The sequence below is a fragment of the Ricinus communis genome, chromosome 7, assembly GCF_019578655.1.
Source record: "Ricinus communis isolate WT05 ecotype wild-type chromosome 7, ASM1957865v1, whole genome shotgun sequence".
In the NCBI taxonomy this organism is placed as follows: Eukaryota; Viridiplantae; Streptophyta; class Magnoliopsida; order Malpighiales; family Euphorbiaceae; genus Ricinus; species Ricinus communis.
In genome coordinates, this window is record NC_063262.1 from 19,591,510 (window position 1) to 19,663,598 (window position 72,089).

Below are 72,089 nucleotides of genomic sequence, written 5' to 3' on the forward strand. Positions count from 1 at the left end.
ATTTCTTTTCATTTGATGCGGCAATATTTTTATTTTTAGATTGGAAGTTTCTGAGCTTAAAACACATGTTTTTAAGTTTTGTATAATTCAAATTTTTGAAGCTTGAAGTATGAAGATTAGTTGGATTAGTATTTTTAAATATTTTTATAAATTTCCCTTAAATTAAGTATGTAGATAATAACTTATGAAATTTTTTTTAATTTCTAAATTTATCTAGAATTTTTTTTTTTAGAAGATAGATATGAGATTTTTAATTTTATAAGATTGATATTTCTTGATAGGAGGTCTGTCAAAATTGAACTTTAACTGTGAAATTGATTGAATTAGCAAGTAAATTCTTGATTCAAATTCAGCAGAGTGGTTAACCATGTGCACTTGAATTACAATCATAAAGCAATAGATGAAGAGAACATAGCATAAGAAAAAAATAACAAAACAAATGTAATAATATGTTAAGAGCAATTAAATTTTCAGTTTTAAATACATGGACTTGTCTTAGCATCTGTTAAGTCTAGTATTCAAAATATCCTTTTTTTGTTTTTGAGGTTCTGTGCAAGACAAGGATAACCAGGGTTCGGCCTACAAAAGTTGTCGGCTTTCACATGAAATTAATTATTTTAATTTTTGAATTTATAACTATTTTTTATTTTTTATAATTTTATTTATAATTACAAAATTTATAGCTATATATTTAACAAAATCAAACTTGTTTAACATACTTGAAATTAAACTGAGCTTTAGTTGCCCTCTTTTATATAAATACCGAGCCAAGCTCGAATTCAACTTATTTATATATAGTATTGAGCTAATTTCGAGCATACTTGAACATATCAAAATTATAACGAACTAAGTTTAAACTTTAAAACATAAAAACTTATCAAGCTCCAACTTAATTGGATTTTAGCGAGCCGAGCCTAAACATTGAAAAGCTCGGTTGGTTGACACCCCTATGGACTTGTTTTAGCATCTAGTAAATCTATTATTCAAAATATCCTTGATTTGTTTTTGAAGATCCAATAATAACATAGAAAAATAAAATAAGAGCTCAACTGTGAAAGCTAGTTTTGGAATGGACATTTATATGTCCCATGATTTTGAAGTTCTGTGCAAGGAAAGGATAGACAGGGTTTGGCCTAAAACTTTTGCATACTTTCACATGGAGCTATTGAAAACGTAAGGCATAAGCCATGTTTGGTCTTCTGACCAAGACCCACAGATTTAGGCTACAGTAATACCCAGCAGCATGCTCATGAGCATGCTGAACAGGTACACCTACAAATGTATTACCTGTGAGCATTACCTCCAAATCTACCTACCAACATGCATCCGGAATACAAATCCATCCCTAACTGCAATTTCATGATTTGATAATTCATTTTAGAATTTGTCCATTAAGAGTTGCTAACTTGAGTCCTTAATACGCAGATCTCAGAATTATGTCCAATTTCTTGTAGTGGACAAAACAGAGGAATTTTAACCCAAAACTCTATACATGAAGCTCACCACTTTCTAATTCCATCTATCTGCAGAATATCAACATGCAATAAAACATACTTTACAGCCACCACTATCGTATCAGACAGTATCAACATCCACCATCTCCTCCTCAAGTGCTTCCACATCCACGTTCTCGTCCTTGCCCTTGTACTTTTAATCAAGAATAAAACAGCTCTCACATCAGGTTTCGAGGATAAAAAACAATTAATAAGTAGCAAAAACTAAGCATCACAATAGCACTGGAATACAGTTTCAGCCAATGACAGGATACTTTTGATAATATAGGCTAAACCGTTATCTGCAATCTTAAGTTGTATCATGTACAAATGTGAACTAAGCATGCAAGCAATAACCTAGTGGAAGACAGATAATTAACTGAACAGACCTGTGAATAAGTAATCTGAGGGAGCGGTGGAGGTAGAGGAAGCAGAAATGGCAACTTTTTGACCTCATATGCAGCAGCTCCTTTGTGAATTTGCAGTGAAGCAGTTTCAACCACCTCAATACTCTCCTCCACTTCAACATCAACCAGCTCATCAATTGCATGAAAAGCAGCCATGCTGGTTGATGGTGCCAGACGTCCAATCTCTGAACCCTTAAGCTGCAAAATTAAAAAATGCAAGAAGCTCAATATTTTCTTAAATGGGATGCCAACTACACAATGCATCACCATCTCTCTCCACTTCAAAATCAACCAACTCATCAAGTGCATGAAAAGCAGTCATGCTGGTTGATGGTGCCAGACTAATGATATCTCTCTCTCTCTCTCTCTCTCTCTCTCTCCCCACTTCAACACCAACCAACTCATCAATTGCATGAAAAGCAGCCATGCTGGTTGATGGTGCCAGAATAATGCATCCTCTCTCTCTCTCTCTCAGATAATCATGGCATCAATAATTTTAGAAGCTATTCAAATATCCTTTTCATTAACAGGTGACAGTAAGAAGCATAATAGTCTCTGTGAGGAGAGGAGTAAAAGAGAAGTGAGAATGTATGGATACTACTGTGATTTTTTACTGTTGGTTTCAGGAAGCCATTAGCAAAACAGCAGCGCATTTTCAGATACATATTTAAAACCTAACTCAACAAACTAAATTACCTTGTCCAGCCCCTTGCAACAATTTTCACTTGTTGCTCATTCTACCAAATTATCAATGAAATCTTAAATTTACAACTGAGCAAGCGTTCATTATCTTTATGCAAACATGCATATCTACGCCACTAGTTGATGGAAAAACTACATGACTACTTAATAACAGAACAAAATTCCCCATATTTAAAAGAAAAAAGAAGACATGTAAAGAGAGGAGATGGGTTTTTTTTTTTGGGGGGGGGGAGAGGGGAGAGGGAGAAGAGAGAAAACCTTATCTGCAGAGGAGATGCATGCATAAACACTCTTTCCTCTCTTTTGTTTGCCTTCATTTCCTATAGATCGATCCCTGTCATTCCCATTGTCCGCCATCACAACTTCCTTGTTAATGTTCAACAGTGCAGCATTTGCATTCAATTGAAAAGACTTCCCTAGACTGATAGTTTTGGTATGATATCCTCCATCATTTGTCGAGTTCGCTAAAATTCCAGAAAATATGTTAGCCACGAAATGGTGTAGGCAATTTGAAGGAGCATTGGTGATGATGACCAGATATTGATGTAAGGGAATAACCAATTATCCAAGTGATGTAGAGAATAATATACTCAAGTAAAAGCAAGATTATACTGGTGAAATCTTTTTCTAGTCATTCTTGAGTCTCACATTTATATAATTTATAGCTGTTGGCCAAGTCTCTTACAGGTATTACTGCCAAAACAGCCTGCAGGTTTTCTTTCAAGTCAAGCCTCTAAAAACTTCTTAGCAGGCGGTTGTGTTTGTCTTTTCCTAGTACCTAGTCAAAATAGTAGAACTTCTAAGTTGCTGTTTTTAAACCAAAGCCTAATTGGAACTAGTCAATAAATATGCATCTATCCTATCAATTTAATTTAATGAATAAGATTGAGATTTCAGAAATTTCACATATCAAGTATCTGGTTGCCTTCATATATATAGTTGAGATTGTTAGGAACCAAGTTCGGTTGCAGGTGAATCTATTCTTATTAATGTGATAGAAACTCCCATTTATAAATTAATAAATATTTTGTCAAGGGTATTATGGAGATAGAACAACTACAATTCTTGTTCTTTCTTGTTTCTTTGTCATTCAGATGAGCATCCTTAATACTCCTGGAAAACGCAGTAAAATTACATATATCACGGTCAAATCTTTTCAACCCTGATTTAAACCCTGAATGTTATTATATAATCCACATACTAAGATCTTAACATCGGAAAATTCTTTTTACTGTATCAAACCTAATATGCGTCCATTGTTCCAAATTCAGTGATATAACTGTAGGCTTCTTTAGAATGTTCTCACAAGGAGAGAGGTGCCGTTATTATGGACAAGGAAACAACTTGAAAGAGAGATTGTTTTAAGAAGATATCAGGATCTTAAGATAATATCTAGACTTTGAAAAGCTCATAATTACTTGACTCAAGGAGAGGGAATGGAAATTCAAGGGTTTGATTTGCAAATGCAATTGTGAAGATACAGTATGATGAAAGAGTCGCCATAAACTAAACAAACAACAGCTCAACTATGACTAGCAAAGATAAGGTCCCAAATTTGACTCAGAAGGAATCTAGACCATAGTAATAAACAGTCTTTTGACAGTCTAGAACAACAACTTGGTTAACAATATTTGTAGTTTTACCGATATCTGCGGGTTCCTTAATTTTCTTTTACCCCCATAGAGGAAATAAGGTAATTTCAAACGAGTAGCCTCACTGAAAAGATAGAGGACACAGAAATAGAACTCTAGTCCTTTGTGCACAATAATATATGCCATTGACAAAATCTCTTACACGAGTATGTTTTTCCAAATATCTTTGTTTTCAATAACTTATAGAAAGATGCACTAGCATGAAGAAATGAATTTTGGCAGGTAACTGACAGACATGAGATATGAAGTGTGCTAACTCTAGGATCTTAACCAAGTTGAAAGACAAGGAAAAAGTTACTAATGGGCATTATGCTACTAATTACATGACCTTTTAAAAGAGACTTATTATTTATAATGAAGGTTGAAGGCTTGGTAAATTGTGTCATATATCAGAACGGGTATATGACCTACGCTTCCAGTATTACCCCAAATGCTTGGAGACATTTGTCAAAATGATAGATGTGATACAGGTTTTCCTATGTTTTGTACAGAGAAATATACCATATCACTGCTATCTAAACTTCTAATTGTTTTACAGAAAACAAAGAAAGTGCAATATCTAGGGACTAACCAAATGCTGATGGTTCCAAAAATTCTAGAAAGAAAGTCCGATAAAATATCACCTTTTTTAGATTCTTCTGCATTGTCACATTTAGCATGCAGAATGTTCTCCCTGGGAGAAGAATTATTTTGCACCTCATTCCTTGGGCTAATAGCATGAGAACCAGGAGCCTCTCCATCACTGACAATATTGATGCTTGAATCCTCTTCATTGCCACCAGTTGTAATGATGCCAGAGCCAAGCTGATCTCCCAACTTCTGAAGTCGACCTTGTGACCTATGCATTCCAATGAATTAATTGAATTATGAAAAACACCTAATGCAGAAAGGAAAAAAAAAAAAAGCCCCTCAATTAGAGAAGCTTAGAAAAAAAAAAGGATTGAAAGAGAGAAACTGTATTTAAGGAATCAAATGTTATAAAATAAGAATTTACCTTTTTAGTTCCTCTTGTATCTGCACATAATGCTTATGTGCTTTGACAAACTTCTTGATTTTTGAAATGGTCCTGGAAATTTCAATCACAATGTATGATGTGGTTAGACAGGAAAAAAAAAAAAAAGAAATTCCCCATCAGTAGAAAATACTGAACAGATGATATTGATAACTACCTTTTACATTCCTCTTTCTCTTTGGACAATTGAGAATCAAGCTCCCTAATTCTGGAACTAAGAATATCTGCTTCTTCAATTTTCTCTTGCACCAAGATCTTCAGAAAATGCATGCATCCAGTATCAAGATTCAAGTTTTAGTTGCATATGATAATGAAAGGCGTAGTGCCGAAGAAAAACATAATACTGAAAACAAGAATATGATCCTCAAATTGCAACAGATGCTTGCATAAGAAGAAAACCTTAAAACTTAAAGAACCACGTAACCTAATAATTCACATATAAACAACAAAAAGATTAAGAGAAACTGCACATAAAGGCAACTAAAAAACAGAGCAACTAACTAGACTGACCCTTAATTGAGATTTTTGTTGTTCAAGCATGCTAATCTCTGTGCGCACTTCTTTTAGCTGCACATTTCCGGATAAAGGATTGGCAAAAATCTAAAATAAAGACACTACAGATATAAGATATGTAGGATGTTAAGAATTGAACAGACTGAACTTTTCTAACCTGCTCCTTAAGAACAACTCTAGAATCAGCTGTGTTTTTTCTTCTTTTAACTTGATCTCCTGCCCCATCTGAGCTTTTCAAACTTCCTGAAAAGTCACTTTGGCCATCAAAATGTGGCTTTCTCCTGCGTTTTCTGTCACTGCAAAAGAAAGTTCTTCAAGAAAATATGTGTTGAACTTGAAGATGAAACAAAAAGAAAAGATAAACCAATATGCATACTATCTCATACAGAGTACAAGTGGAAAGTTGCCAAATTTGCTAAAAGAACACCTGAAGTTTTTTATTCTTTCTTAATCCCAATTAGAACACAACCAGCTTGCAATACTTACATCATGTTTCCAGAATTGTCCTTTAAAATGGAGAGTTCCAACTATATAAAGGATGAATAAAATGGCCGTTTATTTTTAACACTACCTAATGACATAACAAACACCCAAGCCTTAATGGAGAAGGTTCACAAGCCCCACTGTTCACTACAGAAGATTTTCGATGATATATTTAGTATATTTTGTCAAGCCTACTGAGGGCTTCCTTTAAATCTACATTTGTTAACGTGCAAGATAAGCATATTTCCCTACCATATTAAGAATGATATAGTAACAAAATTTCATTTGAACCCAAAATAAAACTGTGACAAAGACTTCTTCATAAGAAATCTAGATACTCACCTCCATTGCAGTTCAAATAAATGTTATGATACTATTGTACATCAAGCATGAATATAACAAAACAAAGCAGAGCTAATACAGCCACAATACAGACATTGAAGGAAAGGAAATACCAAAAGAACCTCAGAATGAATTATATTGCTACAGCAATAGATGGATTAGAGTCAAGTTACCTGTTTCTTTCAAGGGACCTGGAAGGGCTAGATCCTGAAATGCATACAGAAAAAGAAAAGGGAAAGGGGTAAGACTTAAGGTATGCTTACAAGGTCACAGTATAATTAAAATGGTAACCTAATATTTGATTTTACTTATCCTTTAACAGCTTAACACATGCCGTTTAAAAGTTAAGGAGATGAGAAGTACATATAACCAAGAAGATCAAGTGGACAACTCAGCTAATTCATAGCAGAAAAGAAAAAGTAAAAAAAGGGAAAATGAAAGAGCAATAGTGAGAGAAATATGTGTCTAACCTATAAGGTCACAATTTCTTACCGCGAAATCGGCGCTGGCCTCTTGTATCTTTTGCTGGAGAATACTTACGTCGTGGAGAAAACTTCATGTCAAGTTTATCCCTCAAATCACCACTTCGACGGTCCTGCTTATCTGCAATAACAAAGAAAATTGATCTTTATCATTCTAAATTCCTATAACAGCAAGCAGGGAACCAATAATCGATAACGTATGCTTACCAACACATGGAACAAAAAGAGTAACATAATAATGAACAGTGACAGTGCCTGCTTGTTATTTCCAAAGGGGCCATGAAACTATCCTCTCATATAATGGATAGAAACAGTACCTCACCATATTACAGTGGTAGTACCATTCCAATATCAAAGTAGAACGGCATAAGAATAGTCAATATACTCCATCTTCTTGTTGAGCAATAAGACAGGCAATAAATCGAATACCAGAGAATTCTCCCTCGTGCCATATTGAGAAATAATGGAAATCCAACATTGCATACAAAAGAAAACTGGTATAATCAGGAAATAACTTCCACAAAAACTGCAGGATCCCTTCATTTAAGAAATTCCTTCGCAATGGCAATGGCAATGGCATTCAAGGAGAAGTGATATGTAATATGAACAAGTAGCCTCCACCAAATATAGATCGTTGAGCATATAAGAGATAATATTTCAGAGCTTCACCAAATCAGACTCGTTTCAATATCATCAAAGAATTTGAACTCCACGAAACCTAATACCAATCCTTCATCAAATAGTTGCAGTTTGACAATGCAGTAGAGATAAACAAGAATAAAAATCACTATGCTAAACATCAAGACCAGTATAACCAAAGCTCAAGAAGGATTAACCCTTTCAGTCTATATCTTCACTTGTAAATCCAAAAGCCACATTGCTGATATGATAGGATATGAATCTCCAGAAGGCATTTCAATTACATCTCCAACCAAGTACATCAATAAATCCACAAATCTCCTTGTACACATTTCACAGGTATATGTTGGATATTTCAACAACTTGTACACAATACTTTTGCTAAGGCAAGCCTCTATCATAAAGGTTGCTTGTTCATCCAAACAAATTTTGGATAAGAGAAAACTAACAACATATGAGTACAGTTAAAAAAGAACCATATGAGATTCATTTCATCACATGCTCTGAAAATAACAAGCACGACAGCAACAATCAAGCAATGAAGCAGAGATATCCAAAAGACCCATAGCCAGCATAGAAATTGCCTTCACTCAAAACAACAATAACGATAAAAGATTCTTATAAATAGTGTTTGGGAAGTATAAAAATGCAACAATCCGATTCCATTGAGTTCTATCTAGTCAATTCTTATGTTTGGAAATATCACAGTTGTTAGTATTCACTCCTTTCAACTTGAGAAGAAAAAAAAACATTTTGAATAATCGAACCATTGCAAATGATTTATTCTAAACAATGCCATCAGCAAATGAAAAGGTAAACTTAAAAAATAAAAATAAAAAAAGAAGCTAAAATTTACCATTGTAAGAAGCGAAAGACTGGCGAAGGTCAGCATTTCCATGAGCAAAGGAGCAATTATGGCGATGACAGTGACCCTTTTGATATAAAGCACATAACCTGGTCTTGAAAAGCTTCCCTTCTCCCATTTTTAATTTTCCTTAAAATTAAAAATAAATGAATAAATTCAAGTGCAATATCAGAAACCAATTCCCAATTTCGTAATCAAAATACAAAAAGAAAAAGTAAAACAAAAAAGAAAAGAATTGTGAGTTAAATGAAAGAGAAAATGAAAAAACAGCAAAGCGGACGTACCATAATAATAGAGTACTAGAAATTCAGACAAAGAAATCCTATTTGGAAGAATGGAAACGAGAGAGAGAGAGAGAGAGAGAGAGAGAGAGAGGGCTATCTTGCTAAAATTCCAGAATTGGTGAATTTGCTATAAAAGAGGTGACAGCCCAAGCTTGGCTAATTATGGTAAGCTGCTTCCTTTAATTGGTGAATTTGAACATTTTGTTTTTGTTTTCATTGGAGAATGATGGTTTGAGAATTAATATTTTTTGTGATTATTTGTAAGGACACTATATATTAAACCTTTAATATCTTCTATTTAAAAATTAAATTTAATAATCACTAAATTTTAATTTCATTTAATTTTAAGTTAAATATTAGATGTTCTTTTTTGTATTTAATCCAACCAATTAATTGTTTATTATGTTATTATTATTTCGATTATAAAATTAAATTAATAAAAATAAATTTAATAAAAGTTTAATATTTATTATTAATTATGTAATAGTTATTAAATTATAATAAATATTACACTGTAAACTCAAGGCTAGATGAATCCTCAAGCTAAGACCAAGTGAAGACAGCTTTGTCATGGAAGGTTTTTGTACTCCTTTAGATTCTTGTAGCCGAGTTAGTCCTTTTGAATTATAGAAGAACATATCGTGTAAGCTAAAAACTCATAGCCAAAAGATCAAGAGGAAGAGATGAAGAGTTTAGAAAGCCATAAGAAGATTTTTATTTCTTGATAGATGAAAAGAATGTTGCTTGCTTACATTACTCAAGACTTCTCTTTATATAGAGGAGCCTTATTACAATAAGATAGTAAAGATAAGATGGAATCTTATCTTTTATACGTATATACAAAGGAAGAAAAGATAAGATTACACACTTTACATAAAGATAAATAATAACATACCTACTAGGACGGAAAAGATAAGATATGAATCTTATTTTCCTACACCTTTTTCTCAATTATTTCATGAATCATGGAGGAGAGAGATTGGGTGTTGTGTTGTCTTCATTGCCAACAAAAAAGGTGGGTTACCATGGACCACTATCATCATCTAGGGGCTGAGAATCTTGCATAATGGCATCTTGCTGTTCGATGGTCAGACTTGGATCATCTAGTGGTGATGGCAGCAAAGGTAAAGTGGATCGTTCAGTGATGGAGTGTTCAATCCATTAATTATCAGGTCCATTGTAAGTGCAGATAAGTGGTGTAGAGACATTGGTCCTTCCTGAATCATTTCTCAATTGTAGTGTGAGCTTTAGTTCCCTTGTTATTGGTGGAGGAGCAAGATGTAAGGACATTTCAATTGTTCTCCAATATTGACAGATATTTTGGGTGGCATAGGTATTTTCTGAGAACTTAAAGTAAGGTTTGTGAAGAATATAGATGGCATGATATCCTGAAGCCTTGAAGTCATTGTCTGTGAACAATTTATTTTCATGAATGATTTTGAGGAGATCTCTTTTCCATTGATATGGGGTTTTGAACCAAGTGAGATATTTCCATGGATATGTCCCTGTATTTGTATCAATATTGAAGAAGTATAGGAGGTCCATGACTGGCACTTCTATAGCATGATAACAAATTGTGAAAAGACACCATAGAAACCATAGTTTACTTTCAATTTGTGGATGGGTAGGAGAAAGATGATAGATTAAGCACCAAGTGTAATCTAGATAAAAGAAATTTGGTTGGATAGGTAGTGAGAAAGTCTATTAGATGATTGCCAATAATGGGACATCATATTTTTGGCAAAATTGTTGACATGTTTCGTTGTGAGATTTGTAGGAAGGTCTGGTGGTGAGGGAGGTTGCATAGACTTTTTTGAAGACGCAGAGGCCATGAAGATTATCGAAAGATTAATTGTTGAGGTGAGGAGGACAATAGGTTGGGGTTTTGGTTGTGGCTTTGATAATCTAGATAAGAAATCTGGGATGAGGTTTCTTGTTCCTTTTATATGCTGGACTTCAAAATCATACATGTTAAACCATGATTTTAACCTCAATAATTGCGGTTCTGGTAAGGTCTTCTGATTGGACTCAAGGATCTTTGGAAATGAAGAGTTATCCATTCGTACTAAGAAGTGTTGACCGATCAGAAAAAAGCCACGAATTGGAGCCTGGTGTATTCAGACTGTGACTGGAACCAATCTCTTAAACTGCCTGTGAATCTTGTTACAAATTCAGCAAGAACCTTTTTGAGTGTAGCACCATCAAAGGTCATTTGAAGATCAATCCATGCCAAAAATTTAGAAAGTTTATCTCTCCATTTTTTATGGAGGCAGATCATCAAAAGTGAACCAAGGTCCTGTTCCAGCTGCGGATTTCGACCTTGGGTGTGGAGCTCCAGTAGGAATAAAATATGACTGTGCATCCTCTGTGCCATCTTCAGGCTCTACTACTTCTGGAGAAGGTTCAGTAGTAGAGGTGTTCATGAGTATTTCTGTTATATCAGCCATTTCAGAGGTATTTGAAGAAGAATCAGAATCATAAGGGCTGATCAGACAAGGAAAAACTCGAAAATCTCAATGACAAGGAAAAACTGTATGGGCATGCATCAGGACAATTTTCTCCAGCAAAAAGACATTATCATTCAACATATAAAGATATTCTAGCGGTCAAATATGGAATAAAAAAGTTCAATTTTTTTCTGATCGGTTAACACTTCTTGGTACGAATGGATAACTCTTCATTTCCAAAGATCCTTGAGTCCAATCAGAAGACCTTACCAGAACCATAATTATTGAGGTTAAAATCATGGTTTAGCAAATATGATTTTGAAGTCCAGCATATAAAAGGAACAAGAAACGTCATCCTAGATTTCTTATCCAAATTATCAAAGCCACAACCAAAATTCCAACCTATTGTCCTCCTCACCTTAACAATTAATCTTCTGATAATCTTCATGGCTACTGCGTCTTTAAAAAAGTCTTTGCAACCTCCCTCACCACCAGACCTTCCTATAAATCTCACAACGAAACAGGTCAACAATTTTGCCAAAAATATGATGTTCCATTATTTGACAATCATCCAACAGACTTTCTCACTACATATCCAACCCAATTTCTTTTATCCAGATTACCCTTGGTGCTTAATCTATCATCTTTCTCCTACCCATCCACAAATTGAAAGTGAACTATAGTTTCTATAGTATCTTTCCACAGTTTGTTATCATGCTATAGAAGTGCTAGTCATAAACCTCCTATACTTCTTCAATATTAATACAAATACAGGGACATATCCATAGAAATATCTCACTTGGTTCAAAACCCCATATCAATGGAAAAGGGATCTCCTCAAAATCATTCATGAAAATAAATTATTCACAGGCAATGACTTCAAGGCTTCAGGATATCATGTCATCTATATTCTTCACAGACCTTACTTTAAGCTCTCAGAAGATACATATGCCACCCAAAACATCTGTCAATATTGGAGAACAATTGAAATGCCCTTACATCTTGCTCCTCCACTAATAACAAGGGAACTAAGGCTCACACTACAATTGAGAAATGATTCAGGAAGGACCAATGTCTCTACACCACTTATCTGCACTTACAATGGACCTGATAATCAATGGATTGAACACTCCATCACTGAACGATCCATTTTACTTTTGCTGCCATCACCACTAGATGATCCAAGTCTGACCACCAAACAGCAAGATGCCATTATGCAAGATTCTCAGCCCCTAGATGATGATAGTGGTCCATGGTAACCCACCTTTTTTGCTTGCAGTGAAGACAACACAACATCCAATCTCTCTCCTCCATGATTCATGAAATAATTGAGAAAAATGTGTAGGAAAATAAGATTCCTATCTTATCTTTTCCGTCCTAATAGGTGTATTATTATCTATCTTTATGTAAAGTGTGTAATCTTATCTTTTCTTCTTTTGTGTATACGTGTAAAAGATAAGATCTTATCTTTACTGTCTTATTATAATAAGGCTCATTTATATAAAGAGAAGTCTTGAGTAATGTAAGCAAGTAGCCTTCTTTTCATCTATCAAGAAATAAAAATCTTCTTATGGTTTTCTAAACTCTTCATCTCTTCCTCTCGATCCTTTGGCTATGAGTTTTTAGCTTGCACGATATGTTCTTCTATAATTCAAAAGGACTAACTCGGCTACAAGAATCCAAAAGAGTACAAAGACCTTCCATGGCAAAGTTGCCTTCATTTGATCTTAGCTTGAGGATTCATCTAAGCTTTCATAATTTTTTAAAATTTTAAAATTTTATTAAATATATAATATACAAATTATTTATTAATTAATTGTAGTATGATATAGATTAATACCATTATCATAATTGATATTATTATTTTTAAAAATTAAAAATATTATATATAATTAAAAGTTAATTTATTATTAAATATAATAAATATATTTTAAAATATTAGTTTTAAAATATTATTTAATTAAAAAATTAATTTATTAGTTAATATAATATTAAATATAATTAATATATTTATCCGATTAAAAAATTATTAATTAATTAATATAGTATTAATATATAATTAATATATTATTTTAAAAGCAGTCAGTGTTATTTAAAAATATAGTTTATTAATTAATAAATTAATAAAAAATTATAATTTATATATAAACTTAAATTTTTATATATAAAAATAAATTGAAAATAAAAATTTTATCGTTGCAGGCATTCTTGCACTCATGAACCTTGTTGGAAATCCTGTTCTTTAGGAAACCTAGTCTCTATCTTTGGGCGTCTAATATTCTTAATTTTGGTAAATAAATATCTTAGTATTAAAAATTCAATAATTAACTAATTTATTTATTTTACTAACTAAATATTATAAGCATCACTTAATTTTTTATTTTCATGATAACTATTTAAATTTAATGACATTAAAAAGAATAAATTCAATATTATTCAATTTAGCCTTATTTGAAATATTTATTCTTCAATTAAACTTGTATTTAATTTACATTAATTGTTATTTATTTTATATGATTATTACTATTATTATTATTATTATTTTAATAAGTCTAAAGTAGACCTGTTCATGGGCTGGGTACCCGCCCAGGCCCGCACTCTTCGGGCCGGGCTTGGACAACAACTTTTGTGTACAAGCCCGGCCCGGCCCGAACCCATAAAAAGCCCTAATTTTTAGGGCCGGGCTTGGAATTTCCATAAAAATCCAAGCCTGATCCGGCCCGATGTTTAGTTTAATTAGAAAAAAAAATGTCATACCTAGCATTTAAAGTTGTAACCTTTAATTTATAATTAAGTGCTACTTACCACTTAGCTACTTATTATTTTAGTTTATAATTTTATTGTTATTAATAATATATTTAAATAAAACTAAATTCAAACCCGACCGGAACCCGCACAGCCCGACCCGTATTTACAGGTTTAACAATTGATCGGGCCGGGTTTTTTAAAAAAAATTCGGGCTCGGACTTAGACTGAGAGATATTAAAAAATTTCCGGACTTGGGCGAGCTCGGGCTTGTTCAAAATAAAATCCAGTCCGGTCAGGCCCGGCCTATGAACAGGTCTAGTCCAAAGCCAGTGTTTATTATTTGAACTAATAATTAAATGTCTATATATGTATAGATGAATATAATAATATTAATTAAAAGTTGTCATTGTATCACCCTCCTCCTCTCTCCCTTTCCCTCCCTCATCGTCGATTCTTCCTTTGGACCTTCTTTTTTCGGCCATCTTTTAGCGTCTAACTCCGTCCAAAGGGAGTTTCCAGCGTCGCCAATGTCTGACAAGCACCCTTATCACCGGAATCAGCTGGGCTACGACGGAAATTGGAGGAGGAAGGCGTCCTCTTGCTGCCATCGTCAGATCGTCGTCTTGCCAGCATCTTTTAGGCAAACTAGCACTAGAATCGTGTTTCTCACCCTCCAAAACCCTAAAACCAAGCCTCATCGTTGTTCCCTCGCCGGTAGACTTGCGATAGCCTCACTAGAGCTGAGAATTTTTAACCTCGATATGGTGGCTTCTTGTGAGCTTTAGGCGAAGATTTATGCATTTTTGGACTCCACACTTCTCAATCTACGCGTGGGTACCTTCGGATTCGATCTTTGACACTGTTGAAAATAACAGCTTTTGAACCTTAGTCCCTATGCATATCACCCTCATTCTCTCTCCCTCTCCCTCCCTTATCGTCGATTCTTCCTCCCCTACCTTTGGACCTTCTTTTTCTAGCCATCTTTCAGCATCTAAACTCGGTCAAAGGGAGTTTCCAGCGTCGCCTTTTGACAGGTGTCCTTATCACTGATATCAGATCGGGTATATGGCGGAAAGTGGAGAAGGAAGGCGTCCTCTTGCTGCCATCTTCAAATTGTTGTCTTATCGATGTCTTTTGGGCAAACTAGCACTGGAATCGTGTTCCTCACCTTCCAAAACTCCAACACCAAGCCTCATCGTTGTTATTCCCTCGCCGGTAGCCTTGCAATAGCCTCACTGGAGTCGAAAGTTTTCGGCCTTAATCTGATGGCTTCCTATGAGCTTCAAGCGGAGATTTTTGCATTTTTGGACTCCACACTTCTCAATCTACGTTTGGGTACCTTCGTATCTGATTTTTAACATCGTTGGAAATACCAGCTTTTTAACCTTAGTCCCTATGCATATCACCCTCCTCCTTTCTCTCTCTCCTTCCCTCATCATTGATTTTTCCTCCCCCACCTTTGGACCTTCTTTTCCAGCCATCTTTCAGCATCTAACTTTGGTCAAAGGGAGTTTCCAGCGTCGCTAGTATCTGACAAGCGTCCTTGTCACCGAAATCGGATGGGCTGCGGCAGAAATTGGATGAGGAAGTCATCCTCTTACTGTCATCGTCAAATCGTCATCGTGTCAGCGTCTTTTGGTCAAACTGACACTGGAATCGTGTTCCTCATCCTCCAAAACCCCAAGACCAAGCCTCATCGTTGTTGTTCCCCCATTGATAGCCTTGTGATAGCCTCACCAGAGCCGAAACTTTTTAGTCTCGATCTAGTGGCTTCTTGTGATCTTTAGGCAGATATTTTTGCATTTTTGGACGCCACACTTCTCAATCTACAAACGGGTACCTTCGGATCCAATTTTCGACGCTGTTGGAAATACCAGCTTTTGAACCCCGATGTTTTCAAGATGCGTGTATCATCAAAAATTCATCTCGATGTAAAACCTTTGGACCCGAATAATTTATTTAATATTATTGGTAATCATTTAGTTAACTAATTATAAATTATAAATAATTAATTAATTAATAGCTTAATTATACATGTGGAGAATTTTAGTGATTAGTTAATTACTATTTGATAATTGCGATAGATAAATGGTTATGAATAATCTAATTAAATATTAGAGAACTATGTGTGATTTGATTGTAAATTGAGATAATTAAGCTAGTTAATTTATTATTATTGGAATTGTGACGTGTTATTGAGTCAGAAAAATAATGCAAATGTGGGTAATCCGACTCCCGTTAAAAATTTAATAATCATTAGAAGTATTTTTAGCAAGTTCCGGGTCCGTTTTATGAGATAGATGTCCACATTTTAGTGGAGATTTTACTTAATTTTTGATAAAATTTCCAAGTAGGAAATAGTAGAAATTTCTAGACAGTCTAATCCTAGGAATCTAGATCTAGGATTAATTTAGAATATTTTATTAATTAAATTATTTTTATAATAGATAACCCGATAGTTCAGCCAGCTTTGTCGGAGACGTAGGAGCAACTAAAGGATTCAATAGAACTGCGATTTAAAATCATATAATCAATAGTATTATTGTCATGTCATTATTTAAACTCAATATTATTTAATTAGTAATATTAATATTACTATCATTTTTATTACAATTATTATTGTTATCATTATTTTCATTATTATCACAATCATTATTGTTGATATTATTGTTATCTTATTTGTTGTTTTATTATTATTATTATTATTATTATTGCATTTTTAAGCACCATGTCTGATTTAAACAATGTTATTTAATTTAATATTTAATATTAAATTGAATAATATCATGGTTGCCTCTGTAATTCATGTTACTTTATTTATTATTGTTGCTATAATTATTTAATATAATTCGGCAATGAAGATGACAGTATAATATATTACCTAATATATTGCATCAGGATCGTGTGTGCACTAGTGTAAATAAGAGACAAGTAATAAAGGTATATATATGCGATGTGCCCTAGTCGAGTACAACTCTCTAGGCTTACAAGATTCAAAATTGCTGAAGGAAAGGCCCTGGTCGAGCATAGTTTTTTGGGCGTTACCTGAGTTGGAAATTAAGTGACCAAACTGGATTTAAAGATCTTGGTCAAGCTTTACTCTCTAGCGTTGGTCTTATTTGATACAAGAGTGTTTGTTGGCTACTAGAATTGAAGTCTAGGGTTCTGTTAATGTTCTCGTCCTCCATCTATTAAAATTGAATTTTTAACATTAATGACATATGACATGTGCTTTATTTATTTATGTAATAATTTATATTCGTTTAAATAATTATCTTATTACAATGGTTGCATTTTTTCAACATCCATTTTCAGATTTAGATATTGAGGAAATTACAAAAAATCTGATAATGAAAGTTATTGTTTTTCTCCAGTCTTAAGAGGCTGAAGACAGGCAAATCCTAATTAGGGTTGTGAGTAATCGAACCAAAATTATTTTTCTAAAATCAATTTGGAATAAATTGATAGAAAAAATTAAGTTTGAGAGGTGAAATTATAGATTTTGAAGTACATGGACTAAAGCATAAAAAAATTTCAGAACTTATTGGCCCCTGAACCAATAAGCTCTGTATATAGCCAAATCAGTTGTACATAGAGCTGATTGACACGACAAAGAGCCAATCGGCTCTACACAATCTCGATTGGTCTCTGTTTCAACTTTCGATGTTGTTTTATGTATTTACTCAATTTTAACGCCAAAATGCATCTTCTAGAAGCTATTATCCATAATAACTTGAATTTAGAAAGAATTTTATTTTGATATTTATCAAATAGAACATTCGATAAATTAAATATAATTTCTTTCTAAATATCGATATAATTAGATTTTTCATAAGTTTTTTTATTTCCTTCTATTATAAATAGAAAGTGAGGCCCTAGGTTTAGAGTTAATGATTATCAACTGTTGTTAGTAACTATCAGAGCATTTATTAGTAGTTGATAACAATTAAGAGAAATTAAAGTAACTAAGTTATGCATTTTTTACAACTCTTATAGAACGATAGTTGGTTTTCCAAAAGGCAAAAAAAAAAAAAAAAACAACTTTTAAAAATCAAAACACCAAAAATAAACTCTAAAGCTTTGGATTCATATTCCATATTCCATTCTACTTTCTTAGCACTAAAGACTTAAGGATCAACACAATATGGTGAGAACCTGAGGGTACCCAAATCCAACATCATCAACATACCCAAATCCAACATCATCAACATTCTCTCTACTTTTTTCTTTTAATTTTATGTTATTAGAAACATAAAATTACAAATTATGCTTCTGCATTGTAAGGTTTCGAGCGTGCATCCAAGTGTCTCTAGCGACTACGACACTGCAAAGTTTTCAACCTGATTGGAATTACGTTAACTAGTCACAGAGAATAGCACGGAGATGAGAGTTGCCACCCAGATAATTCACTAGGACACTTTTACTAATGAGAGATGTTTCTCGATTCCATAAGGAAGTTTATGTCACAAATCCAGAGATAGATCCGGAGCTAACTTTCTTATTTGTGTATCTTTATCTTTAATTTTATTATTTAATGGGCTATTTTCTATAAATATAATAATTATTTTATTACACATCAAGCACTATAATATGTGAGGTCCACCTAAGTTTAGCCCAGTTTAGGTATAATCCAATTTCCAATTATATTGTTAGCCTAAATTAGCTATTCAATTATGTACAAAGAGGCCCACCTAGTCTAGCCTAATTACAAATTATGCTTTAATTACTAAGTTTTTAACCTAAATGGGCTACATCTTACATGCCTAGAGTTAATTTAGTAATTCTATTCTAAGTGAGTTGATTAATTAATTAAATATGGTAAAGCTTACTAAGTATAATTTGATTTTAATTTAAGCCCAAACTTACCAATATGTTAATGTAATGGACTATAAATTGCATGCCAAAGTCTAAATTTTAGGACATGAGTCTAGATGTCTAATTTTAGTTAACAATCATATAACAGTTATTTGCCATTGTCAAAATAAAGTAAAATAAAATAAAATAAAAAAATAGTAAATATAATTATTACAACTTTTCCTACAATTAATAAACTTAAGAAAAATTACTAAAATATGTTAAAAGTGGCAATAATCGGCATAAAGGCTCGAAAATCCACGAATTAGGACAACTTGGGATGAATAGTTGATTGATGACATCATAGAGTTGATTTGGCTTAGCGCACAACTGATTGATGACATCATATAGCCGATCGGTTTAGCATAGAGCTATCGGCTCTAGGGCTTGATTATGGTCAGTTTTATAATTTTTTCGATCCTTTATTGCTTAGAAGTCGATTTAACATGCACAAGAGATAAAAAAAACATGATTAAAACTCAACAATATGAAGTAAAAATCATAACAAAACAAATCAAATAAAGGCAGAAATCATAAAATAATACAAACTCTATAAGAAAAAAAACTGATAGGAGGAAAATCAAACTTCATATGGCAGATCCTAGATTTAAATAATATAATTCTAGAAATTCAATATGATCATATAATCAAGAGAATAAATCTAACATATCACCCTATGTATTCCAATCATCATATTCAAAACTTAATAGAAAACATATTATCAGATATAAAACCCAATATGTTATATTATCAGATTTAAAACCCAGAATGCATAAACATTATAGAAATACATAAAACTATTAAAAACTCTAGATTTGATCATATAAGTCATATAAAACATTTGAAATCAACCCTAACACGTTTCTAGAATCATAAAATTAAAGAAATGGAAAGAAAATGCTAATGATGCTACTATGCAAATTCAATGTCACATAAAAAATAAATATGATATTTTATAAAAATATAGAACTATCCTTGAAGTCATTAAAAAAACCACTAAAAATATTAGGATTTGTAAATAAAAATTATATTGAAAATTTTACACAAATAAAATTTAAATTCTTTATTATTTCTATTAATATTTATTATACTAACAACATTATTATAAGAATCAACTACTAATAAAATTACTAATTTTAAATAATAAAATAATCAATATTTAATAAAAATAAAATTAATTTTATTATTTAATAATTAATAAAATTATTAATTTACCAAATATCAAATATAAAATTATATTGTAAAATTTATAATTAACTAGATTGAAGCATGACTATTTTATTATGCAAAAAAACTAAGAAGGCAAATAAAAGAAAAAGTATATTTAGTACATATGTTGGTCTTGAAACAAAAAGTATTATAAATTTAGTCATCAGCGGCACGTGTTAAATAACTTAGAGCCACATTGTTGCATGTAACTAGGTCGATGATATAATTTATGGATTGAAGCTGTTATATCCTGGACTTATGTACATCTAGCATTATGTATTTGGGAACACTTACACGTATGGCCCACTTGTTTTGAAAAAAAATTTGAGTTTAATTGACAATTTTTACCCACAATCAAAACAAAAAAATCGTCAACTCAATACATAATTTTTTGTTTCAACCAAAACACACATTTGTCTTCTCCAATATTAAAAAATCAACTTCTTTTATTTTTTTTTTATATTTTTATTGTACACACAGTCTTCTATTCTTAAAATTACAATGTTTACAATTTTATTGGCTTTTGATTTTAATCTTTCAAAGTTTAAGATTATTGCAAATCTCATTATTTTGCAAACATATTCATATTCATTTGAAATAGCATTTCAATATAATCACATAAATTGCTTTCAAAAATAGTAGTAAAAATATTAAAGAGTCTACAATTTAATTTTATGAAACTAAAGTTTATAACTGAAAAACTAACATTTTATATAGATTTTGTTATTGATGAATATATTATTTATTTTGCATGAAAAGAATATTCCTTTAAAACATCTTATGTATCTATGATAAACTTCTTGATTATAAGCTATAATTAATCAATTTATGTTATATATTTGATGAACCTCAAGTGATAAGTTGATGAACATGTTGCTAGTAGATGATGAACCTGTTGATTATAACTTACAAATAGTAAGTCTATACTATAAAAATGTATTATAAATTTAATGAATTTCAAGTGATATTTTAATGAACATATTGTTTGTAGATAATGGATCCATTTATTATTAACCAATGAATACTAATTTATTTGTATGCATATATGACATGTTCATTATGTAAAACTTTTACATTCATTTATTAATAATATAAGGTTTATTGTACTACAAAATTGACATATTCAATTTCAAAAATAATTTTTTTTTGTAGATAATGAACCTGTAGTGACACTTTAATGTATCTGTTGTTTGTAGATAATGAACCCGATTATTATAACTCATGAATACTGATTTATTTTCATGCACATATAATATGTTCATTACATAAAATCTTTATATTCATTTGTTAGTGATATAAGGTTTATTGTACTACAAAATGAACCTATTCTATTTTTCAAAAATAAATTTATTTTCAAAACTTTGAATAATACGATGAACTTGTAGTTCATATATAATGAACATAGAGTTCATATATAGTGATACTTTAATGAACCTGTTGTTTGTAGATAATGAACCCATTCATTGTAACTTAAGAATATTGATTTATTTTTATGCACATATGACATGTCCATTATGTAACACTTTTATATTTATTTATTAATAACATAAGATTTATTATACTATAAAATGAACATATTTCATTTAAAAAATAAATCTATTTTCAAAATTATAAATATCATGATAAATCTGTAGTTCATATATGATGAATCTAAAGTGATACTTTAATAAACTTATTATTTGTAAATAATGAACTCGTTCATTATAACTCATGAATAATGATTTTATTTTTATGCACATATGACATGTTCACTGCATAAAACTTTTATATTCATCTGTTAATGATATAAAGTTCATTATATTACAAAATGAATCTATTTCATTTCAAAAATATTTTATTTTTCAAAATTATAAACAACATGATGAACTTGTAGTTCATATATAATGAACCTCAAGTGATACTTTAATAAACCTGTTGTTTGTAGATCATAAACCTGTACATTATATAACCCATGAATACTGATTTATTTTTATGCACACGTGACATGTTTATCACATAAAACTTTTATACTGTTAGTAATATAAGGTTCATTATACTACGAAATGAACATATTCCATTTTAAAAATAAATTTATTTTCAAAATTATGAACAACACGATGAACCTGTAGTTCATATATACTGAATCTCAATGTTCTACATAGTAAATCTATTATTTTCAGCAATGAAATCGTTATCATACTTTTAGAAAAAAGGATTAAAGTTTGTAAAATCTGATTTAAAGATCTAAAGAATGGAGAGAAAATAAAGAATTTCGACTTGTTGAAAATAAGTTTTTAAAATCTACAAATATGAATAATCTATGTATGAAAATAAAAAAGAAAAAAAAATGAAAATAACAATATTATGCAGCAGAGAAAAAAAAAAAGAATAAAAAACAACTTATAAAATCTAATTTGAAGCTTTAAATGGTGGAGAATCGAGAATGAAAAAGACAAAATCAAATCAAACTGTTAAAAGAAAGTTTGCGATTTTATTTTAAATCGGCAATAATAGATAGATATTGTATTTGAAATGAAACTCTCTCATACGTGTGTTTTAAAATTTAGCTCTCACATTTAAATAAGATGGTCCTATTTTGAACATTGAGTACATAATATACAGTATATCCCATTGCATAATATAATTTACCTGATGGAGGATATATTGACCTTAATGAAATGTTCAAAGAGACCGGTGAAGTACTATGTGACAGCCCAGGAGAAGTATCTAGTGGAGTGGAGCATGTGTTGTTTAACAGTTGATGTAACTTCGGCTTCTATAATATTGACTTTGGATGGGAAAGCCTGTGCGGACTACTTGGGCTGGTATTAATTCATCAGAAATTGTGTTTGTGAATTCAGTCATGCTTATGGATGCAAGAAAGGACAAAGGGATAGAAGCATGACTTATTTAGATGAAGAAGACATGCTTTTATTGGAGAAAGATTAAAAGCTTCTTCGATATCCTTGTGCTGATCCAGTTCCCCGATGAATTCTCCCTGTGATACCCATGATTCCCAGATTACCAACTCTGGATGTTTGTGCTTAAAGCATTCTGAATGACAAATAGAAAGCCAGTACGGACAGTATTATGGGCCTTGAACTCTCTACAGTGGCTATAAAATCAGGGCATAGTCTCACTTCCGCCTAAAGGAGTTGTGTATCTTAATGGGCTCTCCTTAACAGGCTTAATCAGCTTTAAAGTTTCAGAGTCCAATAATAGAGAAAAACACACAAACACGGCAGAAACCTGAAACCCTAATTGACACACCTCTCTATCTCTCTCTTCTCTCTTAATTCTCTCTATATAAATAGATCACATACGCCCTATTCACAATCTGCGCTCTGCCTCCTTTTCCAAAACTCAATCCTATAATAGGGTTTTCTCTAATGTTTTGTTTTTTGGTTTTTTTTTTTTTTTTTTTTTGGTTTTTAAATCTTGAATCTTGAAAAAGAAGGGTTGTTGCAGTGATGAAGCAATTTAGATTTGTGGACTAGAGTTTCTGATCTTGTAGTTGAAGACTAACCCTTGGCTGTCTGAGCACACCCTCTTCTTATTCTTATGCATCAATTTTAGTTTTTTCTTCAAGATTTATGATATGATTGGGTATGGGCTTATGATGATAATTTCAATTATCTTAGCGGATTTCAGTGAGATATTTTTGTAAAAATTTTATCAATGATCTGATTGTTACACACACTGAAGCCCTGAACAAAAAAACAAATTTCTTTCTGTTTCTTTTTTCGAATCTTTTAAATTTAGGGCAGCTTTTGTAATGGAAAGTTATGGTGTTGAAGCAATGATGAGGTGAAGCACTGAAACAGTGTTGAAAGGGTAGTGGACAGGTACCCAGTTGATAACTGAGGGCTTGCCGTGAACTCTATCTAATTAAACGACTTCTCCTTCCACTGAGCTCCAATTCCATTGCTGTGAATCAGATAATTAAGGTTAATAATAGGGTTTTGTGAATTAGTTCTTTATGTTAAATTAAGGTTTTGATAGGTGAAAATTGCAGATGAGAAGCAAAAAAATAGCACCCATTACCAATTCTGGTGGATAATAAGTTCCTCTTGGTATAATGGCTTGGGTGCTATAGTTAAAGTCTCTTGTGGCTTATCCTGATTAATGGCTTTTTCTGTCATGTCATCTAATCCTGGAAACACCACATAAATTTCATGTCATCTAATCCTGGAAACACCTCATACGCTGTTTAATTTAATTTAATCAATAAATTGAAAGTTGAATTATTAAAAATATTTCAAACTACAAAATTAACTGAAATTAGAATAAAACTTAATTTTGATTCGACTGAATAATTTCCATTAAGAAGAAGAGTTGTGTTGCAGTGATGAAGCAAATTAAATTGTGGACTAGAGTTTCTGATCTTTGTAGTTGAAGACTAACCCTTGGCTGTCTGAGCGCACCTTCTTCTAATTTTGTGTTATTTTCTTTCTGATTCTTTTTATAAATTTTTTTTTAAATATGATTAGAAATGGGCTAATGATGATAATAATAGTAATTATCTTAGCGGATTTCAGTGAGACATCAATGATCTGATTGTTACACACATTGAAGCCCTCCTTATTTCTTTTAATTTGAGTAATGTTGTTAATTAAAAGGTATACTTTTGTCTCAACATCTAAGGAACACGTACAAATTCCAGGATTGCTATATGCACTTGGAACCCTATGAAAAATGATGCAGATAATTTCCGGATTTTGGCCCAAAGTTTAATTACAATTTTAATGTTCAGAGTGTGATTTAGACCCTAAATATTTTCAAAATGAATCAATTTTGTTTTGAGCGTGTGTGTATATATATATATATATATATATTAACACAATGATAGATTCATTCAAATGAAGAAGGTTGAATTACAGATAACTCCCTTAGCCATATCATTTGGCTATCGGAGCGCATAACAGGACTGCTACAATTAAGTGTTTTTTTGGCCAGAGAATCAGCCACCCAATTTCTAGTTCGAGGAATGAAAAAAAATAACAAGAAGTAAAAAAAGCTTTAAGTGCTACAATGTCATCCAATATAGCTGCCAGCTCCTGAGCTGTAGTATGCAAACCGTTTACCATGCCAATGACCATCTTCGAGTCCCCTTGAACCCGTTTTCCAACCTTGGAGGATTTCCATAGTGATGACACTAGACTATTCCAATAGCACCCTTGATTGATTGTTTGTGGTAAGCTCCATCGAAATTGCACTTGAACCAACCAGGTTCTAAGGCCCATTGTCATGTGAGTTTTGTTTTATCTCTAAATTTTGCCCACGTGCGGCCTAGCTCACTTGATTTTCCCGAAGTCAAGATTGCTAGTCAGCCTTCCATCGGATGCCAAACTCGGCAAAATGACAGCAATTACGCCAGCGGAAGTAAGCTTAAGAAAGTGGCACAAAGAGAGCACAAGAGTTTTGGAAATGTAAGCTTATATTGCTTAGTTCTCTATCTTTTTCTCTATATTACAAATGAAGCATGGAGGAGGTATTTATAGGCTTCCCCCTGTCACCAACACGGTCATGTTCCTGGCCGTGTTGAGAACACGGTTTGGTGTTCTTGGCCGTGTTACTCTCTGTGGCCGTGTTCTCTAGAAGCTTCTAGCTCTTTCATGTTTTGACGCATCCAACACAGCCGTGTTTGTGGTCGTGTTGGTAACACGGGCGGTGTTGAATCCAACACGGCTGTGTCATGGGTGGCCTTCCTTGCCCAATTGTGAGGCGGTCCGTGTCATGGGTAGCCTTCCTTGCCCAATTGTGAGGCGGGCCGTGACATTCTCCCCCACTCAATCTGGCAACGCCCCCGTTGCCTTCTTCTCGTAAGCTTTGATTTTCTCCTCGAATTGCCACAAGTCACGAATCGGCTCCCAACTTGCCTCACTTTCGGGGAGTCCCTTCCACTTGACAAGAAACTCCGTCATTGGAGGTTGATTGGATTGTGGCACCTTACGATGAGAGATGATATAGTCCACTTCTTTATCATACTGAGCCCGCACATTCAAAGGAGCTTTTGTAGACTTACCTCGGCTTGGGTCATCGCGATCCTCTCTATATGGCTTCAGCATGCTCACATGAAAGACATGATGGATCTTGATGCCTTGTGGAAGTTCCACCTTGTACGCTACCTTACCCACACATTTGATAATGGGGAAAGGTCCATCGTACCTTCTTCTGAGTCCCCAATGAAGTCCGTCGGCTTTACCATGCAAGTATAGCTTGACAAGCACCTTGTCCCCTTCTTTGAACTCCATTGGTCTCTTCTTCTTGTCCGCCCACTTCTTCATTCACTTGGATGCCTTTTCCAAGTAGGCTCGAGCAACGTCGGCTTGCTCCCTCCATTCCTTCGCAAGCTTGAAGGCGGGTGGACTTTGGCTTGACCAATCCATGGCAAGAGTGCTTGGTGTGTAGAGTTGTTGGCCCGTAACTATCTCGAATGGACTCTTGCCTGTAGACTCGCTTCTTTGCAAATTGTAAGAGAATTGGGCAACATCAAGCAGCTTCGCCCAATCTCGTTGATTGGCACTCATGCAGTGCCTCAGATATAGTTCCAAGAGTGCATTGATCCTCTCGGTTTGCCCATCGGTTTGGGGGTGCATGCTTGTAGAGAACCTGAGGTCGGTACCTAGCAGCTTGAACAACTCTGTCCAAAAATGATCCGTGAAGCGAGTATCTCGATCGCTCACTATTGATTTTGGCACACCCCAATACTTCACCACATGTTTCATGAAAAGATGGGCAGCTTCTTCGGCGGTGACGGCCTTTGGAGCGGGAATGAAGATGCCATATTTCGAGAATCGATCCACCACCACGAAGATCTATGCACAACCTTCGGACAAAGGAAGCCCCACGATAAAATCCATAGAGACACTTTCCCATGGTCTTCCAGGAATAGGAAGTGGCTCTATTAAACCACTCGGGGCTTGTTGCTCCATCTTGTCTTGTTGACACACAAGACAAGTCCTCACGTAGGCCTCCATATCTTCCCTCATGCGAGGCCAATAGTAGGCATTCTCCACAAGCGCCATTATGCGTTGTATGCCGGGATGACCCGCCCACTTGCTGTCGTGGCACTCTTTAAGGATCTCCTTCTCTTGCACCGTATACTTCTTTTTGGTGTCATTCAGTTTCCTGCTTTCGAAGGCTATTGGATGCCCCTCTTGCATAAGTACTCCACCAATAGCAAAGTCGGAAGCATCTGTGTGGATTTCGAATGCCTTAGTTGGTCGGGAAGTGCTAAGACCGACTCCTCCATGATGGCCTTCTTTAGCCCTTCAAAGGCTTGTTGGCGCTTCGTAGACCAATCCCAAGCACGACCCTTCTTTAATAGATCCGTCAAAGGAGTGGCAATGGAAGAATAGCCCTTGATGAACCTCCGATAATAGTTCACCAAACCAAGGAAAGATCTCAACTCGGTCACCTTGGTTGGCGGCTCCCAATCTTGGATGACCTTCACCTTTGAACCATCCATCCGTAGCTTTCCATCGCCAACGATATGCCCAAGGAATGCCACCTCTCGTTGGGCAAAAGAGCATTTCTCATTTTTGACGTAGAGCTCGTTATCCCGCAAAGCTTTGAACACTAGCCTTAGATGCTCTACGTGCTCTTTCAAAGTGTTGCTATACACAACAATATCATCAAGGTAAACAACGACAAACTGATCAAGGTAAAGAGCAAGTACCTTGTTCATAAATGTACAGAATGTGGCCGGTGCATTTGTAAGACCAAAGGGCATAACAAGGAATTCGTATGATCCATATCTCGTCACGCATGCTGTCCTTGGCTCATGTCCCTCGGAAATGCGCACTTAGTAGTACCCGGACCGTAAATCCAACTTGGTAAACCACTTAGCACCACCAAGTTGATCGAAGATGTCGGCAATGTTAGGAATCGGGTACTTATTCTTGATTGTGATCTTGTTTAGCACACGGTAGACTATGCATAACCGAAGAGAACCGTCGTGTTTCTTTTGAAACAGGACCGGCGCACCATATGGAGCTTTGGATGGCCTTATGTAGCCTGCATCAAGTAGCTCCTTAAGTTGCCTCTTTAGTTCCTCTAGCTCAGGAGGCGCCATACGATAGGGTGCAAAGGCGGGTGGTTTGGCTCCCGGTTCTAACTCGATCTCGTGGTCCATCTCTCATCGTGGAGGAAGCTTTTTCGGCAGCTCAGGCGGAATAACATCTTTAAACTCATCAAGCACGCCTTGGATAGGGCTTGGAACTGTGGCACCATTAATATGGGGACCTTTTTCCATCTTGAGGGTTACTAGGAAGGTAGGCTCCTTCCTTTTTACCCTTTTAGAGAGTTGGATGGCCGATACCATTATATCTTGGCTTAGCTCCCTCTTTATCGGCACCACACAAGGTTGGCCATTCTCCATTATGCACATGGTGTTGGCGTAGGGAACTAAGAATGCCTTCACCATGTCGAGGAAGTCCATGCCAAGATAGAATCGTTGATCATCAATAGGAGCAATGGTGATATCGACCTTACCTTGCCATTGGCCTATTCGAATGTTGGTCCCTTTCGCTATGCCAATGATAGGTAGCCTCTTCGCATTCACGCCCTTGATGAAGCCTTTTTCCTTTTTATAAGGCAGCCCTATAGAGTCAGCCACCTCCTTCGCCATGTACACCGTATCAGCCCTGGTATTCACCATGGCTTGGATGCTTTTGCCTCCGATGTTAGTCTCCACGTACATCCGACCACGAGGCTTCTGCTCCACTTTAGCTTGGATGGCATTGAGGAGTCGAAGGGAAGCAATTCTTCGTTCTTCTTCTCGCTTCTCCTCTTTGGTGATTACTAAAGCTCCAAGCTTCCCACGCTTTGGACACTCGTAAGCATGATGAGGTCCATTGCAGATGAAGCAAGCAAGCTTTTTCGGAGAAGAACTACGCTTGTCTTCCTTCTTCCACTTGCCTTTATCCTTGTATGAAGCCTTGCCATCTTTGGTAGAAGATTTTCCTCTATCTCCACCACCTTTGTCACTTCCTTCGTACTTCTTTATCTTTGGCTTGAATGAGTCCTTCTTCTTCAACTCTATCAAGGACTCGGCAACCGCCATCGCGGTGGCAAGGTCTTGCACTTTCTAGCTCTAATTGAGCCCATCGACACAAACCATCAATGAAGGCATGGAATGCTTCTTTCTCTCCCAATTCGGGAATCTCCAACATCAATTCGGAGAATTCTTTCACATATTCCCGAATGTAGCCATCTCTATGTTGAAGTCGTCGAAGCTTTGACCTTGCCTCCTTCTCGGCATTGTCGGGATAAAATTGCTTCTTAAGCTCCCACACAAAATCATCCCATGTATTAATGGTGCAAAGGCCCTTTTTCACATCCTCGCACCTGCGTCTCCACCATACGGTAGCAATATCACTTAAGTAGAGAGATACGGACTTTACCTTAGTGGCGTCATCCACTATGCCCACTGCATCGAAGTATCCCTCCAAGTTCCACAAGAAGTTGTCGATCTCCCTTGCACTCCTAGCCCCACCGTAGGCCTTTGGTTTAGGAGCATTGACTTTGTGCACCATTATTACTTGCGCTCCCCCACTATTCGCCAACGTGGCCTTGCACAAGTTAAGCTCCACCTCGAGCTTATCGACCTTCTCCAGGCATTGGGCAAGCAACTTCTTAAGAGCCTCATTGTCCCTCGCTACATTGTCGGCGAGAATATTAAAGGCACCTTGCATCTCCCCGCGAAGCTCTCCATCGTCCTCCTTGGACTCTAGCTTCTCGATGCGAAGGTCCATGTCTTCGATTTTATTATACCAATCGGACATGGCAGTCTCCACCTTGACTAGCCTTTCCTCCATCGCGCCAATCACGTCGTGGGACTTATCCCTACGGCCCTTTCCGCTATCCTTTCCTCCTTCCCTTGGAATGGGAGGAGCGGTAGAAGTGGATTGCTCACCAACTTTGGCCATAATCTCGTGCAAGAATTCCCCAAAGAACTCAACCGCGCTCTAATGCCAACTGGGCTTTGACACGAACTTGGCTTTGATACCAACTGTCACGTGAGTTTTGTTTTATCCCCAAACTTTGCCCACATGCGGCCTAGCTCACTTTATTTCCCCGAAGTCAAGATTGCTAGTCAGCCTTCCCTCGGATGCCAAACTCGGCAAAATGGCAGCAATTACGCCAGCGGAAGTAAGCTTAAGAAAGTGGCACAAAGAGAGCACAAGAGTTTTGGAAATGTAAGCTTATATTGCTTAGTTCTCTATCTCTTTCTCTATATTACAAATGAAACATGGAGGAGGTATTTATAGGCTTCCCCCTGTCACCAACACGGCCGTGTTGAGAACACGGTTTGGTGTTCCTGGCCGTGTTACTCTCTATGGCCGTGTTCTCTCTGTGGCCGTGTTCTCTAGAAGCTTCTAGCTCTTTCATATTTTGACGCATCTAACACGGCCGTGTTTGTGGTCGTGTTGGTAACACGGGCGGTGTTGAATCCAACACGGCCGTGTCATGGGTAGCCTTCATTGCCCAATTGTGAGGCGGGCCGTGACACCATTGATCATTATTATCGGTCTCCTATTCCCTGCTAGGGCCAGTAGGGGGAGTATCCACTTTGCAAAGACCAAAATCTCGAAAGATAGCTGCAGCCTTTTGGAGAATAAATTCCACCGTCAAGTCATGCGCTTCAAAAATGAGTGCATTTCGTGCTTTCTAAAGCGCCCATAAAACTACAATAGCATATACTATTTTTCGCAAAAATACTTAGAAACTTGAGATGATTAACCAGTAGTGTCTAGCTTTCTACGAATGTCTTCCCATACTAGGCTAATGTACAAATATGTGTAACTGACTGGAATGTCACTCTCCTATGAGAAATGCTTTCCCCTACAACCACCCTATTATTCAGAAGCTTCCATAAGTAATTTTTTTTTTATCTTAGATGAAATCAGTAGTCCTTAAACTAGCTCATTCCAAAACTGTCTGGTCCCGTACGCCATAGTATCTGATAATAGGGTCTGCTCTTTGACACCTTGTGCTATGTAATAACCACACTTCACTGTATACTCTTCGCTTTGAAAAGAATGTGAAATCAGTCTATCTTGTGCACCAGTGATACTAATTGGCAAGGATAGAATAAGCTCTGCATCAGATGAGCAGAACATGCTCTTGACTAGCTCTTCTTTCCACAGGCCCGATGACCCATCAATTAGCTGAGAAACCCAATGCATACTCGCCACCCTTTCATTACCAATGGAAGCTTTAAATAGGAAGGAAAAGGGAATTTACGGGTTTAGTATACAGTGGATTCGTGTTCTACTCTTAAACCTGCCATTGAAGCCTTTAAGAAAGGAGGCTCTGCCCTTTCATTTAGCTTTGCCAAGCCCGCGATTGTTGGTGTCTCGACTCGGCTTCCATTAGGCATCCATAGGGAAAGTATTTTTCCTTTCAATACTTTTGCAAGGACATAATTTAGAGCTTGGATAATTCTCCAGCATTGTTTGGCCAACAAAGCCAAAATAAAGCCCCTCAAATCTCGAAAGCCCAAACCACCCTCCTTCTTTAGTTTACACATCTTCTTCCAAGAGACCAAATGCATTTTTCGCTCTCTTTTTATCCCTACCAAAACTGACTAACCGAACTATTAATCTTCTTATAAAGGTTGGAAGGCAAAAGAAAATATGACATAAAATAGATAGCGAGTGCTGATGCAACTGCTTTTATCATGACTTCCTTACCACCCATAGAGAGGAGTTTACTCTTCCAGCTGTCAAGCCTATTTGCCACTCTTTCCTTGACCTCAGCAAAGGTTTAATTCTTAGATCTAGAGACAATCGCTGGTAATCCTAAATATTTATCCTAGCTACCAATCGAGGAGATGCCTATTCTTTGGGCCAACAATGTCCTAATGTTCCCTGGAGTGTTCTTACTAAAGAAGATGGATGACTTACTCTTGTTCACCACTTGCTTGCTAGCTTCACAAAAAACATTTATCATTTCACATATCCTGGAAGCTTCTTCCTTTGAAGCTTTAGCAAAAAATTAATGAGTCATCTGCAAACAGGAGATAAGACACGGGAGGGCTATTTCTAGCAATCTTAATCCATGTTATACGACTATCCCTTTTCGCCCTTTTGAACAACTAAGAAAGGCCCTCTGCACAAATAATGAACAGGTATGGCAAAAGCGGATCTCCTTGTCTGAGGCCTCTAAAGGGCTTAATATAACCTCTTGTCTCTCTATTACATTTGACAAAATATGAAATCGTTGAGACACATTCTGAAAATCCACCCAATCCATTTTGGACAAAACCATAAACGTTCCATCATCCGCTTTAGGAAACACCACTGCACTCTCTCATAGGCCTTGCTCATATCAAGTTTAATTCCCATCCCGCATAAAGTCCCAACTCGGTTTTTAAGATTATGTATGAGATCATAGGCAATAAGAATATTATATGAGATTGCTCTACCTTTAATAAAAGCACTTTGTGAATCGCTTACTATCTTCAAGATAAATAGATTATAGTCTAGAAGTTAATATTTCAGAATTAATCTTATAAAACAAAAAGCCATGTCAGTGGGATGTTGTTTAAGGATTAGAGTGATTACCGTATGATTGAAGCTATATGGCGATTTTCCAGATTTGGAGAAGCTTAAGATAACCTTGCATATATCAGTACCATAATGCTACAGTAAAATTGAAAGAACTTACTCATCATACCGTCATGTCTTGTAGCTTTACAAGATTTACAGAGAACACAACTTTTTTAATTTCTGTATTAGACACCAATCTTGTTAGGCCTCCATTCATAAGCTCAGTCACCCAAGGACTTGCTAAATCATATACCAAATTTATATTCAAGGGGTTCAAAGATGTGTAAATATGCTAGAAGTAACTGGAGGCCATATGGAAAAATACCTCGTTCCCTACACGCTGTACCTTGAATCTATTGAAAAGGCCCCATCATGTTTTCTATCCCCTAAACGTAACCACATAATCTGAGCTCAAGACTCTTCTTCTCTCCAATCTGTCACGACCCGATTTGTGGACCCGTAACTGGCGCTAGGAAATAGATAGGCATAAAGCCACCAAAACCCGTAGCAAGTCTGGCTTTTCACTAACTCAATTAAAGTATAATCCAGATTCTATCCATTATAACACTATTTCATAACCAACTTTTAACCACTTAGATACTACATATTTAATTCAGTCTACCAACATAAATAAGCAATATCTGAATTCACATGCCATTACAAAATGATAAGTTTTGAAATTACTACTGCGGCGAATCTAGAACTTTTAGAAAAACCAAACATACCAATAGAATCAATTACATTAAAACACGGAGATAAAGGAAGTTGGGCTGCTAGAGGAAAAGAACTGCGGAAAAATAACAAACACCTGAAAAAAGACAGTTAAATTTGAGACTGTCAGTCGCGAGAGTGAGTTAAAATCATAAATCCAAAAAAGAATACAACCACCTCAATAAAACATTTGTTTCATCAAAATAAAATATCAGGTCATGTAAAAACACGTGTCATGCCATGATTCAACAAAATATATTTTACATGCTACGGGACGAGTATCTCAACAGAACCCTAACCCCAATACTAATAGACTTTTTGGCTCTCCCATTTCAACAGAATTGGCGCCCAGAGAGCGCAGCTCGACCAGAGTCGTTAAATCTAGTCTGGTTACTTAATCTCTAATAAAGCTGGCGCCCAGAGAGAAACGCTCGACCAGAGACCTTTAATCCGGCAATCAAACTCTTCTAGCCTAGAGAGTTAAACTCGACCAGGGTAAGTCTTAAATTATTCTTTTACTACCTGTCTCAGATTTATACCGATGCGCATGCGGTCCTGATGCAACTCATCAGGTGGCATGTTCTACTGCGTCTCATCCCGAGTCAACATGCATTCACAATATTAATGATGTAGAAAATGATATAGGAATAGTAAATAAATAAATATAAATCTTCAAATCAATAAATCAGAATTGCTATATAAAACTTTAGCATGACACAAGTATAACAGATATATGACTTTAATTCATAGTTCTGATGATTCACTTGCTCTGCTCTTATGCCTCGGGTGAGGGGATTTGAAATGATAGATTATCTATTCATGGGAACAATTCAATCAATAAAAGTAAAAAATTTAATAAATAACCCTAGGCCTAGACTCCTAAAATTGACTGTCTAAGAATTTCGAATCAAAAAAAAATTCTACCGAAAATTCGGCAAAACTTTCCTTAAAATACGAACATTTACCTCCCGTATAACGGGTCTAGGACCTACCAGGAACATTTCTAATATTCATCAATTAATTAAGGGAAGTCAGGCTACCAAAACTACACCATTTTTTCCAATTCTGCAACACACCACAGATTACAATTATTGGCAGACAGTCCGACATAATATTTATTTCGACAATCAACCCACACATGATTTTCTGGTATCAAACTGATTCAACTCCATCATATCCACCACAAAACTACACAATAATTAATCAATATAGATTTTTAATTAACAATCTCTAAAATCAAGAAGATAAAGAACTATCGAGACGCTTGATAAATCGGTCACTATGATGATCTAGCAGCCGATTCTCCAATCCAGTACCCGATCATCCGGAGAAAATCATGGACAGTATCAACCGTCGATTTTCAAACGGAGTCCGATTGACGTAAAATTAATGCCATTGGAAAGCTTGAGCTGAGGGGAGTTCATCATGAACTCCGATCAACCATACCTTGCCAGTACTCACCAAAAATCAAGAAAAACCCAAACTGCCACTACACTATTCACCTCGTCGGATTTTGCAATTCCGGCAGCCTCAAGGGGTGACGATGGGCGGAAAAGGAAGCCTAGAAGTTGCTGATAATTTTGAGCCTAGAACCATCGGCAATGATTGTTGGAAACGCCATGAACGATGGTAAGAAAGCTGCGGCTGCCTTTCTCTTTTCCGCGCCTGCCATCGCCATTCACTGCCGCCGCCGTCGCCATAAGCGTGCTCGCCGTTGATAGTTGCATCTCTCGCCATCGCCACCACCCTCAACCGAGATTCCTCCACCAATCTGCCATTGATGCCGAAGCAAGCTTCCTCTTCCCTCTTCTTCTTCGTTCTCTTTCTTTCCTTTTCTTTTCTTTTTTTTTTCTTTTTTTTTTATCGCAAATTGGTCCTCCAACTTTTACACAATCATTTAGTTCCTCATCTTTTTTAATTACTAATTATTTCTCTCTAAAAATTCCTCTTTAACCCTCCAGCTTTTCTTTAGCATTCCAATTAAGCTCCTAATTACTTATTTTGGATCAAATTAGAATTATTATAAATAGAGAGTTATTTATCTACTCTTGCTTTTAATGGTAATATTACTAAAATGCCCTTACCGACATACTTAATTACAAAAAATACGAACCATAAAAATTCTTATTTAAACCCCATATTAATGCAATTATACTTTTAGCCCCTATCTCATAATTAATTGTCAAATTGATCCTAACACTTAATTAACTTAAATAATTAATTTGTTGATTATTTTTCAATTTAGTCCAATACTATTTGCTAATTAAAATTTACCATTCTCCAATAAATTCTTTATAAAAATATTATTTACTATTTTTTTCATAACCTTCAAAATATTTAATTTATAAATTCATATTGAGAGAAAATTGAGTGTGACCTATGAAAATCTATTAATTAGATATAGTTAAATAAATCCCTTTATTTTTCTTATCTAACATTAAAATTCTATTTTAAATCATCCCAATTCAATTAATTAAAATAAAATTAAATAAAAACTTGTTATTCAAATCATATCCATTAAACTATAAGATTTTTAGTTTTATTATTATTATCATCATCAAAATTCTTATTAGTTATTATTATTATTATTATTATTATTATTAAAAAGAAATTTCGGGTATTACACAAACCTCATTAACAAGTAGATCTCTAACCTAGAGATCTCATAGCTATGCCAACTGGTAACAATAAATCTTTCCAAACTTAGTTTTGTCTAACTCATATATTATGACTTTCTTTAATCTTCTGATGAACTGAAAACATTGGAGTTCCTATTGTAGTGCTGCTCCAAGCAGCGCCAACCACTCCTTCTGTATCTTCATCTTCTACCCATCTAGAATCAAAAAAAGACTGACATTGCATCCTCTTTAAGGAAGGGCATGAATGAATTAAGATGGGATGGTGATCTGAACCCACATCTTCAAGGTGTGTAATCATTGTCTCCGGAAAAAGAATAATCCATGTCGTAGAACAAGTAAAACAATCTAATCTTTTCTGAATATTATATGTTCCATGCCATCTATTGTTCTACATAAAAGGATATCCTGTGAAACTCATATCATTAGTGAAAAGCCCGTAATAAGGCATCAAAATTCTGTCATACGGTAGCAGTCATATACAGAAATTCCCCCCTACTTTTCATCCGCATGTAATAAAAGATTGAAATCTCCACAGTTCACCGTATTTAGGCTCAAAGTTTGGCTATAGAATCGAAGCACATTACATTGAGTCCGGTGACATGGTGGTTCGCTACTCAAGTGAAGGACAAGCAGGTACCAACTCACATTACCATAAGGTTCCAAGATCTTACAGTGGACAAAAAAATAATTAAAAGAAATAACATTAAAGGAGGCTGAAGCCTTAGAACTGGATGGGTCAACAAAATAAATATAAAAAAACACAACTATTTAACTTTTTCCTAACAAAATTACTAGGTTTTTAGTTTTAGCTAAATAAATGACATCTAGGGAATGGGTATTGGTCATATACTCTTTAGGTTATGGATAATCAGGGGGTTCTTTAAACCCTGACTGTTCTAAAATAAGATTCTCATTGCATGTGCCGATACCATGTTAGAGTTCTCGTTGTCTTTCACACACCTTTTCTCCCTTGTTTTCATCTCTCCCTCACCAATCATTATTTTCCTTTCTTTTTCTCATTTTTAGTTTATGCCATTGTTTGCTTTAAGGACTACCCTGAATGCCTTACTAGCTTTTTCATTCTCATTTTCGATGGTAGGGCATTGATTGGAAGAGGTCTCTCACTACTAGTTTTAATGTTTGAAATTGCATCTCGATTCACCACTTGGACCTTGTCAAGCTGGTTAGATTTATATTGCTGGCAAGCTCGAATCACCATCTCGTCAAAATAGGAAAACAATTGGCTTATAGACTTTCATGCAAAAATGCAAGGGTTTCAGTTTAGATTTGGAATGCAACTTCCTTTTCTGCTAAGTAGTGATGGGTTGATTCATTTGTAGAAGTTTAGCAACGGTAAGAAAATCAAAGAGCTTCAATTTAGTTGTAGAGCCATTTTGGGTTGTTGTTCTAGCCTTTTTGCTTGCAACATCGTCACATTTGGGTTGGGTCTAGAATGCATTAAAAGGATAGATAACGGGCTATAAAAGGGGGTAAGCTTGAGAAAAAAAATTGTAAGGCTTTCTCCATGGGCTAGATTAAGAATAAGGATGTTATTGGGGGTCTGTGTTGGTCGAGTCAGTATGTGTATGGAATGTTGGGTTGTGGCTGAGATAGTAGTGCTATTAAATTAGGGGGGCATAAGGAGGAATTAGGTCTTGTTTGGTCAAGATGGGCTGCGCTTGGGTATAGGCTTGGCCAAGTCAAGGGAGAACTAGGTATGTATACTCAGTCCAACTTGCAGGCTCCTAAGGCCTAAGTTAAATAGAGAATTACTTACCATCAGATCATGAAATATGTCTGCAAGAGAGAGGGGCAGGAAGTTGGACATCGCACCCACTATATTTGTGTCACTGCACTATCCCTGTCCTTTGTCAAAAGGCGATTATTTCACTAAAAAAGAATATGGTCGAACTTTTTGAGACGTTCCATGCAAAAAGGAAACTGACTCTTGGATGATACCTATGCAAGCTTTAGGAGGAACAAGTTTCCATGTAGTGACAACTTGATTTTTTTTACTAGCGGGCCATTAAGAGATTCTTATTGTTGTACCCTCACTTGCGCTTGCTTGGAGCTAACTCCCGACTTTGGAGTACTAGTTGATTTCACATGTTTTTTCATTATATACTTAACGATGCACCATACTTTAGTTTGGATTGACCCTCCTCTTATTCGAACTGGAAGTTACAACCTCTTATACTATGCCTTAGCCTTTCGTAAGTGAAGTAAATATTATAAAGCTTTTCATACTTGAATTCTAGCCATGAGGCTTCCCCATTCCTTTTTGGGGACATGAATCCCCTAAGTAAAGGTTTCCTGGTGTCAATAAGGACTCTAAGACAAAGGAAATATTACCAACAAGTTACCTTCTCTTAAAAAAGGTCAACCTCTTCCAAGTTCTCGAATAAACCGCGAATAGCTTCAGCATTCTTTTGATTGGAGGCCAGACCATAGACTTGCACCTAGAAGGGAGAGAAGTCAAAGCATAAGGCGCCAAGGGGTTGGTTTGGCAACCATCTTATTAATACCAGTGCTAGTTACTAACACTCCAGGATCTTTCCTCTATGACCTTTTTAACATCCGTAGTTTTTGCAGAACTTAATACGTAGTATGGTCCTTCAGCTTGTTGACCGAATATGTTACTTTGTCTCCATGCTTTGGTCAAGGCCTCTTTATTAATGTGCACTACCAGCGGTCTTAAAGTAAGCAGCTTGCCCACTAAAAAAAGCTCATGATTCACATTTAAAGCATTATCCTCCTCTTTCAACACAATGAGTGGCTCAGAGCAGTTAAGTTGAATTGCTTTAGAAATGAGATCATTAATGTCATGGCTCTCCATCATAATCGGTGGGTGTAAAGGGAAAGGATGGGCAGAAATATATGTAGTAAATGCAATTACTGGAGTAAGAACTTGTAGAGGTAATGGATAGGTTCCATATAAGTTGATTGGGTGGTGGGGTATAACATGTAGGGAGTTTAAGAGGATTAGTATAAAAGTGAATGTTTGTTCTTAGTGAAGATAAAATAAGATGTAGGCTAGGGAAAGGACTTCTTTGTATTTTAGACAATAGCCATATCTAGTTTGAAGGAGGTACATGTAGAGAAGAACCCTAAAGATAAGTTGGGACTTAGGGACAGGGATAAACCCTAAGGTACATTAGTATATATGTATATATTTGGGAGAAAGTACAATTTGTCTCCAAATATTTTGCCAATTGCTAACATATGTTATTGAAGTAAACTTTATGACAAATAACTTGCATATGCAAATTTCAGGACAAATAACTTGCAAGTTAGAAACTCATATATAAACAAATATTGACAGAATTTTAATAATAATAGTAATAATTAATAATTAATAATTTGTTAATGACAATAGCAAAAATAATTTTCAGAAAACATCTATTTTCATGACATTGAATTTTAAAGTTCGAAACTTCTTCGCCTTATATAATTTTTAATTCTTTTAGTGTCAATATTCTAGAAAGTATTAAAGCAAACTCATGATATGTGAGCTGAAATTATTTTGTTTATATTAGTTTTTATTATATTTTTATTATATAAACCATTAAAATTATAATACATACACTCAACAATAGAAAGTAACTGTTAATATATTAGTTGTAAATATAATAGCACTTAAAAGGTGCATTTGATAACTTGAATTGAATAAAAATTACTATTATCATGTTTTGTTTATGACATAAAATGAAAAAGGTAGAACTAAACATAAAAAAAGCAAGGAGTAATGGATCGTACGATCATAACACTATCCTTTATTTCCCTAACCGAAATCTGCATTATAAAGAATACAACAGTTTACTTTTTTATTTTATGAAACAATACATATAAATTAAAATAGCTAATTTATATTACCTTGCAATTTATAATTTCCAAATGCTAAGGACTGTCCTTAGATGTAGATGTTGCATTATTGTTCTTATTTACAAGATATAGAATTAAATATTAAAAAAAATTTATTAAATGTCTGGTGATATCGATTCAAATTTAAGTTATTACCATTTTTTTTGCTGGGGTTTCTTTAGGAAATAAGTCAGTTTATAATGTCTCCTCTGTTGCCTCTGAAGGTCTGGTAGCTATATCTATTTGGCTTACATCTAAATCAGAGAAGTCTAAGGCTCTTCTCACATTTCTTTTAATGCTTGTAGTTAACAACATCCGGAGTAAAGTTGCACTTTAGGGGTTTATGTAGCAGAGGGCAAGGCTAGAAGAGCAGAACCGTCATATTTACTTTAAATGATAGGTTATAAGGATCATCAACTCGAGTATTTATCATAATCTGAAATACTTTGTGAACATCGGATATTTGAGTCATAAGCGTTGGGAGTGTGTATTTATCCTTCGAACCTTGAATTAGATTGCTAGCTGGAAGTCCAATTGAATCATGTGTTGCAAGACCAAATGTTAGAAAAGTTATACACCCTGTATTGTCATCAACAACAACATCTACTTTATACCTTTAAATTTTAAATAGTTATTGGTGTATAAGTTAATAGTTCATAATGAATTTGTAATTTATGAATAAAAATACCAATAAGTTAGAGGATCTCCGTAATTGTTACACCTTATTTTTTTGCTGTAATTTTGGACTCAGCATTTGCATTTGGGACATGCTATATACCACCAACCAGTTGAAACATCGACATCTTTGATTGTCGCTTTGCATATAAGTTTAATGTCCTATTGAGTATATAGCTAGTATAATATGTAAAATTTATTTAAATATACATTAAATGTTCACTAAATTAATATTAATGGTTTAAATAAATGTATACATTTACCTTTCTTGTTTACGCAGATTGGTCAATTCTCAAGCTCCACTCTCCCAAACTTAGATATGCTTTTTAGACAATCAACTGTTATCTTAAATAAGCCTTTAATCTCTCAGTGATTCATATGCATCCAATTGTATAGAATTCATTGATGCACTTAAAGAAGTCATGTTATTGAATGACGATTGGAGGAGTGCTATGGCCCTTCTCTATATTACACTCTCTTTGCGTTCTCTTATTAAGACATATGACATTATTTTTAAATCAATAAACAACTATTAAACTAAACAAATCTAAATGACATATTGTTATATTTTTCAATTTTTTTAGGATATTTTAATGTCAGTATTTCACCTTGATCTTATCATTATTTTACTTTTGCAATTAATTTTTTCATTTCCTTTTATTTTTTAAGGGTATAAATTAACTATTAAAATATATTATAGCTAATAATTACTGTTAAAATATCTTAAACCAATTTAAAATTTTTGTCTCCTTTATAATGTGTATAATTAAAATTACTTAGTGATAATATTTTGAACAAAAATTGTTAAAAGTTTGAAACTTTTCATATATTTTTTTATCAACAATCTAACAGATATGTATTGAAATATAATGCTGATAAAGAAGTGAGCAACAACTTTATTAACTAATAAAACAACTCATTCTACTAACTAACAACCCTAACCCAACTTTATAAACTAACATCCATAGCAAAAGCAGCCAAAAGTGAACTATTTTCAGGGATGAGGAAAGATTCAAATGCTAAGAAAGTAGCTCTCAACATGCCTTGAACTTTTTCGACAAGAAACTTTTTAAAATAAAGGCGTTTCTGTCCCACATAAACAAGACTGAGAACTTGGTTTCTCGAATAGAGCAAAATTGGCTTAAACAGTATAGTTTCTAAGTAATACTTGTCTAGATTTTCCATCGGCTCGATCTGCTTATCGCCGCCTTCAATTTTTGAAAAGAGCAGGAGGTTATCTCTTGGATCATATGTAAAGAGGGTATCCATATACGGATGGTACCAGTAAAGAATGCCACTATCGACGACATAGTTCCAATCTTGAAACTTGGAATTATATTCCTAGAATTAATTTGGGCGGAAGAGAAACACAGAATGAATTCCACTTTCTTTCAATTGGATAATAACAAAAGAAATTGAGCTCCTTATTAATCAATAAAATCCATCCCATATCATCCATGAGAGCAACAGAGAGTTCATCCTTTTTAAGGGTATCGAAAGGTGGAGCAAGAAGAGACTCCCAAATAAGACTCTGAGACTTCACCCTAATAAACGTCATCTCCTTTGCAATTGTGTTTACAACTCATGAATGGATGTATAGCACCAAAAACATACAACTGAAATACAATGGCAGAAGGGTTGAGTCTTGGCCTATTCATTCTTGGTAGAGGTAGCGTATTAAAGTATTCATAGGGTGATTCAGTATTCCCTACAGAAGAATCAGGATAAAATCACCTAACAGTGTCAAGCATTTTATCAGTTTCTTTCAATTGTTTCCTAAACTCTTGAATTCTTTGGTTACACTTTTTAAGATGGCTCATTAACTTATCAAATACAGAATCAATGTCAACATCACTGATAACATCAAGTAATGAAGGAGGTGGACTTTTTCGGATTGGATTCGAACTGCCAGTCACAAAAATTATTTGTCCTTCCCCAGTAGCAAAGGATGAATCACATGCATAATCATATTCGAGTGAGGGAGTGAATGCCTTGTGAGAATGAACTATAGTACCATCAAGATGGATCATAAGGGTGAGAAACACCATTTTCAAGCCAAGATACCAGCACAATTCCTTGGCGTACCTCTGATGAGCCAGAAGTACATGCATATTTTGGCCCAAGTCATTGGCGTTTCTCTGATAATGGGCTGCTAAGCTCTAATAATGATGGGCGACGAGTCTCCATGAATGTGTATGGCTGGTTATGATGACACTACTCAATTTGTAACGAAGAACCCTGAGCTAATAACTCACAAAGAAAATGATGTCAGGGGCTTGGTCTTTCTACCAATGAACCGCGTGGCACTAGCTATTTTCTCCTTGCAGTCAAGTAAGCTAGTCAGCTTTACTCTTCGAATGCTAGACAAAATGCTAGCTAAGATAGCAAAAAGAATAATAGAGAACTTACGAAAGCTTGGAGAGCCTTTAGAGAGAGAGATTGCTTGCTCTTCCATTGAACTTTTGCTTGTTTAAGCTTGATTCTACTTGATGATTACAAATGAATTTTCTAAGCTATATATAGGCATCCACCTCCTCAATGGACAGTGAGATACATTTGATCTAATGGCTAAGATTAAGTATCTAGAATGTTCTACACAATTCCATACTTATCTATATATTCTACATGCTTCTAGATTATTCTAAAATGTTCCAGATGCTTTTAGATGCTTCCAGATGAATTTTCTATAATCCTCCCTTGCTTTCTAGCGTATTCTAGAGGCTTCTTAGGCCTTTGAACCTTCGTGCGAGAAGGAAAAATTTTTGGTTTGTGACAATATATATGGCTAGTTATGATGACACTACTCAATTTGTAACAAAGAACCCTGGGCTAATAACTCGCCAAAGAAAATTATGGCTGCAAGAGAAGGGCAGCTGGCGGCTGGAATCGTGACAGAAGATGGAGGAGGAGGGAAGCGGCTCAAGAAATAGGGTTTGTAATTTGCAATGTATGTTATATGTTAGGTTTGTTATTGGTTGAAATAACGAAACTTTTCATATCGATAATAATTTTAGAAAATCTTTTGATAACACGGAATAAACTGATGGGTCATAGTTTGCCAAGAGAGCTTAAAAGCACCTAAGGATTTTCTGCCATAATCTTTCATTAAGTTACGTGGTTGTTTTAACACTAGGAGTCTCTTTAGGCAATCCCGTGAATAACATGAGGATTGTTATACTATGTACCCGGCTCCATGACTCTTTTATGTACCAAGCGTACAATATATATGTGAGATCTTTTAAACTTTTACTTTCAAATGTTAAAAAGCTATCTCTCCACAAACACTATTTTTCTTTTAGTATATCCCATCTCATTACTCTTTTTACTATATTATTGTTAATAATTTTTTTATTATATTTTTAATCTTAATTTTGTATTTTTCATGTTATTTATATTTTTTTTATCACAACACTCAATTTATCTTCTAATAATATGCTAGTATTTTTATAATAAAAAAATCATATATTAAAATGAAATTTCACACATATATGAAACTTTATTAACAATTTAATTTTTCTAATGAAAACATATTTAATCATATTTTAATATATATATTTATATATTAAATTATATTACTTTTACTTAAGAAATTAACTTTAGTTATTTCTTGTCATTACATAATAATATTTTACTTTTAAAATTTAATAATAATAATAAAATATCAAAATTAAATAATTTTATATTCATAATTACAAATTACAAAACACGATCATATGTTCATTAGTAAAAACTATATACATCAATCATAAAATTACAGATTTGTAAGTTAATAATAAATAAATTATAAACCATAAGTTCACTGCAAATATAGTTGAAGTTCATATATAATATTTTAGAAGTTCATAAAAATATACAGATTTATAGGTTAAAAATAAAAGATTCATAATTCATAATTAGTTCATCACACGTGCAACTCAGATTCATAGATTATAATTTAAAAATTCATAATTTAAAAAATAGGTTCATACTTTAACTGATGAATTTACAGTTCAGAACTAATGAATTTATACCTTATATTTGATATATCTATAAGTAATATTTAATAATTTAGTTGTTTATAATTATATTTAATATTAAATCTCCAATGAACCTACAATTTATGTTTAATGAACCTATAATTTATGTCTAATGAACTTAATAAATATGCATGATAGTTATATAAAAAATAAATATGACATTTTACAAAAAAAATAGAATTATCCTTGAAGTCATTAAAAAAACTACTAAAATGCTAGAATTTGTAAATAAAAATTATATTAAAATTTTTAAATCATAAAACTAAAGGTTCGTAAGTTAATAACAAATTTATAAATTATAAACTATAATTTCATTACAAGTATACTTGAAGTTCATATATAGTATTCTAGGAGTTCATAAAAATATATAGATTCATAGATTAAAAACAAAATAGGTTCATAATTTATAAACTATAAGTTCATTACACGTACACCTAAGATTGATAGATTATAGTTTAAAAATTTATAATTTAAAAAATAAATTCATATTTTAACTGATGAATTTACAGTTTAGAACTAATAAATCTATACTTTATATTTGATGAACCAATACTTAATGATCTTGTTACTTATAACTACATTTAACAGTAAATCTTTAATGAACCAACACTGTACTATCAATGAATCTATAATTTATATCTAATGAACCTACAGTTTATGTCTAATGAACCTAAGGAATATGCGTGACAATAAAGATTCAATGTCATATAAAAAATAAATAGGATATTTTATAATAAAAAATAGAACTATCCTTGAAATCATTAAGAAAACCACTAAAAAAATGTTAGAATTTGTAAATAATAATTATATTAAAAATTTTACACAAATAAAATTTTAATTTTTATTATTTCTATTAATATTTATTATACTAACAACATTATTATAAGAATAAACTACTAATAAAATTACTAATTTTTAACTAATAAAATAATCAATATTTAATGAAAATAAAATTAATTTTATAATTTAATACTTAATAAAATTATTAATTTACCAAATATCAAATATAAAATTATATAATAAAATTTATAATTAACTAGATTGAAACATGACTATTTTTTATTGTGTAAAAAACTAAAAAAGTAAATAAAAAAATATATTTAGTAAATGCACTAGTCTTGAAACAAAAAGTATTACAAATTTAATCATCAGAGATACGTGTTAAATAATTCAAGTCTACATTACTGCAACTGGATCCGTGATATAATTTACAGATTGGTCATAGTGTGCCAAAGGGCTTAAAAGCGCCTAAGGATTTTCTGCCATAATCTTTCATTAAGTTACATAGTTGTTTTAACACTAGGAGTCTCTTTAGGTAGTCCCCTGAATAACATGAAATTGATGGTTTAACTTAATTTTATAAATTAAAAATTTTAAAAGAATTACAAATACGGGAACAGAAACACCTTTGGATATATTAGATTCTATAAAAAATAAATTCTTTTCCAAATACATTTCAAAAGGTAAGAGAAAGAGATAATTTTTAAATGAATTAACCATTCTTAAGGTCAGAAATATTGTTGAGCCGGTCCTTGTTTTTAATGCAAACACATGCTTATGCAAGATAATTTTTAAATAAATTAGCCTTGGCCATGTTCTGGACCACCTTAGCATCTAAGCAATGCAGGGTTCTTCATGTCATGTTCCAAAGGTTCAGGCCTTGATGTCAATCAAGAAGAGGCATTTATAAATGGAAATGGAGACAATTAGAGATGTTGGATTGATTTCAGTAACTAAATGATTGCCATTGTTTGGTCATTTCCGTGAACTGGTTGGGCTTCATGACACTGACAGTAATTGTTAATCCTTACTAATTCAGATGTAAAGGGATGTAAAAGAAGTGGAAATTAAAATGCTACTAGTTTAGATACAGAAACACTTTCCAATTATCATGGATGGTCCCTCTTTCCTCTACCATCTTAAGCAACCGGAATAACTACATCAATTGAGTGCCCTCGGAAAGGGGAATTCTCACAAGCCTGGGAATCCCCATTCCCAAACCTGTACAGCAGACACTCTTTGTACATTCAACTTTCCATGATCCAAGACCTGTTTGCCTTCCTCTGTTATCTTCCCTCCACACACTATGCCTCCCATTTGTAACTCTGGTTTCACCATCCGTGATTCAATTGTGGATGTACTCGCTAGTGCGGCACCTCTTGCTCCTAACCTTGCTATGTTTGCCCCTGAACCAGGTATGTGATTAGAGTAACACCATATTATCAGAAAACCAGAGATAAAAAGAAATCAGGAGTATATCATTAGAGAAATGCACAGTCAGCTCTTTTTCTATATATTTAACCGCAAAGCATCAACAACCTAATACAGGCTTGTCAAGTTATTGACTTCTAATTCTATATCCCAACTTCACTGAAAATTTTCGAATACCTTCCAGATGCCAAGCTCCAATGTATTGCTAGTTTCACTTTCAAAATGTTTTTCCATCTGTTCCTCAGAAAGTATGGAGCATATCCCTGAAAAGTAATATTTTGTTCTGCCCAGAGAAATTTTGTATTGAAGTGGCACTTTTTCCATAAAATGCAACTTTCTCAGTTTTTCATCTGGAAGTCCAGCATGTTTTGCATCCCTATTGGTTCAATCATAATCTCATTCCTGAATATATGACCTCTTTACTTCGGTTACTCTTCCCAAGAGATAATAGATGTTCTCCTGCAAACATCATATTGTCAGTTCTGTGAGAGAAAACAGACAACCAAAAGTTCCCACACTTTTCAAACATTCAAGAAGCGTAAATCTAAAACTATAGGTCTAACCAGCATAGACTATGAGTATAAATTAGCAAGGGAACACCATAACTTCTTAGCCAACACAAGAGCGGATACTTTGCTAAGCAGAAGTTCTGCTCACAAGATTAATTATTTCCATTCTTTCGAAACTTCTCTTAAATTTTGTAAACTTACCACAATAGATTAATTAGACCCAACAGCTAAACGGATGGACTTAACTAACGAGGAATATTTTTATCTCTTCATTAAAGAAATTCTTCACAATGTCATTCAAGGAGAAGTAATACATAATGTGGAAACATGGCCTCCACCAATTTACATTGTTAAGCATATAAGAGAGAACATTTGAGAATGTCACCAAACCAAACTGATTTCAAAATCATCAAAGAATGCGAACTCCAAGAAACCTAATACCAATCCTTCATCAAATAGTTGCAGTTTGGCAGATGCAGTAGATAGCAAGAATAAAACTACCATGCTAAATACCAAAACCGGCACAATCAAAATTCAAAATTTATGAAACCCATAATTTGATATTCTCACTTACAAATCCGAACGCACATTGCTGATATATTAGAAGTCATTTGTCGAAAGAAATCATTTAGATTGTGTCTGCAATCACTACATCAATAAATCCAGAAATCTCCTCGTACGTATTTCATTATCTCATAGATAATGCATTGACAAAAGCAAGTCTCTATTGTATGGTTGCTTGCCCATCCAAACAAATTTCACTTTTAGTAAGATAACACCAAGACATGACTTACATTAAAACCCATAGAGAAAAAGAAGAAAATAAAACAAGGATCATTTCATCAAATGCTCCGAGAATGACAAGCAAAAATGCACCAAGCAATCCAGGAAGGCAGGATATCCAAAAGACACTTCTGGATCACAACTACATAGCTCGGAAATGATATTAACTCAAACTTATAACTTCAGAAAAAAACTAAGGCATTTAAAAAAAACGAGATCATGCCAAAAGTAACATGATTTTGCAAGAACTCGATTCAATTGAAATCTTGAATATGACTTATTCCAAACAAAGCCATAAGCAAATGATAAGACACAAGGACCTACGTTGCCATGCATACATGTTGCACAAAGTTGCCTAAAGAAACAAAGATTCTATCAACAAAAGCCAACAGTTTCATGTTCACAACCACATCAGTTGTTCCGGCCAACCATTTCTTACTTGAAAACGATGAAAGTAAAAACAAGTGAAAAACTAACAATCCCAAAAAAGAAAGTTTTAGGAAAAGAAGAGCGAAATCAGCATTTCCATGGGCAAAGGGGAAACTTTGGCGACACCAATGACCCTCTTAATACAAAAGATATAACTTCTCGAAAAGCTTCCATTTGACCATTTCTCTTTAAATAAAATACTCAAACACAATATGAGAAACAAATCCCTGTTTTTATCAATCCACAAAAGACTCCTGCAAATGTCAAAAGTAAGCATATGTAGATTGTGAATTTATTAAATAAATTAATTTTCAATATTGAGGCCCATTCATCTTTCCCAGAACAGTGATAGAAAAGAAATTGTAAACATATGTATTGGATAAATAGAAATCAAAAGCGTGCAGCTAGGTTTCTCTACATAATGCTCAAGGGGAATCAATTGAATCAAATATTTCACTTCTTGAAGTCAAAGCATAGATTGCTAAACTTACTAGTCAATGGTTTGATGCCAATCCCCCAAACTAAGTCTTGTGAAGGTTCGCCACAAGGGAAGTATATACCCTGTCATCAGGGGTCAGCCCTGCTGCCATCATCTCATCGTACAATCTAAAAGCTTCTTCTGATCTTCCCTCCTTGGACAAGCCGGATATGATTGCTGTGTAAGTTACTATGCTAATAGCCAAACCCTTTCGACAGACTTCATTAAGCAGAGTCAAGGCCTCTTCTACCTTCCCGAAAACACATTCCCCGTGCACAAGTGTTGTGTATGTATAGATATCTGAAGTCATTCCGATACTTTCCATTTCATCTTTTAGCCTGTATGCTTCTTTCAGCTTCCCTTTCTTGCTATACCCATCTATTAAAGTGTTATATGTAACAACATTCGGCTTCTCTCCCTTTTTCTTCATGTCTTGAAAAACCCTCTCTGCTTCCACCAAGTTCCCTTCCTTGCAGTGTATGTCTATCATAATAGTAAAACTCACAGCATTAGGGTCCACACCTTTTTCTACCATTGTAAATAACCACCTCTTTGCTTCCTCATGCCTATTCAATTTACACAACCCACCAGCAATGGTATTATAAGTGAATATATCATTCTCAAATCCTTTCTTCTCCATTACATCCTGCATCCTTAGAGCTTCATCTATCATTCCTTTTTTGCAATACCCATTTATAAGTGTATTAAATATCACCAAATTCATATCCAGACCTTGACTTTGCATTTCATTCACCAACATCTCAGCCGCATCCAATTGTCCGGAATTGCAAGTGCCATGAATCAAAGCGCCATAAGTGTGAGCATTTGCAACAAGGCCTCTCTCATTCAGCTCATCAAACAGCGCAAAAGCTCTTTTCATATTCCCCAGCTTACATTGCCAACTAATAATTGAAGTAAACACATGTATATCTGCTTCTACGCCTCTCTCAAGCATTTTTTCAAACACTTTCTCAGCTTCAGCAATCTTGCCGGAGCTGCCATACCATTCAATTAAAAGTGTATATGTAGCAGCATTATACACAACTTTATCCATCTCCATCAATCTTAGCATCTCATTAACACCTTCAAAATCCATAATTTTAATGTAGGCATTAACTAGGGTATTATACGTGACAACGTTTGGTTTAATCCCTTTACCAGTCATTTCAAGCATCAAATCCTTAGCCCTCTCAACCCTTCCTTTCTTACACAAGCCATCAATCACAATTGTCATAGAATAGACAGTAACATCCACCTTAAACTCAACCATTTTTTTAAAGAAGCCCAAAGACATCACCATTTGATCACTTCTCTTCAATGCAAGTAAACACACTATACAAGACCTATCATCAATCTTTAACCCATTATGCACCATATAATCAAAAACCTTAAAACCCTCTTCGAACATGCTATTATCTACATAAACTCTAAACAACATATCACATAACTTTTCAACAAATTTTGGTTCATGAAACCTATTGTCAATCAAGGAAACGAAGTCTGAGACTGAGCACCGGAGATTTTTATCCATCGCATAGCAAGTTAACACATTCTTCATCACTACAAATTTTCTAGCCTTAAAAAGTCTAGAAATAAGGATTACATGGGCTCGAAGATCAGGTTTATGACAAATAAGGGACTGGTTTTTCTGAAGACATTTGAAGAAGTTCAAGCAAGAACGAGTTGGGAGATTTGGGTTGGAGAGAACAAGATTGGTTGTGTAAGAATCGAGATTCGAAAGCAGAGATGATTTGGTCTCAAGGGGTTTTAGACCTGATTTGATAAGGATTTTAGTGATTTTTTCTGCAATTTCTTGGCTTAATATTGAAGTGGGAATTGTTGGATTGGATCTCTTGAATGCTTGTGAAAGTTTCTGATTTGCCATTTTGAGGTATGGAACGGAGAAGTTTACAGTTGTAATCAAGCACAGAGAAACGAAGGCCGGTAAATATGGTTTTGGAATAAGGGCCAATTTAGCCCCTGGACTTTGCGTGAAAGGCCAATTTGACCTTTTGACTTTTGACTTTACATAAATAGACACGCCCATCTATTGAATTAAGAAAATAATTATATTTTTTTTATTTCCAATTATTTAATTTATTTTCTTAAATAAAGATAATATAGATATTAATTGGTATAGAACCTCCAATTTTATTTAAAAAATTAACCATCGATTCTCCTTATGATTCTTAAAATTTCATCAATGTCTTTTTCTTCCTATCATAGCTCTTCCTCATCTTGCCCTCTGCCATGATTTAATAGTCCAAACTTTGATGATAATGGGAAGAAGAAGAAATGTAAATGTTTTCTTATCTATTACTAGGGCTGAGCACGGATCGATCCAATTTGGTTATTTATAAATCACCAGTACCATACCAAACCTCGGTTATTTTAAATTTGAAGGTACCAGTACCGTACCAAACATAAAAAGATCCAATACCGTATTGTACCAATTTTACGGTTCAATACAGTTTGGTTTGGTGCTATTTTCGGTTCTAAAAAATTTTAAAAACACAAATTTAATCTCATCTTTAATCAAATACATTTAGAGAAAATATGATTACCAACCTAAAAAAAGTAGTATGAAAATCTGAATTAAAATTGCAATCACATTCTTTAACAATCTGTTTCGCAATTCAGTCACTTGCAATAATTCATTCAATTACAAACCATTAAAATATATATTACTACTAGCATAAAAATATTTTACATATGACAATCATTAAAATAAATAAATAAATTTACAAACTTTATGTAGCACTAAAATACATGTCCAAAATTAGCAAAGGAATGTTATTACCTCTGCTCAAAATTAGCACTCCACATTTAATCTTGGCATAAGAGACTCACCAATCTCAGGATCTTGAAACATTTCTACAATAAAAGTAAAAAATTACGTCAATAAGACTTAACAGCATCAACAATAAACAAACATATGTAAGAAGTAAAGAAGTGTTACCTGATACTATGCTTTCAATATCCTCTATTGATTCTTCTAGTTGGATAGATTTATTTGAACTTCTAAGCCAATCTTGACAATAAATGAGGACATTCGCTGTTGTAGAAAGTAAAGAACTTCTATATTGATCTAGAGTTCGTTCTCCAATACTAAATGCAGATTCAGAGGCTACTGTTGAAGCTTGGATAGCCAATACATCGCGTGCAACCTTGGACAAGATATGATACCTTACTGAATTCACTTTCCACCATGCTAAGATATCGAAATCAATGGTGAATTTTTCTACAAATTCTTCGAAGTACCTATCTAACTCAGATATCTTAGATAAATTTTGCTGCGCTTCTTCCTCTAAAAAGAACTCATCAATCTCTTCTTCTATTTCCGTATTACTTGGCCCACTATCATATGCAGATTTTTCTGAGCTCCCTACAACCTCACCCATATATAATTGATCCTCAATTATCTTGTATTCATCCACCATCAACTCTAAAGCTGTTTTCACCTTTTTTTTTTCAAAATTTTTGCCTCATCTTCACAATAATAAATGGTGTACTTAGCTTTCAAGTACTTTAATTTGCACCTAGGATCCAAAACAGCAGCCACAAATAACATAACATTCATTTTATCTAAAGAACCCTAATATTTGTCAAATTTAGCTCGCATTTCAATGGTCATTTCAATTAGCTCACTATCCTTGCTAATTTAGAAGCATCTAGTTCTTTTAAAATCTTTATCACCTCCGAAAAATAAAGATTTAAAGTAAAGTACAATGTGCCAGATAGTTTGTAAGTAGCATAATAGAATTTCTTAAGAAACTTTATTAGCACCTTAGCTTTAGTCCAATCTACTTCACTAGGTAAATCATCACCAAAATCAGCAAGGAATTTGGAGTCTATGTCCTCCAACACATCAAAAGCCTTTTGATAGCCCAAAGCATAATCTAACATCAAATAAGTTGAATTCCACCTAGTTAGGCAATCTAACTGTGAAGAGGACTTATTCTTTAAATTTGCTAACTCGCAAGCCTTCTTAAATAGATCCATTCTTTGAGGACTACTTCTAATGTACTTCACAACATCTCTAATTTTTTAATGAAAACTTGAGATATTTGAAGTCCATCTTTCATAATTAATTGAAGAATATGAGCAAAAACACCTCATATGAAATGCATCTCCACCCAAAATAAATGCATTTTTCTTTAATAATCTTTTCTTCAATTGTTGAATAGCAGTGTCATTACTAGATGCATTATCAACAGTTATGCACATGGCCTTTTTTATACCCCACTCCTCCATACAAGCATCTACTGCATTACCTATATTTATACCTCTATGACTCTTAACAACACAAAAATTTAATATCCTTTTATGCATATTCCAATCAGCATCTATAAAATGAGCAGTCAAACAAAGATAACTTAAATTTTGCACACTTGTCCAAGTATCAGTGGTCAAAGAGACTCTTTGACATTGTGTTGCAATAATGGCTTTCAATTTTTTTTTCTCTTCAGCAAACAAAGTGAAACAATCCCTTACAATGGTGAATCTAGAAGGAATAATAAAATGAGGTACAACAGCTTGAATAATTCTCTAAACCCTTCCTTTTCCACAAATCTAAAGGGTAATTCATCTTTAATTATCATTCGAACTAATGCTTTCCTACAAGCTTCTTGATCAAAACACCAAGTTCCAATCTTAGGACTTTCGGTATTTATGGACTTTAAGAATGTTATGGTCTTTTGCGATTTGTCTTAATTTCTGCATCAATCAACTATTGTTTGTGAGGAAATTTTTTACAGGTTACTCGCAAGTGTTTCCTAAGACCCGAAGTTCCCATGGCACTACCACCTTGGTAATTCTTACCACACTATAAACACCTAACTCTACTCGTCTCTTTACCATCAGAGTTCTTAATTTTTTCAAAATGCAACCAAACAAATGACCTAGTTTTACTAGGAGGGGAAGTTGGTGGATTAGCAGTGTTAGTACCTTCATTAGTGTCAACAGTCTACATTTCTTTTTCTGTTGGTGATGGACACAGATGTTTACTTGAGCAGTATCATATTGCCAATGATGAAGCATTATTTTCCGATGGAGGTGGAATTGAAGCTAAGCACAAGCCATCAATATTTGAAGAAGTATAATCAATTATTTTCCTCTTCTTAGTGCTGGATAGTTGGCTAACGCCATGTTTTACCATCTTTATAAACTGCAAAATATAAGATAAAATTAAGTTAAAGCTTAATTGCTATAGATAAATTTGGCTCTCTATAAATAGATATATCTATCGTATTATTAATTTATTATACTTTTGTTACTTATCACGTATAGCTACATTTAACATTTTGTGCACTTATAAATTTAATATAACCAAATATGCATCTTTTAATTTGTGCACTTTCATTTTCAACTATTATTATTGCTAATTCAATGGCAGTCGTCCTCAAACATGACTAATCACTATGACCTGTAACTAATTGACTAGAATAATTTACAAGGGAATGTCCTAGTTAAGTTATTTTGGACCTCATTGCACTTTCCTACTCACTCAATGTCTAGCATTTTAAAGGAACAAATCTTTATTTGTTGACAAAACATGTTAATAATCCCTTAAGCATGCAAAAAAATAAAATAAAGATTCTGTACGTAGTTTTAAAACATAAGCAATTAATGCCTCTAATCCAATCGATAAATTAAGTCTAGCTGATCCTAGTCCTTTTAATATCCATCTTATAATTATTTAAATACAATTTAAATTTTCAGTTCAAATGTATTAACACAAAACAAAAGATTTTCTCATTATTTTATATAATGCATGAGGGAGTTGGATGGTAAATTATATTTTGCCAACTGCGAATCAAATGCTTGTAATGAGTACAACCCCCCGACAAGCATATCAATAGAGCTGGCAATATCTCAATTATTTATAGGCGTAGGCAAGCATAAGTTATAATTTAAAAATGGCAGCACTAAAAGAGTATTTCATCATTAACATTTTTAATTGATTATATTCTGGTAAAGAGTAATGATTACTTGACAACTTAAAAACAACAGAAGAAAAAGTCAGGCTGCATAATTGAAGAGTTTTTCACCATAAAAACAAGCATAATAAGATCAATAAACAATGCACTTTACATACTAGAGTTCACATCTTGCAAAAGAACACATCCACATTTGACACAATACCGAGAAGAAGAAGATCGGATCGGTTGAAAACGATGGGTGGAGCGCGGCTACGAATCGGAACAACAAAGAACAACAAAGAAAAAGGCAACGGCGAAAAGCGGCGGCGATGGGCGGCGGGAGCGATGGGCGATGGGCCACGGAACGGCGAACGATGGGCCACGGGAACGGCAGCAACGATGGGCCACGGAAGCGGCGTCGCGATGATGGGCCACGGGAGCAATGAGGCGGCGAACGCCAAAGAATGATGGGCAATGGGAACGGCAGCAACGATAAAATCCCTAACTTTGTTAAAAGATGTTTTGACAATTTTTTCTCAAGTTTTGTTTGATCCTTTTCAAAAACAATAAAATTTATAAATATAATTTAATATTTTTTTTTGTATTTTAATATTAATTTATAATATTTTAAAAGTTAATAAATTAATTATTTCTAAATATTTAATTTTTTAAGTTTTATTAGTATAATAATATAAAAATTATTTTTAAAATATTTATTTATTAATTTTAATATTTATATAAATTAATACTTTTAGTATAATTAATATTATTATTTTTAAAATAAAAATATTATATAATTAAAAATTAATTTATTAATAAATATAGTGTAAATAATATTATACTTATATAATAATATCTTTTTATAATTTTTACTAATTTATATAACTTTTTATTAAATTAAATAATTTCTTAATTAACTTGTCAAAAATTTCTAGATAATAGATAAATTTTAAATCTAGTATTATAGTATGTATATTAGATTACTAGTATCAGTATACTATGTGACATATTAATATATATAACTTATATTGTTTATAGAGTATAAAGTATATTATAATATTATAGTTATTTTAATATGTATTATATTTTGTATTTCGATAACAATTGTTTGAATTATATAAATGATAAATATAAAATAAAGTATGTGTATTATTTTTTTACTATGTATTATTTATATAATATAAATAATTATTTATAAATATATATAAAAAATTCGGTTCTACGGTTTGGTCCGGATCAGTACAAGACGGATTGGTTCTGGTACGGTTACGGTACGGCTTTTACTAAAGAACTAGTACCATAACGTAATAGTAAAAAAATTCGGATCAGTTCAATTCGGTTATAAAAAATTTCGATTTTTTTCGGTTCTGATACTTTTCGATATGGTTATTTGGTTCGGGCGGGAATCACCGAGATCCATGCTCAGCCCTACCCATTACTAATATAACTACCCATTTACACCCAACTTTCTTATCCATTACTGAAATGCTTTCCATTTATTACTTCCAATAAAGCACAACTAATATACAAATCCATGTCATTTCCAACATAATCTTTAATTAATTATTACTTTCCCTAAGCTTTCCAACTTCAGTAGTAACTTCACTTAGCAAATTCTTCACCGACTTTAATTCATACTCAAGTGCCATCAAGTCTCCCTTGCACCTTTCACATCCATATCAAGCCAAACACTCAATCTCATATTTCAATCTTTTTTTTTTCTAACCTCGACCTATTAGTAATTTCTAGAAACTAAAAAGTGAACTTTTCATCTTTCCGCTTAAAGTATTTGCACTTTCATTCTCTATATAATACCAAAATATCTTTTATGAAACCTAAAACAAAAGAATTTGCCTTTGAAATTAGAAAAAATAAATCTTTACCTTCCACTTAGGACATGAGAAAAACCTTGTCACGACTCCGTCTGTGGGCCCGTAATCGGCACTAGGGAATGGGTAGGCGTAAGGCCACCGAAACCCGTAGTAAACCTAACATTCACTGACTTAAACAAATCTCATCTCAAATTTTACTAGTAACAATGCCACAAATATCTCAACAATTAAATTTTATATAACTAATTTGGTCTGCCAGAAGAATTTGGCGAGACCCGAAACTCAGAAAATTTACAACTGATACATCTATTATTACTACTGCGAAAAATCTAAGATTTTACAAATTAACATACCAAATCGAATACACCACTCGATGATAAAGGAGTCAGGTTACTGAGTAAGAGTCGCGAGAGGATTGACAGTCACGAATATGAAAAACAGTAAAAATGAGACTGTCAGTCTCGAGAGTGAGTTAAAATCAAATAATCTGGGGACTATTGCATTCTTCTCAGAAAATATAGATTATTCAAATCAGTATATCAAACCATGCACGTAAATACAAATCACATTATAATCAAACACCATAATAAATAAATAAATAAAAATATATCTCTACTTTTACGGGACGAGTGGCTCAGTAGAACCCTAACCCCAAATTCTAGTAGCCATTTTGGCTCTCTTAATCCAATAAGACTGGCGCCCAGAGAGCAATGCTCGACCAGGGACCTTACCTCCAGTCTGGTCACTTAAGTATCCAAATAAGCCGGCGCCCAGAGAGAAATGCTCGACTAGGGACCTTTACTCCGACATCTCATTCCAATAGGACTGGCGCCTAGAGAGCGAAGCTCGACCAGGGTTCTTAACTCCAGTTCGGTCACTTAATATTCAAATAAGCCGGCACCCAGAGAGCGAAGCTCGACTAGGGTCCTTTACTCTAGCATCTCACTCAAATCAGCCCAGAGAGCCATGCTCGACCAGGGCAAAACTCATAATAATCTTATTACCCGTCCATGATCATTACCAGTGCGCACGTGGTCCTGATGTAACCCATCAGGTCGCATGTTCTACGAAAGCCACATCCCCAAATCGAAATCATCACATATAATAAATATCATTGTCTAATGAATTCATCCAACCATATCAAAATAACGATTAACAATTTAGAGTAAGACATCATGCAACTCATGTGGAAAACTGATAATATTTGGTATTATTATAACATTACTATAATAATACTTATATTATCTTCAATAATTAATAATCCAGTGAAATTATTTACGTTGCGATACTAATAACCATATTAAGCATAAACTTTCAAAATAGCATATTAAATTCAGACTTAGCAATAGTGCAACGATTAAGTGACTTTAACTCACAGAATTGGGCAACCTTCTAGCTTTGCTCCGGTGCCTCGGTAGGAGCTAGCCGAACAAACAGATCATCTAATCACGGAAGAACAATTTATCAATTATGCTGAAATAATCGATCATTAATCCTAGGTCTATACTCCTAGGACTGACTGACTAAGAATCTCGACTCGGGAGAATTCTACCGAAAATTCGGCAGAACCTCCCCTACAACACGGACATTTACCCCCCGTATAACGGGTCCAAGACCTGCTAGAAAAATACTACAAATATCCAACAATTCAAAACAACAGGAGTCAGGTCCCCAGACTTCACATTTTTCCCGACTCCGCTACACAACACAAAACACGAGGCAGGCAAACCGATAAATAATTATTTTTGACTCACAATATCATCAAATACTCAACACAATCAATAGACACACAAATTGAATCAAAGAATTCCAAAATTAACGGGCCACAGATAATTACCGAGACGCTCGGTCGACTCGCCTCCAGCCGCCGGAATCCGATCGACGATCCGAACACATCATCGGACTCACAACGACGCGCTGATGACGATCCCTGCTTTCGATTTTCCGATCTGACACCCGATCATCCAGAGAGATTTGAGTTCGATCTCGGCCGTCGATTCACAAATAACGCCCGATTGCCACGAAACCGGTGCCAATGCGAAGCTTGAGCTGAGGAGAGTCAGGATACGTCCTCCGATCGTCCATCCTCCGCCGGAGCTCGCCAAAAAAGTTAAAAAATACGGCTGCCTTCACTTCACTGAAACTCCCTCCTCTGGCCACCAAAACCGACGCCGCCACCACCAAAATGAAGCTCTCTTCGAGGGGAGCCGATCGCCACCGAGATCAGCCGAAAAGGCAGGAACGATGCTCGGAAGCCACTGCCACACTTCGCGCGATTCCGCCGCCAACGGCTGCCGCCAGATTGGTCGTCCGGCGGAAGGACACCGCGACTCTCTCTCTCTCTCTACCACACTCTCTCTCCCCGACAATTTTCTCCTCTTCCTTTCTTCTATATCGACTTTTGACCCATAAACTTTTCCTTATTACAATTTGGTCCATCAACTTTCTTAATTACTTACAATTTCATCCTGCAGAATTCTAATTAACCCCCAAACTTCTTTTTAACCTTTCAATTAAGCCTTTAACTAATTAATTTGGGCCAAATTAGAATTATTGAAAAATACACAATTACAAAAGATACCCTTACCGACACATTTATTTACAAAAATACCAAACATACAAATTTTTATTAAACCCTCATAATAATAAAATTATACTTTTAATCCTTATTCCAAAATAATTCTCCAATTTAGTCCTAACACAAAATTAATTTAAATAGCCAATTTGCTAATTATTTTCCAACTTAAAATTTAATACCACTAACTATTAACATACCAATTTTTCTAAAATTCTTTTATAAAAACACCCCTTACAATTTCTACCATAATTTTTCCAATATATAATCTTATTTATACATATACATATACATTTGGAAAAAATTAGAATAACCAAAAATATATTCTACCCTTCAAATAATTTACTTAATTAATTCTTAAAATTTTAAATTAATTGGGTATAGAAAATTAATTCATTTAATTGACTAATATTAAAATTTCTATTAAATCTTTTCAAATTAAACCAAATAAAAATAAAGCTAAAATTAACTTAAATAGAAACTTATTATTAAATATAAAAAAATTCCGGGTATTACATTCTCCCCCCCTTAAAAAAAAAATTCGTCCTCGAATTTTAAAAGAAAAGGGGCTTCACACTAAGACTGAAACTAATTAGGAACCTCTCATCTCCAACTCGGCTTCTCGAGAACTTTTCCTCGGCAGAAATAAACTCAACCACAAGACTCATCGACAAAACCCTTTAGCAAAACTGGCGATCCTGATTTACGCTCCTCGGAAACCAAATCTTTACTTACATCCACACACTGAGGATCCAACACGAGCAAAGGATCAAAAATATACTTCCTCAACTCAGACCTACGAACAACTGGATTTGACCTCAGGGAACATTACTTGGCGGCAAGTCCAGCTTATATGCCACCTCACCAACCTGCCGACAAAACCAAGGGTTCCACACAAAAAGGGCCAACTCTGATCCTACCAAAAATTCACTCACCAAATTTCCTTCCTAATGACATGTCCTTACACGCGTAGAAAATTCTTAACATCCACATCACATCATCCACGACATACCATCCATCTGGTTTCTATAACCGATACAAACCATGCCATCCTGACACAAAATTCCTCTTTGACTGAAATCCAGAAGCCTTCGCTATCATCCAATATGGGCCTACTGCGCCACAGACTCATTCTCATAGCAACTCAGCTCGTCATCCAGAGAATTCTCAAGCTAACACCATTTACTTTAAAAAATTTACTTATTTATTTACCTCATAATCATCATTGATAAAAGCTTTATTATCTTGGAAAAATACTTTTGTAAAATCATAAAATCTCCAACCATTTCTCTTTATATAAAATTCTACAATATCGCGCACTAGGGTGATGATGCCCCTATCACCAAGGGTTGCAATGCACGATGTATGATGCATGTCCTAAAATGAATTTGTGCATGCCTAATAGTGAAATGCCATAATGCACTCTTACGGGACTCGGCGAAATATTATATTTAAAAAACACTTGTTCTACTTAGGAAAATAAATAATGTTCGCTTAAGTTTCTCTGGATTCCGAGCATCCGAAAATACTCTTGCCACCTTTCTTAAGCTCCTTATAACCACAAAAATCAACCATAAAGCTCTGACATCCGCTCGACTTCCCAGGCACTAACGTCGGCGCTACTCAATAAGGCGATGACGAGGCAGTCCATGACACGACTGCAACCTCGCTCTGCACTAAATCTGACTGCGGTGCCCACCATCAAAACAACAATCAAAGCTTCCAAAAGTGGACTGCACTAATCACTTGATGAAAACGACACGAGTCTACCGCGCTTCAAATCTTCCCATCGCTACAGCGCTCATTCTCAACACCGCATCAAAGACAAGCTCACAAGAAGGAAAGACAGACTCTCTAATAGAGAAGGTTGAGACACTGGAGTCAATGAGAACAACAAGACAGACTTGATTCTAGCTCCGCAGTACCAAGAAAAATCTTAACTTAGGTCAAAGGAAATCTAAACCTAAGCTCTGATACCAACTTTGTCACGACCCCGTCTGTGGGCCCGTGACCGGCACTAGGGAATGGGTAGGCGTAAGGCTAGCGAAACCCGTAGTAAGCCTAACATTCACTGACTTAAACAAATCTCATCTCAATTTTTACTAGTAACAACGCCACAAATATCTCAACAATTAAATTTTACATAACTAATTCGGTCTGCCAGAAGAATTTGGCGAGATCCGAAACTCAGAAAATTTACAACTGATACATCTACTATTACTACTACGGAGAATCTAAGATTTTACAAATTAACATACCAAATCGAATACACCACCCGATGATGAAGGAGTCGGGTTACTGAGTAAGAGTCGCGAGAGGACTGACAGTCACGAATCTGAAAAACAGTAAAAATGAGACTGTCAGTCTCGAGAGTGAGTTAAAATCAAATACTCTGGGGACTATTGCATTCTTCTCAGAAAATATAGATTATTCAAATTAGTATATCAAACCATGCACGTAAATAAAAATCACATTATAATCAAATACCATAATAAATAAATAAATAAAAATATATCTCTACTTTTACAGGACAAGTGGATCAGTAGAACCCTAACCCCAAATTCTAGTAGCCATTTTGGCTCTCTTAATCCAATAAGACTGGTGCCCAGAGAGCAATGCTCGACCAGGGACCTTTACTCCGGCATCTCATTCCAATAGGACTGGCGCCCAGAGAGCGAAGTTCGACCAGGGTCCTTAACTCCAGTCCGGTCACTTAACATTCAAATAAGCCGGCACCCAGAGAGCGAAGCTCGACTAGGGTTCTTTACTCTGGCATCTCACTCAAATCAGCCCAGAGAGCCATGCTCGACCAGGGCAAAACTCATAATAATCTTATTACCCATCCATGATCATTACTGGTGCGCACTCGGTCCTTATGTAACCCATCAGGTGGCATGTTCTACGAAAGCCATATCCCCAAATCAAAATCATCACATATAATAAATATCATTATCTAATGAAATCATCCAACCATATCAAAATAACGATTAACAATTTAGAGTAAGACATCATGCAACTCATGTGGAAAACTGATAATATTTGGTATTATTATAACATTACTATAATAATACTTATATTATCTTCAATAATTAATAATCCAGTGAAATTATTTACGTTGCGATACTAATAACCATATTAAGCATAAACTTCCAAAATAGCATATTAAATTCAGACTTAGCAATAATGCAACGATTAAGTGACTTTAACTCATAGAATTGGGCGACCTTCTAGCTCTGCTCCGGTGCCTCGGTTGCCGAAAAAATAGATCATCTAATCACGGAAAAATAATTTATTAATTATGCTGAAACAATCCATCATTAATCCTAGGTCTAGACTCCTAGGACTGACTGTCTAAAAATCTCGACTCGGGAGAATTCTAGCGAAAATTCGGCAGAACCTCCCCTACAACACGGACATTTACCCCCCGTATAATGGGTCCAGGACCTGCTAGAAAAATACTACAAATATCCAACAATTCAAAACAACAGGAGTCGGGTCCCCAAACTTCACATTTTTCCCGACTCCGCTACACAGCACAAAACACGAGGCAGGCAAACCGACAAACAATTATTTTTGACTCACAATATCATCAAATACTCAACACAATCAATAGACACACAAATTAAATCAAAGAATTCCAAAATTAACGGGCCAGAGAAAATTACCGAGACGCTCAGTCGACTCGCCTCCAGCCGCCGGAATCCGATCGATGATCCGAACACATCATCGGACTCACAACGACGCGTTGATGACTATCCCAGCTTTCGATTTTCTAACACCCGATCATCCTGAGAGATTTACGGACGATCTCGGCCGTCGATTCACAAACGAAGCCCGATCGCCACGAAATCGGTGCCAATGCGAAGCTTGAGCTGAGGAGAGTCAGGATACGTCCTCCGATCGTCCATCCTTCGTCGGAGCTCACCGAAAAAGCTGAAATATCCGGCTGCCTTCACTTCACCGGAACTCCCTCCTCCAGCCACCAAAACCGACGCCGCCACTGCCAAAATGAAGCTCTCTTCGAGGGAAAAAGGCCGCCGGAAACAGACGGAACGACGCTCGGAAGCCGCTGCCACACTTGGCGATTCTGCTGCTGCCGCTGGTCATTGCCGCCACCGGCCCATCGTCGGAAGGACATTCGCCATGACTCTCTCTTTCTCTCTCTCTCTTCCCGGCGCCCGCACTCTCTCTCCCAGACAATTTTCTCCTCTTCCTTTCTTCTATATCGACTTTTGACCCCTGAACGTTTTCTTATTACAATTTGGTCCCTCAACTTTCTTAATTACTTACAATTTCATCCTGCAGAATTCCAATTAACCCCCAAACTTCTTTTTAACCTTTCAATTAAGCCTTTAACTAATTAATTTGGGCCAAATTAGAATTATTGAAAAATACACAATTACAAAAAATACCCTTACCGACACATTTATTTACAAAGATACCAAACATATAAATTTTTATTAAACCCTCATAATAATAAAATTATACTTTTAATTCTTATTCCAAAATAATTCTCCAATTTAGTCCTAACACAAAATTAATTTAAATAGCCAATTTGCTAATTATTTTCCAACTTAAAATTTAATACCACTAACTAATTAACATACCAATTTTCCTAAAATTCTTTTATAAAAACACCCCATACAATTTCTACCATAAGTTTTCCAATATATAATTTTATTTATACATATACATATACATTGGGGAAAAATTAGAATAACCAAAAATATATTCTACCCTTCAAATAATTTACTTAATTAATTCTTAAAATTTCAAATTAATTGGGTATAGAAAAATAATTCATTTAATTGACTAATATTAAAATTTCCATTAAATCTTTTCAAATTAAACCAAATAAAAATAAAGCTAAAATTAACTTAAATAGAAACTCATTATTAAATATATAAAAATTCCGGGTATTACAAACCTCCTTCTTGAATTTAAGTCTGTCCATGATACCCACATTGGTGCTTTAAATGGAATTGAATGACATTTATGTTTTTTCGCATCACAGTTAAAATTTGAACTATTAAACCATGGCAAAGGGAAAGATAAAAAGAGCTACATAGGTTCAACAATGCAGCAAAGGATGAATCAAACATGAGTTCAACCACGCAACCGAGGATGAACCAAGCATGGGTTGATCTATGCAACTTAGGATGAACCAAACCATCAATTGCCTCTTTGCAAAATTTTAGTTTTTTTATATGCCAATTTCATTTGTCAAGTTTACTCTTAAAGATTTAATTGTTTTTGTTTAGAATATAATTTATCAATTCCATCCTAAGGGACCAAATCCTATTATGATGAACTGAATCCCACTAGTATTCATCTTATGATAAGAGCTTTATTATCGTTAGCCCCTTGTAAAGGTTCAGTTTAACAAGATATTATGTCTTATTAGGTTGAACCGAACTTGAGGTGAAACCGAACTTATGGATCTTTATAAGGATGTCTTTCTGGCGGAACCGTCTATTCCATTTCTGGCGAAATTGTTTATCATTTGTTTTAGCATAACTATTTTACTCTAGAAGTTTATTTTTATTGGTTGTTCCTCAAACATAATCGTCTCTCTTAGAAAATTGTATTGAAGGTTCCTTTAGTGGAACCATATCACTTAGCGATTGAATATTCCTTTGGCATAATAATCTTACTTAGAGATTTATTATTTGAATGTTCCTCTAGTGAAACCATCTCACTTAGAGACTTTTTATTTGAATATTTCTTTGGTGGAACCATCTCACTTAGAGATTTTTTTTCCTTGAATATTCCTCTAGTAGAACCATCTCTCTTAGAAATCTTTTATTTGAATATTCCTCTGGCGAAACTATCTTACTTAGAGACTTTTTGCTTGAATGTTTCTTTGATGGAACCATCTCACTTAGAGAATTTTTATTTAAATATTCCTCTCACGGAACCATATCACTTAGAGACTTTTTGCTTGAATGTTCCTTTGGTGGAACCATATCACTTGAAGATTTTTTATTTGAACGTTCCTCTATCTCACTTAGAGTTTTTTTTTATTTGAATGTTTCTATGGCGGAACCATCTCACTCAAATATTTTTTTGCTTGAATGTTCCTCTGGCAGAACCATCTCACTTAATGATTTTTTATTTGAATGTTTCTCTGGTGAAACCATCTCACTTAGATATTTTTTGCTTGAATATTTTCTAAGTGAAGAAGCAAGCGAATGTACAATACAAATTAAAAAATAAAATATCGAGTTTAGAACTCATCTATTCAACTGGTAGTACCTTTATCTATATTTCAGAATTGATGTATCTATACTCTTCCCATGGTAACTAATTTATATGGTCATTTTCTTGAGTGATAAACCACTTGATAGGGTCCTTCCTAATTTGAAAAAAGTCTTCCAACTGCAGTGTTTCCTTTGCATATTTTAGCTTTTCTTAAAATTATGTCCCTTATGTTGAAATATTTTAGTTTGACCTTCCTTCATCCAAATTCATTTACTTTTGTGCTAATGTTGTTAGTTGTATGAATGCTTCTATTTTTCCAATATGTAATTTTTCAATTAATTTTTCCAGTCTAGTGCCTTATCCACATTTAGTATTTTAATCTTGATTGATTTTTTATTCAATCTCTCTCCAGATATTTTCTTAGAGTTTCTCTTTTTTCCTGCTTGTAGGTGTACAAATCATTAGAGCTCTTCTTTAGTAGGATATTAGTCATGAATTTAAGCATGAATGCTTTTGTTAGCTTTTCAAAATAATGAACTTGGTTTTAATTTTAAGTTCTAAGGTTGTGTTGAATCCTTTAAGGTTGTTGAGAATCCTAAGCATAAAATAACGTATGTCACATCTAAGAGTTGCATCATGGTTTTAGATTTTGACACATGAGTCATTGGGTCGCCTATTCCATCGAATGAGTCTATGGTAGGCAACTTCTATTTATACAAGAATTTTTCTTCCAGAATTGAATCAATTAGTAATGAACCGCTTTCTACGATTTTTTTTTGAATTTGAAATTTGATTTCTTCATTCTGCTTAATGCGTCTTCTATTTCTTTTCAAATTTATTTATTTTTCTTCTTTTTAGCATCTCCAATTGTTTTCTTAAATATATGGCTCTTTTTGATCTATCTTGAGTCTGACTCCTTTGTTTGGTCTTCTTCTATTGAAGATCCCTGATTTGAACTAGTTTGCTTAACGGATTTACTTGTTAGTGTCATTTGTTGTTTTGTTCATATAGATGATATACTTTTCTCTATGATTGATTCACTTTTCTTCTCTAGTGCTATTGGCTACTTCTGTTTGTCTACATCCTCTAGCTTGTGTAAGGGTACCATTCAATTTATTCCTTGGTTTAGAGTATTTCTATTTATTTGTTCTCCTAAAAGCATTCGCGTTAACCGATCTTCAAATTGCATCAATCATGAATCAGCTTCTCTATTAATTACATCTTGATACTATGGTAGTAGCATAGTTAGGGGATTAATGTTTAGGGGAATAAAGGGTCCACTATGGTAGGTTTGCTGTTTAGATCTGAGGATGGTGTCAATCCCAAATTCCTTAATGATGGATGTTGCGTGTAGCTTATAAGAGTTGAGTACGGGTAAGGAGAAGAGATTTCTACGAACCATACATATTTGGTCTAAAATTTGTTTGTTAGAATAATAGTATTTGTTATGCAAATTATAGATGGTTATAAAAGGGTGGAAAGTATTCCTAGTAATAGTGGTTCTGAAGTGTGGGTATTTTCTGAATGAGACATTATTTCTTTTGGAAAGTAAACAACATAATTTATTTGTAAAGAACTTTAAAAACTTTTTCCACAGATGGTGCCAATTAATAACTATGCAAAGAAATCAATATAATTGAGCTGAATCTCTAGTTCTTTCTATTGATGATAAATAAGATTAGAGAGAATATTGGATCTTATGTCCAATATTCACTTCGACGATCAAGTTAATTGAAGGCTCAAGGAGAAATAGAAGATTGATTGTTTATTCAAGTGTCTATTGAATGGCCTACTTACCTATACGGTCTCTCCTTATATAGGGTTTGTAAACTTACTCTTTATTGTACTCGGTAATATTCTGAATTAAATCTAATCCTATTAGGAAATAACAATTTGAATCATATACCATTAGGAGTGAAATTCCACGGGAAAGGACCAAATCCCACTAGGATGAACCAAATCCCACTAGGATTCATCTTCATGATTAAAGCTTAATCATCACTAATATACCTTTAAATCCTATAAAAGATTCTTCTTTTTTTTTTCTTGCTTCTTTCATCATTCTGAAAATCATAATTCAATTATTATTCAACTAGAACTTACTTTGTTGAGTTTTTATACTTGGAAGAGGTCCTTTTTAGTTGTTGCTTCCATTAAAAACAAACTAGATTTCTTGATGGTTCTTTTTCTAGCCTACACTACCTGATCCACTCTATCTTTCATGGATTAGATGTAACAATTTATTAATTGCATGATTATTCAATTTCACCACTCAACTTTTACAATGTTTTATTTTGATTAAGCAAGTTAAACTTATAAAAAAAGAAAAAACTCAATCAATTTAACCTAATGATTCAAGGATTTTTTATCTTCAACATTTTTTATCTTCTATTGTTGAAGATACTAAACCTTTAGATAATTACTTTGCTAAAATTAAATTAAATTTGGAAAGAGCTTAGGAGCTTTAGGCTTCTGCCACATTGTTCATGTGGACATTGTAATATAATATGTTTTCAAATTTTTGTTAAAACTTATGAAAAAGACTATATCTTTAAGTTTCTAATAGACTTATTGATTCTTTTTAAGCTATAAGATCTTAAATACTCCACATGAATCTTTTTCAATCCTAAATTAGATTTATAACTAATTTTTGTGCCTGCCTTATAGGCAAGTTGTTATAAGTATTTTTTGATTAGGCTCAATTATTGTGTTTTGTCCTTAAATTAATTTGTTATTGTCATTGTAATATACAAATAGATAGAAGTAAATTGTTTGTATTTTGTTATTAATAAAGAATGTATTCTTATTGAACTACTTTTATAAATTTCTAAATCGATACAACGATTTGAAAAATAATCATATTGACTTTGATAATCGATATCGATGCCAAAAATAGATATGCATCTAGTTGTGTCTATGATCTCGATTGTGGTAATATTTTAAATTTGAAGACATCAATGTACTTCTTACATATGACATATGTAAAAGAGATATACACAATTCAGACAACAACATACCTTTTTGTTCATGGCAAATATATATATTTTTTTATAAATTCACACCCTCTTATTTGGTTTAGTGACAATGGTTATATACCTAAATGATACATAACACTTGGAGAAAAACTATTGTCCGCTTTCTCTAGCATTTGAAATCCTTTACAAATGTCTTTCTTATTAAAAAGAATTTAGTTCCTATGAATAAAATTGCATCCTTGTTTCCATGTCAATAAGCTTATTCAAGAAACACATGCCATAATCTCTCAAAAACCTTAGTTTAATATCTAGCCACCATATATTATATTCTTTAAGCAATTCTCTATCATTTGTATGGTTATAAAACTGCTTGCACCTAAAGGAAAAAAAATTCGGATTAGTGAAATATACACGAAATACCAAAATAATAGATACTAATATATATATATATATATTAATAATAAAAAGAACTAAAGAAATTTATATTTTCATACACCATCATTAAGTTGAATAGTTCTTCTAGGATTTTATTAACAATTATTATAATAATGTTGAAAAGTATTTTTCTGGCAAACTTAGAAGTTTACAACTCTGAAAGTCTTTTTTAGACATAACCATCTCCATTAAAGTAATAGAAATCACTATATTGACAAAGAGAAAAACTATATTGTCAGTATCCATTTTTGGGATACATATATCAAGAGAATCGCAAAACAATCTATCACAAAGGTTATTGTATTTCTTAAGTTTCAGAGACTGAGGATCGGCAAATCCAAGTTAGGGTTGAGAATAATTGAATCAAAATCACTTTTCTAGAAATTGTTAGAAAAGAATTAACTTTGAGGGATAAAACGACAATTTCCGCAAGTACAGGCACCAAATTATCATAATTTTCTAAAATTTTTGCCCACAAAGCTAATTGGCTATGTGCAGAGCCGAATAATGTCAATTGATTATTTTTTGAAATTTACGGCGTTTTACACGTATGTTCTTTTACTTAAAACACCAAAATTAATGAAAAAGAAGTTTCTTAAAGTGATTTGTGATAATTATTGAGATTTTTAAAATATTTTTATTGATAATTGTTGAATATAAAAGATTTTTATTTTATTAGATATTGATATGATAAAAGAGAAAGATAATGGATGACTTAATCAATGATTTTTTATTTTAAATAATTAACACTTATTTGCTTTCTAAGGTTTCCTAACCCTATTGCTATGTATAGGACAATATGCCATAGGTCCAAGGTTAGTTGTACTCTTTAATTATTAAATACATTCATTTATGTTCATGAAATAGCTACTAACATAAAGAGTTTTCTTTTGGTAAGTCATTAAGAAATAACTGATATTAGGAAGCTTTCTTTTAGAATGACGGTAGTTTTTCGAAATATCAAGCAGCACTGGATTCCTAACCAACCTTGGATTCAACCGCTTCATCGTCTTTAGAGACTCGCATAATAGAAACATACAACGATAACTTGAAGGTTCCCCCATATCCATATCATCTACATCCTGTGGGTGACGGTTTCGGGCGTGTTCCTAAGTGTCTTTAATGATTATAACATTGCAAAGGTCTTTCAAGCTAATTAGGAGCATGCTAACTAATCATAAAAACTAGCACGGAGATGTGAGTCACCACCTGGATAATTCTTTAGGACACTTTTTCTAATTATATGGAGTTTCTTGATTCCATAAGGAAGTTTCACCCTATCCAGAGATGGATCTAAAATCCAACTTCCTTATTTATATCTATGTCTTTAATTTTATTGTTTAATGGGCTATTCCTTATAAATGCAACAATCATATTTCTACATATTAGGCACTACAGCATGTGAGGTCCACCTAAGTCTAGCACATTTTATTAACACCAACCTAAATTTAATTAACATATTTTATTAATTAATTATGTACAAAGCCTTCCTAGTCTAGCGTGATTTACAAGTTATGCTTTAATTCCAAGCCTTTAAGCTTATATGGACTACTTTTTATACAAAGGTCCAATTATGCGATCTTAATCCTAACCATGACCCAATTAATTATAATCAAAATATGGTAGAGCCCACTAGATCTATATTACTATCTGATTAACCTAATGGACTACAATTTTCATGTTGGGTCTACTTTTAATCTAGAGTTTATGCGTCCAAATTTTAATTGAGCAATCAATTTATAGTTATTTGGCATACATCAAATATAAAAATAAAAATAAAAGTGCAGAGAATAAAAAAACTTAGCTATTACAACCTTTTCCTACAACTAAAAACAAAAAAAAAACACCTAAATATTAAATACATAATATTCTTAAATCACCAAAAAGTACATTAAAAGTAAACAATTTGGTCTAAAAGTGCACACAACCGATTGGATAGGGGCACAGAGCCAATCGGCTCAACATAGAGTCAAATCGGCTCTAGGAGGCTTGAAAGGTCTTTCACGAGTTTCTACAACTTTTCACGCCAAAAGTCGATTTTTACATGCACGACAGATAGAAAACTTGATTAAAACATATAAGTTTGAATAAATAACATAGAAAATGGAATCAAGCAATTAAAAAACCAACAAACATGCAAATACTAGAAATCAAAGCTAATATTAAGTGGAAATAATACTCTAAACCAGACTCCAAATCTTAATTATGCAATCCTAGAAATCTAATTCAAATAAATAAAAACTAATTAATTATATTTTTCTAATCACTAAACTAATTAGATTTAAAACCCAATGAGATCATATAATAGAATTCAAAACCCTACATGTTCTTCTTATCAGATTAAAAATCCAACGACTCATGGCAATGTTAATTCATAAGAAAAACCTATTCTAACCACATAGATCATATGAAATAACAACCAATCAACCTAAGCATAAAGAAACAAATTATGTATTCTATGTATTCTAACCACAATACATAAAATCACTAATTCCTTAAAATATAAAATCATTGATTCTTTATGCAGGTAAAACAAATAACAGCATAAAGAAACAAATTAGTGATTTTATGTATTGTATTCAGTTTTAAGGAATTTTCTTTCATTTTTAGTTGTAGGAAGGATTGTAATAGCTATTTCTAATTTTTCGTACCTTTTCTTTTTTGTTTTATGCTTGATATATGCCAAATAGTTGGGATGTGATTGCCTAATTAAAACTAGACACATAGACTCTAGGCCCTAAAATATTGGATCCAACATGAAAATTATAGTTCATCAGGTTAATCATATGGTAATTTGGCTAAATCTAAAATCAATATAGACCTAGTGAGTTTTTTCATGCTTTAAATGAATCAATTGGGTAATATTAAATTTAAAATTACATAATTGGGCATCTGCATAAAAAGTAGTCAATTTAGGCTTAAAGGATGGAATCAAAGTATAACTTGTAAGTGGGGCTAGACTAGGTAAAATCTTGTATATAATTAATTAGTAACATAGGCTATCAAATCAAATAAGGGTTGCGCTTAATAGAATGGGCTATACTTAAGAGGACCTCATGTAATACTCGGAAATTTTTTTCCTTTAATAATGATAACATTAATAATAATTGATAAATGAGTTTTTATTTAAATAGATTTTACTTTATTTTACTTGGTTTAATTGGAATGAT

General features: G+C 33.9%; 3 protein-coding genes and 6 non-coding genes across 13 annotated transcripts; 6 read left to right on the forward strand and 3 right to left on the reverse strand.

Moving 5' to 3' along the window:
* Positions 1 to 1,342: 1,342 nt before the first annotated feature.
* On the reverse strand, positions 1,343 to 9,039 carry LOC8277715 (zinc finger CCCH domain-containing protein 13). 4 transcript variants are annotated; one of them, XM_002515687.4, is made up of 12 exons: positions 8,875 to 9,039; positions 8,582 to 8,719; positions 7,097 to 7,207; positions 6,778 to 6,811; positions 5,937 to 6,075; positions 5,777 to 5,833; positions 5,424 to 5,521; positions 5,249 to 5,320; positions 4,878 to 5,092; positions 2,861 to 3,066; positions 1,883 to 2,098; positions 1,343 to 1,647 (listed from the first exon to the last, which is right to left on the reverse strand). In XM_002515687.4, the coding sequence occupies exons 2-12, from the start codon at positions 8,706 to 8,708 to the stop codon at positions 1,576 to 1,578; spliced, it is 1,347 nt and encodes a 448-aa protein (XP_002515733.1). In that variant the 5' UTR covers positions 8,709 to 8,719; positions 8,875 to 9,039; the 3' UTR covers positions 1,343 to 1,575. The 4 variants fall into 4 exon arrangements, with proteins under 4 accessions (XP_002515733.1, XP_015572712.1, XP_015572713.1 ...); XM_015717226.3 differs by having other exon boundaries at positions 5,937 to 6,090; XM_015717227.3 differs by lacking the exon at positions 8,875 to 9,039 and adding an exon at positions 7,294 to 7,804 and having other exon boundaries at positions 5,937 to 6,090; positions 8,582 to 8,713.
* Positions 9,040 to 23,568: 14,529 nt separating this feature from the next.
* Positions 23,569 to 23,659, forward strand: LOC112534269. Its single transcript, XR_003078566.1, has one exon. It is a non-coding gene; the product is annotated as a small nucleolar RNA Z157/R69/R10 (small nucleolar RNA).
* A 62-nt stretch (positions 23,660 to 23,721) lies between these two features.
* Positions 23,722 to 23,819, forward strand: LOC112534270. Its single transcript, XR_003078567.1, has one exon. It is a non-coding gene; the product is annotated as a small nucleolar RNA R11/Z151 (small nucleolar RNA).
* An 85-nt stretch (positions 23,820 to 23,904) lies between these two features.
* On the forward strand, positions 23,905 to 24,028 carry LOC112534272. Its single transcript, XR_003078569.1, has one exon. It is a non-coding gene; the product is annotated as a small nucleolar RNA Z152/R70/R12 (small nucleolar RNA).
* A 125-nt stretch (positions 24,029 to 24,153) lies between these two features.
* On the forward strand, positions 24,154 to 24,285 carry LOC112534274. Its single transcript, XR_003078571.2, has one exon. It is a non-coding gene; the product is annotated as a small nucleolar RNA snoR80 (small nucleolar RNA).
* Positions 24,286 to 24,447: 162 nt separating this feature from the next.
* LOC112534268 lies at positions 24,448 to 24,536 on the forward strand. Its single transcript, XR_003078565.1, has one exon. It is a non-coding gene; the product is annotated as a small nucleolar RNA Z157/R69/R10 (small nucleolar RNA).
* A 69-nt stretch (positions 24,537 to 24,605) lies between these two features.
* On the forward strand, positions 24,606 to 24,689 carry LOC112534271. The gene has a single exon (XR_003078568.1). It is a non-coding gene; the product is annotated as a small nucleolar RNA R11/Z151 (small nucleolar RNA).
* Positions 24,690 to 27,255: 2,566 nt separating this feature from the next.
* LOC125370642 (uncharacterized mitochondrial protein AtMg00860-like) lies at positions 27,256 to 27,801 on the reverse strand. Its single transcript, XM_048376935.1, has one exon. It carries the CDS (start codon positions 27,799 to 27,801, stop codon positions 27,256 to 27,258), a length of 546 nt encoding a protein of 181 aa, XP_048232892.1.
* An 18,591-nt stretch (positions 27,802 to 46,392) lies between these two features.
* LOC8277721 (pentatricopeptide repeat-containing protein At2g32630) lies at positions 46,393 to 50,907 on the reverse strand. 2 transcript variants are annotated; one of them, XR_001534990.3, is made up of 3 exons: positions 48,994 to 50,907; positions 46,959 to 47,240; positions 46,393 to 46,756 (listed from the first exon to the last, which is right to left on the reverse strand). XR_001534990.3 is itself a non-coding variant. In XM_002515693.4 (2 exons), the coding sequence occupies exon 1, from the start codon at positions 50,863 to 50,865 to the stop codon at positions 49,024 to 49,026; it is 1,842 nt and encodes a 613-aa protein (XP_002515739.1). In that variant the 5' UTR covers positions 50,866 to 50,907; the 3' UTR covers positions 46,393 to 46,756; positions 48,994 to 49,023. The 2 variants fall into 2 exon arrangements, 1 of the variants encoding a protein (XP_002515739.1); XM_002515693.4 differs by lacking the exon at positions 46,959 to 47,240.
* Between the last annotated feature and the right edge of the window lie 21,182 nt (positions 50,908 to 72,089).

What these genes read in the sequence shown, in the direction of transcription:
- LOC8277715 (XM_015717226.3), bottom strand. Translation starts at nt 8,708, where the DNA reads ATGGGAGAAGGGAAGCTTTTCAAGACCAGGTTATGTGCTTTATATCAA. An exon ending in AGGTCCCTTGAAAGAAACAG is followed by an intron (nt 6,091 to 6,777) that starts GTAACTTGACTC and finishes ATTTTCTTGAAG; the next exon opens with AACTTTCTTTTGCAGTGACA. An exon ending in ATACAAGAGGAACTAAAAAG is followed by an intron (nt 5,093 to 5,248) that starts GTAAATTCTTAT and finishes TGGAATGCATAG; the next exon opens with GTCACAAGGTCGACTTCAGA.
- LOC125370642 (XM_048376935.1), bottom strand. Translation starts at nt 27,801, where the DNA reads ATGAACAAGGTACTTGCTCTTTACCTTGATCAGTTTGTCGTTGTTTAC.
- LOC8277721 (XM_002515693.4), bottom strand. Translation starts at nt 50,865, where the DNA reads ATGGCAAATCAGAAACTTTCACAAGCATTCAAGAGATCCAATCCAACA.